The sequence below is a fragment of the Alnus glutinosa genome, chromosome 12, assembly GCF_958979055.1.
Source record: "Alnus glutinosa chromosome 12, dhAlnGlut1.1, whole genome shotgun sequence".
In the NCBI taxonomy this organism is placed as follows: domain Eukaryota; kingdom Viridiplantae; phylum Streptophyta; class Magnoliopsida; order Fagales; family Betulaceae; genus Alnus; species Alnus glutinosa.
The window spans coordinates 14,120,301-14,192,389 of record NC_084897.1 but is presented as its reverse complement, the minus strand read 5'-3'; the positions used below and the strand labels follow the sequence as shown (position 1 = coordinate 14,192,389).

Here is a 72,089-nt window from a genome sequence, read left to right as displayed (position 1 = left end):
ATTCCAAGTCTCCTTTACAGATGCGGAAATTAGTGACAGCGTTGACCATCCGGACGCTCAGTCAAGCCGTCCAGACGTGGTCCTGTTTTGGGAAGAATATCGCTATTCTAGAAAGGCGATCGCAGAAGACCGGTCAGATGCAGCTAAGTGACCGTCTGGATACTACTCACCAAAGTCCGAATTTGAACAGAATTAGGTTTTCTGTAAACCTATAAATAGATGACTCTAGGCTTGTATTTTGATAGAATTTAGTATCAAATTTCAGAGTGCTTAGAGAGAGTGTTTAGGAAGAATTGAAGATCTGCTAACTCTCTAACCGTTGCCAATGTGTGCTCAACTGTTCGTGTGAAGTCCATCTTAGGGGTTGGCCATAAGGTAAATGATTCTATTGAAGACCCTTTCAAGTAGGAAACTTGGTTGGGAAGCATTCACGATGGGTTTCGTGCCAGAGTCATAGGGACGATTGCTGCATTGGGGTATGTGAGTGTTAATTTCTATGTACTAGCTTTATCTTCTGAATAATGGATATCCAAGGTTTGGCTGCCCCCGAGTGGTTTTTCTCTTCACAGAGTTTCCACTTCGTCAACAAAATATTTATCTCTTTTAAATTCCGCAATTTAAATATTTTGTTGCACACTATCACACACTTGGTATATTAGAAGTCAAATTTATTTTTCAGAAGTCTATCTTAGGGAGGAGCCCTAAGGTAAAGGAATCCATAGAAGAGCATGCTTTGTATTCATTCAGATATTTCTAACAAGCCTGACTTAATTGTTAATGATTTGAGTGCTTCTACTTCACATGCTTCTGATTCGGAATTAGATTCTATTGTTATTAAGCCTGTGATAGTAGACACTGCTTGTTTGGATAATTCTGAAAATTGTTGCTTAAATAATTGTGTGAAGCCTAAATCCAAAGATACAAGTACACAAACTCATGGTAAGTTTGTCCCTACTTGTCACAATTGTGGGAAGGTTGGTCATATTAGACTAAATTGTTTTTTGTTAAAATCACACAGATCTTGGATTAAGCAAGATGCTCCGAGGAAAGGTAAAGTTGAAAAACCTTCCTTATCTAAATATGTCCCTCCACATAGGAGACATATAAAAGGTAAGGACAGTGTTATTTGTAAGAATGCTAACCTACAATCTGTAGAGATTGTCAAGAAGCATTCAAACAAAAGAAGCCTGCCAACTTGTCATCACTGCGGCATCACGGGTCACATTCGACCCAAATGTCCACAGCTCCAGGTTCAGAAGTCGAAGGTTCAGAGGGAGCTGCCAGCAAGGGCTACATCAGGCACTCTACCTCCGATGACACATTAGGCTCCACAACATCAGCAGAAGTTTGTTCTTGCCAATCAGACTGGCAAACCAAAGAAGAAAAAATCAAGGCGCTACAAGAGAAAGCCATAGAAGCTCAATAGCAACCATGGCTATAAAGGGTTGCTGAGCTTGATGCAAGGTATGCTAAGAAGTATGGACAACATGGACAAGACCCGTAAACCACCTCCACGGGTCAAGCAGGTATGGGTCAAGAATGATAAGACCATTTACCCCTTGAAGGGGAGTGGACTCACCTAGTAAAGGTGAAGTCTCACCATACCTAGGATTTTGGTTCCTAAATCCTGGTGCATGTCAGGTATATTTGCATTGCATTGTTTAGCATATCACATCTTATTCATGCCTTGCATTCTGTTTGAGGAATCATATTTTCTATCCCCATATTTTCTCTTGTTGTCTTGAAAAAACTTCTGCATGTACTTTCTAGGGATGACAGAGAAAGCACGTCACTACTTTTCTGTCTTGGTAATTTCAAACCTCTCTCTTTGAGGTCAGTTTTGCTCTTATCTTACATGTTAGGACTAGATGTTATTTCTTTTCTCCATAAGCATGTTTTTATTGTTTTTGTGTTTATTTTTTTTTCAACAATTAAAAAAAAAAAAATTAGGGGAGAAGATGCAGAATTTTTATTTTATTTTTTTATAGCTTTTTAGATATTGCATGTGTTTTTGCCTTATATTTCAGTTCATTATGTATTGATTAAATATGCTTTTATATGATTGAGAGTTTATGTCTAATATCTGCGAAGCTTTCATGTTGCATCTTAATGTTAGATAGTTGATTTTCTCATGCGATGAAAAATGTGCACTATCCAAAGCTCCCCTAAGGTACATTTTTTTTACTATTTGATTTCTAACTTCTGGAAATTCTATCTTGAGAGATATGTTTTTGCTAAGATGGTCAAGTTGACCAACTCGCCAGTTGAACTTAGAACTTAAAAATTCTAGCATTCTCTCTAGGTTGCAGCACTAAGTGATAAAAAACATTCAAAAATGAATAAATATGGATAAATAAAAAGATCCACTACTTTTGTGCTATAAATTTGTTCTTGAACTTGTCCCTATAAAAATAGTCAGTGATCAAATCATTGCGGAAATAGACAGTCACTAAAGGACTAAGTAAAAGAAAAGTTTTGCATCTTAGGGGGAATGTATTAGATGAGGGTGGCTAGGCCCTAATAAGATAATGTTTGACTTTTGACTGATCTAACATTGATTTTCTATCTTGTTTAGAAAATCCAGTTGTTTTAAATCATATCAGCAAACATCATACCTTATTGAGAAAGCTTTCACACACACGCGCATAATATGAATTAAGTCATCTATTTAAAATTTTATCTGCAGGGAATTTTATGCTCATTGATTACTTGACTCTCAATTATATCTTTGCATATTTTTGAATTGCTATTTGACTGCTTTATCAATTGATTATACATGCATGTTCTGAAGCTATTTTTAAGAAAAATATTTTTTCTACAAATTTTGCTCCTGTTTCAGATTTTCAATGTGAAGCGTCCGGACGGTTAAGTGATACATTCGGACACGTGCAGTCCTACCAATTGCTATTCTAGCAGTGGACCGTCCGGACGAGTGTGTACCACATCTGGACACGATCTTTACAGGTATTTTTCTACCACTTCCTTTCTCAACCAGTCACACACCACTGCATTTTTATTGATTTATCATGACATGTTGTGTATTTTTCTTGCGGTTTTCTCCCGAGATTTTGGCATTCTCTGCACATCTCTTCTCATTCCATGATCTTCTTTGTGTCTTCCTTTGTTCCTTTAAGTTTTTGTGTTTTCAGAATATTGGAATATTTGTTGGGATACTTTCTTGAGATATTGTGCATGAAAAAATCCTATTTTGTTTGCGTGCAGGGTTGAACTTGATATTTATGCCTTATAAATTGTTGCATTGCTTCTATTTTTCTTTGGCATCCAATTGACAGCCGTCATAATACCACGTTGTTTTTGGAACTAACAGGATCTGATTCTTCTTGGTAGTGGTATTTTTAGAGATATTTTTGTTTAATTTTGTTTCAGAAATATTTCATCCAACGGCTCCCAGCACAGTGTGCAACAGATAGATCCTTTGGAAAATTAATTTTGTTTGAGGTCATATGTTCAAAATTTCTAAAGGTCTCAGGATTTAAGATGAGCTTTTTCCCTCAACTCATGCACAAGCCTTCCGTAGCATCTTCCTCAAATCTATATTAGTTAGAGGTTCAATGGTAAATCTTCTCATTTATCTTGCAGACCAATTGCTTAGAGGATGTCAATCTGTGGATAACCAGGTTCAGGCTTTGCAAAATCAAGTGACTAAAGTTTTTTTTAATCTATGGTTCCCGACTTCCGGAGCTAGAAGCCGAAGTAGTACAAATCCAGCTTTTTGTATGGATTTCTCTCCGTTACTTGCTTTTAGTGGATCAGCAGGATTTAGTACTTGGAGGGATTTTGTTCCTTTCTTTTGGGGGCTACTGGTAGACACGTCTCTTTATCCTTGTTATTTTTGGATTTTAGAACATTTTGTCTGGCATTTTATATACTCTGTTTAACCTTGTCCTGTTGAGACATTAAGGGGGAGTATTTTGTATCTGTGGTTTTTCTATACTCTGTTTCCCTTTGTCTTTTTGAGACAAAAATGGAGAGTATTTTTTGTTTTAGACCGGGATTGTATTTTTAACCGGTCAAGTGATTTTTCTCCTAGAATGGCCAAATGGGGAGTTTGTTAGTTTGTGATTGGCTGCATTCTGTTTGACAAAATCACTAATATGTAATGTTGCTTCATAATCAAGGATGATATTATATTCAGATTCTTTAATTCAGATATGTGCTTCAAAATGCTTCAAGAAAATTCTGTGCAGATTCCAAGTCAGAGAAGTCAGATCCCAAGATTCTGTCCAGATGTTCATGTCTAGCGTCCGGACGCGCATCAGTGAAGTAACATCCGTTCGGACGTCCATTGGTGTCTAGAAGCTTTGAACAGTTCAATGTTGCATCCATCCGGACGTCATGGCAACACGTTCGAACGCTATTCAAAGTTTGAGGAGATTTCAACATTCTAGTGCATCCGTCTGGACGACGTGGCTATACCGTCTGGACACCAGTCAGAGTTCAAGGAGAATTAGGTTTTCCTACACAGACATAGATATGGGAAGACAGCTGCATACGTCGGGACGACAGGTCTACACGGTTCAGAGCCATCCTTGATAAGGCAAGACGTGGAGAAGAATTGCAACCGTTCGGACAACAAGCCTACACCATCCGGACGCATGTCCTTATTATGAAAATTGCGTGCAGCAAAAGTGCAAAAGTTCGAACACTAGGGCAGCACCTTCCAGATGCGGCCTTATTCAGGAAAGAATTTTAACGCTTTAGGAAAGCCGGTTGCACAGTTGTCCGTCCGGACGCTCTCAGCTACCGCCCGGACCCCACCTAGAGAAATCAGAGACAGACTCGATTTATATCTTCTTAGCCTATAAATAGAGGCCTCTAGGCATGTAATTGGCATGAATTCGGTATTGAATTCTTCTGTACTTAGAGAAGGTGTTTAGGTAGATATTATGAAGATCTGCGAGCTCTCTAAGGGTTGCCGATGTGTTGTTGGTGTGCTCGTCAATTGAAGTCTATCTTAAAAATGAGCCCTAAGGTAAAGAAATCCATAGAAAACCCCTTCAAGTAGGAGACTTGGTTGGGAGGCGTTTACATTGGGTTATATGTCAGAGTGCTAAATACGATCGCTCCATCGGGTATGTGAGTGTTATTGTCTATATACTAGCTTTGTCTTCTAATAGTGGATTTTCTGAGTTTGGCTGCCCCGGAGTGGTTTTTCTCTTAACTGAGTTTCTACTTCGTTAATAAAATAATTGTGTTATTTAAATTTCGCATTTACATTATTTTGTTCCTTGTTGCACACGCACACGGTTAAATTAGAAGACATCTTTATTTTTCACATTGCATTGTTTATCATGTCACATCTTATTCATGCCTTGCATTCTGTTTGAAGAACCATTTATTTTATCCCCCATATTTTCTCTTGTTGTTCTGAGAAATTTCTATAGGTACTATTTGGGGATGACAGAAAAAGCACATCAGGCTGCTGTTTTTCTGTCTTGGTAAATTCTAAACCTTTCATGTGAACAGGTTTGATTTTATCACACATGCTAGGAAGTGTTTGCGCATTTATTTTCATCTAGCATGTTTTTGTTGTTTTTCTATCTTCTTTTTCAACATTAAAATAAATAAATAAATAAATTGGGTAGAAGATGTGGAAATTTTTTATTTTTTATTTTGATAGCTTTTCAGATATTGCATGTCTTTTTACCTGATACCTCAGTTCATTGTGCATTGATTGAATATGCTTATATATGATTTAGAGTTTATGACTGATATCTGCTAAGTTTTCATGTGCATCTTAATGCTAAATAGTTGCTTTTCTCATGCGATAAAAAATTATGCACTATCCAAAGCTCCCCTAAGGTACATTTTTTACTCTCTAATTTTTGGCTTTTGAAAATTTTGATAAGAGAGATATTTTGTACTAAGATGGTAAAATTGACCAACTCGCTAGTTGAACCTAGAACCCATAAATTCTGGCATTTTTTCTAGGTTGCAGCACCAAGTGATAAAAAACATTCAAATTTCAGTAAATATGGATAAATAAAAAAGATCCACTGCTTATTGTTCTATAAATCTGTTCTTGAACTTGTCCCTATAAAAATAGTCAGTGACTAAATCATTGCAGAAATAGACGGTCACTAAAAGACTAAGTAAAAAAAAAGTGTTGCATCTTAGGGGGAATGTATCTGATGAGGGTGACTAGGCCTTAGTAAAATAAGGTTTAACTTTTGACTGATCTCACATTAATTTTCTCTCTTGTTTAGAAAATTCAGTTGCTTTGAATTATATTAGCAAACTTCATACCTTCTTGAGAAAGCTTTCACACACACACGCACTGCATGAGTTGAGTAATCTATTTAAAATTTCTATTTGTAGGAAAATTTGTGCTGGTTGAATATTTAACTCTCAATTATATCTTTGCATATTTTTGATTTACTATTTGACTGTCTTAGCAGTTATTTATACATGCGTGTTCTGAAGCTAACTTTAGGGAAAATTATTATTTCTGCAATTTTTTCTCTGTTTTCAGCTTTTCAGTGTGAAGCGTCCGGACGAACTTGGCTTACAGTCCGGATGTGTGCGGTCCTGTCAATTGCTAATCTGGCAAGTGGACCGTCCGGACGCATTGGTATAATGTCCAGATGAGATCCTTACAGGTTCTTATCCGTCTCTTTGCTTTCTCTGCCATCTGCACACCACTTCATTTTTATTGATTTATCATGTCACATTGTGTGTTTGTCTCGAGGATTTCTCTCGAGATTTTGGCATTCTCTACACATCTCTTCTCATCCATGGTATTTGTTGTGTCTTCCTTATTCTTTTAAGTTTTTGTGCTTTTTAGAAGATTGGAATATTTGGGGTAATTACCTTTTCCCCCCATTAACTACCAGTCATTGTTAACATGCCCCCATGAATTGACACCTCGACCAAAAGAGAGTATCAAACTACCAACTTTACATATTTTGCCCCTTTCCATCAGTCTAATTCGTAAAAAGACTTAAATACCCTAACTCAAATTCAAAAATGACATAAATGCCCTCAACTTTTTTAAATATATTAATTTTAATATTTTTTTTATTAATTACTGTTGGAGGGCATTTTGGCCTTTAAACCAAATGAACGCCCAAAAATGGCATATTCCGTCCAAGTTAACGGGATTCCCTGACGGAAGGGGGCAAAGTATGTAAAGTTGGTAGTTGGATACTCTCTTTTGGTCGAGGTGTCAGTTCATGGGGGCATGTTGACAATAACTGGTAGTTGATGGGGGGAAAAGGTAATTACCCCGGAATATTTTCTTGAGATATTGTGTATGAAAATCTTTTTCTGTCTACGTGTTGGGTGGATATTGATATATCCGTGCTATTTGGATTGCTATATTTGCTTTTGTAATTCTTGTGTATCCAATTGCCAGCTGTCATAATACCACATTCTTTTTAGAACTAACAGGAACTAATATTTCTTTGTGGTGTTATTTTTAGATAGATTTATATTTAATTTCTTCAGGAATATGTCGTCCAACAGCTCCCAACACAATATTTGACAGATGGATCCTTTGAAAAACTGACTGTTGCTGAAGTTATATGTTTAAATTTCCAAAGGTCTCCGGGTTTAGATGAGCTTGTTCCCTAACTCATGCAGAGTCTTCCGTACTATCATTTCTCTAGATTTGCACTAATTAGAGGTTCAATGGTGAATCTTCTCTTTTATCTTACAGACCAGTTGCCTAGAGGATTTCAATCTACGGATGATCAGTTCAGGCTTTACAGACTCAAGCGACTGAAGGTTTTTTTTTTCAGTCTATGGTACCCGGCTTCAAGAGCTAGAAGCCGATGTAGCACAAATCCAGCTTATTGCATGGATTTCTCTCCGTCACTTGCTTTTAGTGGATCAACTGGATTTGATACTTAGAGGATTTTTGTTCCTTCCTCTATTAGTTGTTCTACAAAACTCTAATTATTTGGGCTACTTGCAGACACTTCTCTTTATCCTTGTTATTTTTGGATTTTAGAACCTTCTGTCTGGGATTTTATATACTCTGTTTACCCTTGTCTTGTTGAGACATCAATGGGGAGTATTTTATAGCTGTGGTATTCATACTCTATTTTATCCTTTGTCCTTTTGAGACAAAAAGGGGGAGTAAATGTTAGTTTTTAGACCGAGATTGTATTTTTAACCAGTCAAGTGATTTTTGTCCCAGAATGGCCAAAGGGGGAGTTTGTTAGTTTTTGATTGGCTGTATTCTGTTGACAAAATCACTATCATGTAATGTTGCTGCTTTCACAGGGATATCGTATTTTCTAGAGTCTTCAGTTTATCAAAATTTATATCTTTAAAGATGGAAAGAGCCTTATTATAACAAGTTTAGTGTCACAAACATGAAGAAGGCTATTTCAGAAGTTCTAGGAAGATTCTGTGCAGATTCCAACTCAGAGAAGTCGAATCCCAAGATTCTGTCTGGACAGCCTTGCCTAGAGTCCAAACGCTCATCAGTCAACAACATCCATCCGGATAATGTGGCAATTGTAACGACCCACCCCCAATGACACAATATTATCCGCTTTTGGCTCCCCATACCAGACTTCCCAGGAGGTCACCCATCCTGGGATTGCTCTCGCAGAAGCACGCTTAACTGCGGAGTTCTGATAGGTTCATGGCCATCACGGCTTTAAAACGCGTTGTGTCATAAAGGGTGCATTTATACATATAAGCACATCTTCATTCCCAGGCGATGTGGGACGTCACAATCACCCCCTCTTTGGACCCAGCGTCCTCGCTGGCGACCCTCATGGGATCACCCCATTCTTGGCGTCCCAGCGAGTGCCCGCCGGCGACCCTCATGGGCTTGTGCACGCTCCCACCATCTCAGGCTGGGCAATGGCTCTAATACCATTTGTAACGACCCACCCTCAATGACACAATATTGTCCGCTTTTGGCTCCCCATACCAGACTTCCCAGGAGGTCACCCATCCTGGGATTGCTCTCGCAGAAGCACGCTTAACTGCGGAGTTCTGATAGGTTCATGGTCATCACGGCTTTAAAACGCGTTGTGTCATAAATGGTGCATTTATACATATAAGCACATCCTCATTCCCAGGCGATGTGGGACGTCACAATAGCGTCCAGACTCCCATCAGTGTCGAGAAGCTTCGAATAGTTCAAGGTTGCATTCGTCCGGACACTCTTCAGAGTTCGAGAAGATTCCAGCATTCCAATACATCCGTTTGGACGACGTGGCAATACCGTCTGGACGCCAATCAGAGTTTGAGGAGAATTAGGTTTTCCTTTGCAGACACAGTTATGGAAAGACAGCTGCATCCATCCGGACATCAGGTCTACACCGTCTGAATGCTATCCTTGATAAGGCAAAACGTGGAGAAGAATTGCAACCGTCCGGACGTCAGGGCAACACCTCTGGATGCCAGTACTTATTATAGAAATTGCGTGCAGCAGAAGTACAATCATCCAGATGCTAGGGCAACACATTCTGGACACGGCCTTATTGAGGAAAGAATTTCAATGCTTTATTTAAAGCCGATTGCACAATTCACCGTCCGGACGGCCTTAGCTTACGTCTGGACTCCGCCTAGAGAAAACCGAATCAAAGTCGATTTAGGTCTTTTGTAGCCTATAAATAGAGGCTTCTAGGCATGTAATTTGTATGAATTCAGTATTGAATTCTTCTGTACTTAGAAAAGGTGTTTAGGTAGATATTCTGAAGAACTGCTAGCTCTCTAAGTGTTACCGTTGTGCTGTTGTTGTGCTCATCATTGAAGTCTATCTTAGGGAGGACCCTAAGGTAAAGGAATCTATAGAAGACCCCTTCAAGTAGGAGACTTGGTTGGGATGTGTTCACGTTGGGTTATGTGTCAAAGTGATAGATACGATCGCTACATATGGGTATGTGAGTGTTACTGTCTATGTACTAGCTTTGTTTTCTGATAGTGGAATTCCTAAGTTTGGCTGCCCCGGAGTGATTTTTCTCTTCATTGAGTTTTCACTTTGTTAACAAAATATCTGTCTCATTTAATTCCGCACTATTGATATTTTGTTACACATTGCACACACATGGTTAAATTACGAGTCAATTTATATTTTCACGATCAATAGTATCAACAACCTCTAAACTACAACTCAAACCTATAAACTATCATAATGTTCGAGTTGCCCCGTTATTTGGGACAGAAACTGTAGCACGTGCCTTGCACATGTATGTGACTTACAAAATTACCCTTTTTTTTTAAAAAAAAAATGACATAAATGCAAACTAACTTAGAACTTAGACACATGGATATGCTTTTTGATTTCCTTTTGGCATTGGCTCTTTCATTTTGTTTTTCTATGCCAATTATCATAACAACGAAGCTGAGAGGCCTATAAAGAATAAGCCAATAATGTATCATATGAGTTTGAATGGCTACTTTAGAGTGATTTTTGTGAACAGTTGGTCTGTCATGCTTAATTGGTTCCTTATGGACATCACCAACCAGTTACACTTTATTAATAACGTGGTCTGTTAGTATTTTGGCCTCATTCTGTGTTTGGACAAAATCACTTATGTGTAAAGATGCTGTAAACAGGTGTTAGTATTTTGGCCTCATTCTGTGTTTGGACAAAATCACTTAAGTGTAAAGATGCTGTAAACAGGGATTCCACTATTCAGAGTGATGTCAGATGATTCTGCCTGCAAGTCAGAAGAATTTCAAGTTCCTTGTCAGCTGTCCGGACAATCTAGCCATCCCGTCCGGACGCCCATCTGTCCACTGTACCATCCGTCCGGACGACGTGTCTACCGTCCGGACCTCCAAGACAGATCAACATCATCCGTCCGGACGAAGTGTTCATTCTGTCCGGACCCCATACTGTATTGAGAAGTTTCTGTGCCAGCGTGCATCCATCCGGACGTTTCAGCAGCACGTCCGGACGCCCCTCAGTACTCAATCAGTTTTTGATTTCTTTCCAAGTTCCAAGAAAGGGAAGATCAATCAACCGTCCGGACGATGTGGTATCCCGTCCGGACGCGCGTCTCCTTAAGGTAAGAATCGCATTTCAAATATCACCGTCCGGACGTCTGACAGTTGTGGTCCGGACCCGCGTTCATCAAAGAAGAAAATTGCCGATTCGACTTCAACCGTCCAGACGACTGCCTATCATGGTCCGGACGCGCGCATTGCAGATATGGAAATTGCGTGTTGAAGAATAGCCGTCCGGACGCTCATCCCCCATGGTTCGGACGCTCGAAAGCCTTATAAGGAAATTACTTGCAGCGGACGTGCGACCGTCCGGACGATGTGCCATCCCGTCCGGACGGCCCATGTCCACCGTCCGGATGGAGCCCAGGTATATTTTGCCTGACGCTCATTTGAGCCTCCAGCCTATAAATAGAGGCCCCTTGGCATTGAGAACTGCAAGAATTCGGTATTGAATTCCACAACTGCTCAGAGACGTGATATTTCCTCTGAAGCCCTTTTCAAGTGTGCTGTTGCTGTGCTACAACTGAAGTCTATCTTAGAGGTCGGCTCTAAGGTAAGGAGTTCCATAGAAGACCCCTTCAGGTAGGAGAACCTGGTTGGGAAGCGTTCGTGTTGGGTTACACGTCAGAGATCAAGATACGATCACTGCATCGGGTATATGTGAGTGTTACTGTCTTGTATCTAGCTTTGTCTTCTGAATAGTGGAATTCCTGGGTTTGGCTGCCCCGGAGTGGTTTTTCTCTTAATTGAGTTTCCACTTCGTCAACAAAAATCTGTGTGTCATTTATTTTCCACTGTGCTTAATTTTTGTTGATACTTGTGCACACACACTTTATTTTTTAAGTAAATTTCAATTTTCAACAGGGATTCCACTTGTCAGAGTATTTTTAGAAGACTCTGCACTGCGAAAAAGATAGAAGATTTCAGATTCCCTGTCAGCCGTCCGGACGATGTGTTATCCCGTCCGGACGCCCATTTGTCCATTGCTCCATCCGTTCGGACGACGTGTCATCCCGTCCGGACGCCAGACAGACCAGCATCATCCGACCCGACGACGTATCTTTTCGTCCGGACCCCTCACTGTATCGAGAAGCGTCTGTACCAGCTTGCATCCGTCCGGACCTCTTAGCAGCCCGTCCGGACGTCCATCAGTGATCGATCAGCTTCAGATTCTTTCCAAGTTCAGATATGGGAAGATTGGTACACCGTCCGGACGACGTGGTTTCCCGTCCGGACGCACTCATACATAAGGCAAGAATCGCAATTCAAATATCACCGTCCGGACATCAGTCAGCCTTGGTTCGGACGCGCGTGCAACTAATATGAAAATTGCCGATTCGACTTCAACCGTCCGGACGCCTGCCTCTCATGGTCCGGAAGCATGCAAAGCAGATATGGAAATTGCGTGTTGAAGAATTGCTGTCCGGACGTTCATCCCCCTTGGTCCGGACGCGCGAAACCTTATATGGAAATTACTTGCAGCGGACGTGCGACTGTCCGGACGTCAGTGTCTCACCGTCCAGACGCGGCTCTTAAATAGGAAAGATTTTCAGTGAAATTTTTAAAAAATCCTGTCGCACAGTTGTCCGTCCGGATGGCTCAAGTTCACCGTTCGGACGGCGTCCGTACATATTATAGCAGTCGCCCATTCTGTACCTCAGCCTATAAATAGAGGCCCTTAGGCATTGAGAACTGCAAGAATTCGGTATTGAATTCCACAAGAGCTCAGAGAAGTTCAAGATCCCTCTGAAGCCGTTACAAGTGTGCTGCGCTACATCTGAAGTCTATCTTAGGGGTTGGCCCTAAGATAAAGGATTCCATTGAAGACCCCTTCAGGTAAGGAGACCTGGTTGGGAAGCGTTCGTGTTGGGTTACACGCCAGAGAGTAAGGTACGACCACTGCATCAGGTTAATATGAGTGTTACTATCTTGTATCTAGCTTTGTCTTCTGAATAGTGGAATTCCTGGGTTTGGCTGCCCTGGAGTTGTTTTTTTCTTGATTGAGTTTCCACTTCGTCAACAAAAATCTGTGTGTTGTTTACTTTCCGCATTGTTATTTTTGTTGCACACTTTACACACACTAGTCTTATTTTAGAAGTCAATTTCGATTTTCAATTGGTATCAGAGCAGGCACACTCCGTTGTAAGGATTTATTTCTTGATCTCTTTGTGACTTCTATTTTTTGATTACACCTTTTATCATGGTTTTCTCTCAGTTATTTGAAGAAAATCATGATATTGAGCTCTCTAAAGTTTTTGCAAAATTTGATAAACTTATTTCTCCAAAAGAGCTCAAAAAGGTGAAGCAAGAAAAAGAGTCATTGATTGTTCAGTCATCTGAATCACATGCTTTAATTGACTCTTTGAGATCTGAGAATACCATGCTATTTAACATCATTGATAGACTTGAGAATAAATTAAAAGAATCTGAGGATCTCTTGAAAAATTTCTCAAGTGATAATTTGAAAAGCATGCTTTGTATTCATTTAGATATTTCTAACAAGCCTGCTTCAATTGTTGATATGAGTACTTCTACTTCACATGCTTTTGATTCTGAAATAGATTCTATTGATATTAAGCCTGTGATAGTAGATACAACTTGTTTAGAAAATTCTTGCTTAACTAATCATGTGATGCCAAAATCCAAAGATACAGGTACACAAGCTCATGGTAAGTTTGTCCCTATTTGTCATAATTGTGGGAAGATTGGTCATATTAGGCCAAATTGTTATTTGTTGAAATCCCACAGGTCTTGGATTAAGCAGGATGCTCTGAGAAAAAGTGAAGTTGAAGATTCTTCCTCAGCAAAATATGTCCCTCCGCATAGGAGACATATAAAAGGTAAGGACAATATTATTTGTAAGAATGCTAACCATAATTCTGTAGAGAATATCAAGAAGCATTCAAACAAAAGAAGTTTGCCCACCTGTCATCACTGCGGCATCATCGGTCATATCCGATACATATGCCCACAACTCCAGAAGTTGAAAGTTCAGAGGAAGCTGCCAACTAGAGCTACATCAGGCACTCTACCTCCTACGGCGCTTCAGGCTCCACGGCATCAGCAGCAGTTTGTTCCTTCCTATCATAGTGGCAAATCAAAGAAGAACAAATCAAGGCGCTACAAGAGAAAGCCACAGAAGCCCATTAGCTACCATGACTATGAAGGGTTTCTGAGCCTGATGCATGGTATGCTAAGGAGAATGGACAACATGGGCAAGACCTGCAAGCTATCGCCACGAGTCAAGCAGGTATGGGTCAAGAAGGATGAGACCATTCACCCCTTGAGGGGGAGTGGACTCACCTAGTAAAAGTGAAGTCTTCCCATGCCTAGGATTTTGGTTCCTAAATCCTAGTGCATGTCAGGTATGTTTGCATTGCACCGTTTATCATATCATATCTTATTCATGCCTTGCATTCTATTTGAGGAACCTTTTTATTCTATCCCCATATTTTCTCTGGTTTTCTTGAGAAATATCTGCAGATATTTTTTTTAGGGATGACAGTTAAAGCACCTCGGGTGGCTGCTTTTCTGTCTCAGTATTTCTAAACCTCTCTCCATGAGGACAGGTTTGGTTTTACCTTACATGCTGTGATTAGATGTCATTTCCTTTTCCATAAGCATGTCTTTGTTGTTTTTTTTTTTTTTTGTCTCATTTTTCAATAAAAAAAAAATTTGGGGAGAAGATGCGGAACTTTATTTCTTTCTTTTTATAGCTTTTCAGATATTGCATGTGTTTTTGCCTGATATTTCAGTTCATTGTGCATTGATTAAATATGCTTGTATATGATTGAGAGTTTATGCATGATATCTGCTAAGTTTTCCTGTTGCATCTTAATGATAGATAGTTACTTTCCTCATGCGATGAAAATGTGCACTATCTAAGACTCCCCTAAGGTATATCTTTTCCTTCTCTGACTTTTTGCTTCTAGAAATTCTAGATAAGAGAAGAGGTCTTTAATTAAGATGGTCAAATTGACCACATGCTAGTTGAACCTAGAGCCTAAAAATTTTGGCACTCTCTAGGTTGCAGCACCATAAGAATCAAGCAGTAAATCATATGCATTATGCACTTTTAAATTGTATATTCACTGCTTATGTGCTGAATTTGCTATATGCCTTGCCCTCTACGTGCAAGTAAAAATTTTACTTTGTCCTTCATGGTACAACTAAAATAATTAGGTGCTGCATCTTAGGGGGAGTGTATCAGATGAGGGTGGCTAGACCCTAGTAAGATAAGGTTTGACTTTTGGCTGATCTTTCATTGATTTTCTCTCTTGTTTGGAAATCTGGTTGCTTTTTGTCATATCAGTGAATTTCATACCTTATTGAGAAAGTTTTCACACACACACGCATTGCATGAGTTGAGTAATCTATTTAAAATTTCTATCTGCAAGGAAATTTGTGCTTATTGAATACTTAACTCTCATTTATATCTTTGCATATTTTTGCAATGCTATTTGACTGCTTTATTAGTTGATTATACATGCGTGTTCTGAAGCTAACTTTTGGAAAAAATATTTTTCTGCATATTTTCCTCAAGTTTCAAATTTTCAAGTGTGAAGCATTCGAACGGACCTATTCTTCGTCCGGACAAGCGCAGTCTTACCATATGCTGACCTAGCAGTTGCCATCCGGATGGTTAAGTGACACATCCGGACAGGATCTCTACAGGTTTAAGACTTGCATCTCTTTCTCTGCCATACACACATCTTTGCATTTTTATTGATTTATCATGGCATCTTGTGTGTTTTTCTCGTGGATTTCTCCCGAGATTTTGGCATTTTTGCACATCTCTTTTCATCCCATGATCTTCATTGTGTCTTCTGCTATTCTTTTAAGTCTTTGTGCTTTTAGAATATTGGAATATTTGTTGGGATATTTTCTTGAGATAGTGTGCATGAAAATCCTTCTCTGTCTGTGTGTTGGGCTGATCTTGATATATTTATGCCTTATGAGTAGCTGCATTGCTTATATTTCTCTTTGGCATCCATTTGACAGCCGTCTTAAATACCACATTATTTTTGGAACTAATAGGATCTAATGGTATTTTTGGAAGTATTTCTGGTTGGTTTTGATTCAGGAATATGACATCCAGCGGCTCCCAGCAAAATGTTTGACAGATGGATCCTTTGGAAAACTGAATGTTGTTGAAGTTGGATGTTCAAATTCCAAAGGTCTCAGGATTAAGATGAGCTTTTCCCCCTAGCTCATGCAGAGCCTTCCGTAGCATTCCCTTAGATCTGCATCAGTTTGAGGTTCAGTGGTGACTCTCCTCAATTATCTTGCAGACCAGTTGCATAGAGGATGTCAATCTGCGGATAACCAGTTTCAGGCTTTGCAAAATCAAGAGATTGAAGGATTTTCAGTTCGTGGTTCCCGGCTTCCTGAGCTAGAAGCCGAAGTAGTACAAATCCAGCTTTTACGGATTTCTCTCCGTTACTTGATTTCAGTGGATCAGCAGGATTTGGTACTTGTTTACCCGGGTCCTTCTGAGACCGTTAGGGGGAGTAATTTTAATTACAGTTGGTTTTTTTTTATTACTCTGGTTTACCCTTTGTCCCTTTGTGACAAAAAGGGGGAGTAATTTTTATTTTTGGACCGGGAATGTATTTCCAAACCGGTCAAGTGATTTTTGTCCCAAAATGGCCAAAGGGGGAGTTTGTTAGTATTTTGGCCTCATTCTGTGTTTGGACAAAATCACTTATGTGTAAAGATGCTGTAAACAGGGATTCCACTTGTCAGAACATTTTCAGAAGACTCTGCACTGCGAAAAAAATTGAAGATTTTAGATTCCCTGTCAGCCGTCCGGACGACATGTTATCCCTTCTGGACGCCCATTTGTCCATTGCTCCATCCGTCCGGACGCCAGATAGACCAGCATCATCCAACCGGACGACGTATCTTTCTGTCCGGACCCCCCACTGTATCGAGAAGCGTCTGTTCCAGCTTGCATCTGTCCGGACCTCTCAGCAGCCCGTCCGGATGTCCATTAGTGATCGATCAGCTTCAGATTCTTTCGAAGTTCAGATATGGGAAGATTGGTACACCGTCCAGACAACGTGGTTTCCCGTTTGGATGCACTCATACATAAGGCAAGAATCGCAATTCAAATATCACCGTCCGGACGTCAATCAGCCTTGGTCCGGACGCGCGTGCAACTAATATGGAAATTGCCGATTCGACTTCAACCGTCCGGACGCCTGCCTCTCATGGTCCGGACGCACGCATAGCAGATATGGAAATTGCGTGTTGAAGAATTGCCATTCGGACGTTCATCCCCCTTGGTCTGGACGCACGAAGCCATATATGGAAATTACTTGCAGCGGACGTGCGACCGTCCGGACGTCAGTGTCTCACCGTCCGGACACGGCTCTTAAACAGGAAAGATTTTCAGTGAAATTTTTGAAAAATCCTGTCGCACAGTTGTCCGTCCGGAAGGTGAACTTGAGCCGTCCGGACGGCGTCCGTACATATTATAGCAGTCGCCCATTTTGCACCTCAGCCTATAAATAGAGGCCACTGGGCTTTTGAGAACTGCAAGAATTCGGTATTGAATTCCACAAGAGCTCAAAGAAGTTCAAGATCCCTCTGAAGCCGTTACAAGTGTGCTGCGCTACATCTGAAGTCTATCTTAGGGGTTGGCCCTAAGGTAAAGGATTCCATTGAAGACCCCTTCAGGTAAGGAGACTTGGTTGGGAAGCGTTCGTGTTGGGTTACACGTCAGAGTGCAAGGTACGACCACTACATCAGGTTAATGTGAGTGTTACTATCTTGTATCTAGCTTTGTCTTCTGAATAGTAGAATTCCTGGGTTTGGCTGCTCCGGAGTGGTTTTTCTCTTGATTGAGTTTCCACTTCGTCAACAAAAATCTGTGTGTTGTTTACTTTCCGCATTGTTATTTTTGTTGCACACTTTACACACACTTGTCTTATTTTAAAGTCAATTTCAATTTTCATGGTCAATTAGGAGATTGCCAAGTATAGACATTTTTGTTAGTAGTTTCTATGGCCTTCAAAAGTTCAATATGCAGTGTACATGGTGATGGAAATTGCTTAATCATCAGGATTCAAGTTATTTTGGAAAAGAGCATGCACAATTTTTTTAACTTTTAATTTTTTTTTTCGTCTGCTTCTTCCTTTTTATTTTCTTGCCAAACACAACATCCTTTGAAATACAAGAAATTAAATAAAATCAAAATAACATTATTTTTATTAATACTATTTCACAAACAATCAACATATTTTTAAGATTTTGACCTTTTCGAAAAATTTTAAGACTTGTCATGCCATGCTTTAATACTTTGTTTAAAATGTTGCCCAAGAGTTCCCTTTCTCTCTCATAGAGCTCTCTCTCTCTCTCTCTCTCTCTCTCTCTCTCTCTCTCTCTCTCATTAATTCCCTCCCTATGAGTGACTAATTTCTCTTTGTGAGTGGCGACCTACTCTTCCCCCTTCTTCTTCCTTTTCTCATTTCTCCCTTTCTCCCCCCCCCCCCTTTTTATGCAACTTGGAGGCCAAATCTAACTCCCATATGCTCCCTACATCACCAACGCAGCTCCTTCTCGTCTTCACCAGTCCTTGCTCCACTTGCCGCCACCCTCCTCCACCACACGTGCACCTCACCTGCAAGGTCTGCACATGCTGCTATAGCGCATGTGGTCTGTACATGCCGCCCCCCAGTTGTCTTCATCGTCCGGTACTTCTCTTGTCGAACATTGCGATGGTGCTCCTCTTTGGTGGCTTCGATCCAGCTACTACTAGTGCTCCTACAGGTGTAAATGAGCTGAGCTACTCGTGAGTTTACTTAAGATCGGCTTGAATAAACTCAACTCATGCTCGAATCGATTATTAAATGAACTACTCGTGAACACGAAATAATGCTCGATTATTAAACAATACAAACTCGTATAAACTCGGTCCGGCTCGTGTAGCGCCCCAGTCACCCCAGATTTGAAGACATAAAATATAATGTCTTAAATAGAAATTTAAGACCGGATAATGAGGCAAAATGATATATATGAATATTTATGAGATTAATATTCATTGGTTTTTAAGGAATATTTATAGGATTAAATATTCATTAATATTTGAGGCACGTTTATAATTCTAAATTGATTAGATAAGATTATTGGACCTTAAGCTATAAAATCGAAATAGAGATAATTAAATCTGGACCTGGCGATTTATCCTTTCAATCAGGCGCTCGATCGTAGTGGAATCTCGATCACCCAGAAATGGCGATCAATCGACATAGTTTTACATAATGCAGGTCTCACCGAACACCTGTCTCTAGATATTTTAGGTAAAACTTATCAACTAAGTTAACTTGCTACCCACGATTACAATCCCCAACCCTTGGATCAAATCAACTTCAAGCGATCCTCGCCATCCGACACTTCTATAAATAAAAGGCATTCCCTTCTATGTTTTAGCACAAATGAACCGAAGCTCTTCTCTTCTCCTTGCTCTCTGTTTCTCCCTTTTCTCTCTAGTTCTCTTCTTTCGCTTCTTTCTTTGGATAGCAAACTAATGCTGCTCTTAGAGAAAGTAAAATTGTAGGAAAAAGAAATAGAATCCTCTTTTGCTCTCTCTCGATTTCACAAGCAGCCCAAAAAGGTTAGAAGCTTCAAAACTCTTCTTCTCCCTTTTTGCTAACTACTGTAAAACCATCATAAAAAAAAATATCCTCTCCATTCCTCCTTGATAAAACCTCTTGTCTCTTCCTCTCATCTGTTTTTTCTCTCAATTTCCAACAGGAAGAAGAAAAGGTAAGGAAATGAAAAGTCTCCAAAAACTCTCCCTGTTTCTCTTAAAATTCCAACAAGAAGGAGAAAACTCTTAAACTGTTCTCTCTTGTCTCTCTCGGTTGCAGCAGGGAAGGATCCCCTCCATCTCTTCTCTATTTCGGCCAGCAACCTAGTAGAGCAGCACCTCTCCTATTTTCTGCAGAAAAACACAACACCTTTCTTTTTAACAAAAGTGCAACAAAACTTCAACCCATCTCCCACTTCTTTGTCTTGATCAGTGGTACAAAAAGAAAGATAAGATGTCTCTCACTCTCTCAGTTCAGAAACAGAAAAAGAAAGAAGAAGAACTCTTCTTCTCTCTCTCGAGTCAACAATAAAATGAAAGAAAAAGAAAAGACAATAAGAAAAGAAATTTCACTCTCTCTTGGCCGATTTCTCTGTGTATTTGGAGTTCTTTACAAAATACCTCAAAGATATTTTGGGTAAGTTTCTAAACTAAGGCTTTGGTCTATTATTTTATTATTTAAAGTTGTTAGTTATCTAATGTTTAAAGTTATGTTTAACAGAGATTTTTAAAGTGGGTTATTTAATTGAATAAATACGCTGTTATGATGCTTGAGTAAAAAGGAACATTTTATAAAAGCGTTATTGCACTGCCCAAAGTTTTAAAAGGTTTTATAAAAAGCGTCGTTACTCTGCCCAATTTTATGAAAGAATAAAATAAGAATTCTTTTATAACTATGCCGTTATGCGACTTTCATGTTTTAAAAATACTATGGACATTATTTCTATCAATGGATTTGCGATTATTTTCATAAAAAGAATATTACACTTTTTAGCATATTAATGCTATTATAATGTCTGTTTTAATATATAGATATTTAAGGCATTAGGTATGTGTCGTAATAATGTCCGAACAAAATATGTGGTAATAAAATATACTTGACCTATTTTATATGTCATCGTTATATCTAAGTGACATTTAGAAATTAAGTTAAGATGGTTTAAAAGTCAGCGGTGATAAGAGAGTTTAAATATGTTTTAGTAAATTATGTTAATTCATTGTTGCATGTATACATCTGTGCAGTCATCATTTCTGTGGATCTTTATTTGAAGCAGAAAACTGTAAGTATTTCTAAAATACTTACTGAGAGTAATACTGGTTTCTATAATGTGGTGATCTCTGCTTTATTTAATTATATGTGATTTGTTTGGAATCTTGCATATTTTACTGTCATGAATCATGAGCCTACTAATAAATTGACATTTCATATTTTACTAGTATGAGTTGTGAACCTGTTAAAAGCAAGACCGGGGGTTAGAGGCCCACGACCCCAATAAATGTTAAGATCGGAGATAGTTAGAGGCCCACGGCATTTATAAATAATAAGACCGTATTATGGGTTAGAGGCTCACGACATCTATAAATGATAAGACCGAATCATGGGTTAGTGGCCCACAACTTCTCTAAATATCAAGACTGTTAATGAGACTGTGCATATTGAACTGTTAATGCGATTGTGCATAGAGAACTGTCATAATATCATTGATTGTGTATTATAAAATAAATCAGCATTTCATTATATTATTAAAAGCAATTGACTCACTTGATTATAGTATGAGATTGTGGTGATAACCACAATCACATATATGCTTATGCAGGACAGGAAAAATGCCAGGACTATTAGGATATTTATGCCGAACCTATAATATTTTTGCAGGACTAGAGGCCCACGGCATTTATAAATAATAAGACCGTATTATGGGTTAGAGTCTCACGACATCTATAAATGATAAGACCGAATCATGGGCTAAAGGCCCACAACATCTCTAAATATCAAGACTGTTAATGAGATTGTGCATAGAGAACTATCATAATATCATTACATTGTGTATTACTAAATAAATCAGCATTTCATTATATTATTGAAAGCAATTGACTTACTTGATTACAGTATGAGATTGTGGTGATAACCGTAATCACATATATGCTTATGTAGGACAGGAGAAATGTCAAGACTATTAGGATATTTATGCCGAACCTGTTATTTATGAATGAGGCTTTTATGTATTTTTGTTAATATGTAATGTTTTTACTTAAGGTTTATATGATATTAAAACAATGGTTACGTATTATTACTGCTGCTTGTGGCACATATGACAATGCTTTGTGTGTATTTATTATGTGAGAACGTCAAATTATATTATTTATATATTGAGGTAATTCAGTCAGCTCTGATGTGTTATATTCCCAAGTCTTTGAGAAAAGAATATATATTCCGCTGCCAAATCTCTACTCTGATGATGTCGTAACGTCACGTGGAAATCGAAAATTTTCACTTACGCCTTTTTGTGAAAGGCAGGGCGTCACAACTCGATTAATGCTCATAAACCCACTCGTCTAAGGATTGGCTCATTTATTAAGGCTCGACTCGTCTATATTTATTAATATATACATACATATAATTATAGAGATACATATAATTATTTATCTCATAATATATACATAATATACACACACACGCGTACATACACACAGACACACACACACATCATCAATGTATACGACTATATATATATTATAACAATGATCAATATATATTAAGTAGCAATAATTAATTTGTTTTATGTATATTGAACAGTAAAGATGAATAATATCAATACTTAATCATAAAATCAAATAACAATTTGGATATTTAATCATATTATTTATATAATGTAATAGGACCATATGATCATATAATAGAATAAAATTGTGTCATATGATCATATAATCATTATATCATATAATATGATTATATGATATGAGTATTATCATCAAATACTTATGAATTAGGATAATTATAACTCATAATGATCATACTTATTATAGATAATCTCGTAACTCATATGATATTATAGGAAATGACTGATATATATATATATCAATTATAGCCACATAATGTCATATAAGTATATAAATTCATATTAATTCAATGATTAAGTATCTAAATACTTCGATACAATGTATATTATATGTTAATAATTAATAATTAATATCATACTAACTAGTTAGAACATATATATTAATTAATATTGTTAATATTACAAGCTTAGTATTGTTAATGTTTCCTAACATACTAACATTAGTATGTTATCTCGTATTTTAATTAATATTCGTATGTTTATATTAATAAAAATATGTATATATGTATATTGACCATTAAATTAATATTTACTAACTTGGCATTACAATGTTAATCAATAACTTAATTAAAATAAGCTACATAAGTTATAGTTAGTTAGAAAGTTAATTAAGATAAGAATATTGAAAAATGAAATTTGACTTCTAAAATAAATAGCAAGTGTGTACACAAAGTGTCAACAAAAATAACTATGCGGAAAATAAATGACACAAGGATTTTTGTTAACGAAGTGAAAACTCAGTTAAGAGAAAAACCACTCCGGGGCAACCAAACCTAAGATATCCACTATTCAGAAGACAAAGCTAGATACAAAGCAGTAACACTCACATACCCCTGATGCAGTGGACATACCTTGCTCTCTAATGTGTAACCCAACACGAACGCTTTCCAACCAGGTCTCCTACTTGAAGGGGTCTTCAATGGAATCCTTTACCTTATGGCCAACCCCTAAGATAGATTTCAGTTGTAGCGCAGCAACAGCACACTTGCAATGGCTTCAGAGGAAACTTAATCAGCTCAACAATCTCTCAAAATAACTTCTCTAAGAACTTGTGGAATTCAATACCGAATTATTGCAGTTCTCAATGCACATGGGCCTCTATTTATAGGTTGAGGTACAGAATGGGCGACTGCAGTGATATATGCAGGTGCCGTCCGGACGGTCGCACGTCCGCTGCAAATAATTTCCATATAAGGCTTTCGCCTGTCCGGACCATGGGGGATGAGCGTCCGGACGGCTAATATTCAACACGCAATTTCCATATTTGCTATGCGCGCGTCCGGACCATGATAGGTAGTCGTCCGGACGGTTGAAGTCGAATCGGCAATTTCCTTAACTGATGAACGCGAGTCCGGACCAAGGCTGACTATCGTTCGGACGGTGATATTTGAATTGCGATTCTTGCCTTATGTATGAGCGCGTCCGGATAGGAATCCACGTCGTCTGAACGGTTGAAGCAATCTTCCCTTAAATTGAACTTGGAAAGAATCTGAAGCTGATCAATCACTGAGAGGCGTCCGGACGGGCTGCTGAAACGTCCGGACGGATGCAAGCTGGAACAGTAGCTTTTCGAAATAGTGAAGGTCCGGACGAGAATGCACGTCGTCCGGACAGATGATGCTTGGTCTGTCGGGCGTTCGGACGGATGGAACAGTGGGCAGATGGGCGTCCGGACGGGATGACACGTCGTTCGGACGGCTGACAGGAAACCGAAATCTTCTAACTTGTAAGCAGTGCAAAATCTTCTGACATCAATTTGAATAGTGGAATCCTTGATAAAAGCATCTATACATACAAGTGATTTTGTTAACCAGAATGAGCCAATCAAAACCTAACAAACTCCCCCCTTTGGCCATTCTGGGACAAAAATTACTTGACCGGTTTGGAAATACATTCCCGGTCCAAAAATAAAAATTACTTCCCATTTTTTGTCACAAAGGGACAAAGGGTAAAACAAAGTAATAAAACACCAAACTGTAATAAAAATTACTCCCCCTAACGGTCTCAGAAGGACCCGGGAAACAGAGTAATATAAGTTCAACAGTTTTACAAAAGTAGCTAAATATAACACAAATGTCACAAAAGAAAACTGAAAAGATAGCTACCAAAAACAAATTACAGCCAGAGAAACTTAATCATCCGCTGCCATGGGTGCATCCTCCTCATCATCACTACTGCAAGGATAATTGTACTTGAGGCACTCCTTTAGATCCAGCTGATTCTGCTCTACTCGCTTGTTGATGGAATGCACCTCCTGCTATATAGAAGTGATGGACTGCAGCATAGTGCTCATGCCTCCCTGAATAGTAGCCAAGGCCTCCATGATATGTGAAAAATTGATCTCCGGCTCTGAAGGAGGGACTGTCTGAGAGGATGAAGCCATATCTGGAAAGCCGACTAGCATGGCAGCAGTTGTGCATTAGACTTCATCAAAGTCTGCTTGCTGATGGGCTGCTGAATTTTCATCTTTGGTTCTCCAGTAATGTTGATGCCTGACTGAAGAATGATCTGAGTGAGCAGGTAGCCAAAAGGGAGACCGGTATTACCCTCATCATAGGCCTCCAACATAACGCTCATAATATGCTTGCATAGGCAGAAAGGCAAGCGGAGGTGGATGGCATAAACGAACTGGGCCTTCTTCAGAATCAGGTCACTGCGCCTGACAACCGGCCATAGGTTGTACTACACTATCTTGGCCAGCAAGCGATGAGCGGGAGACAGTGCGCAGATCCGGATGGTGGTAGCACACTCTTCGCCCTGTGGAACTGCATGGAAGAACTCTCGGAGATCATCCATAGAGGGGGGAAGCACCACCTCATTATAAGGACTGCCGGGCAGATCGAGGACTGGAACGCCTATGAAGTGATTGATGATCTGGGGATCAACAGTGATGATGTGCCCGTCAACAGTGGACTGCAGTACCATCCCACGATCATCATCCTGCGCCACCTCCAGGTTGGCATAGAAGAGTTTGACCAGCCTAGTGAGAACAATGCAGGCACAGGTGTAGAGGTATCCCTAGTGGTAAGTCTGAATAGTCTCATGAATACTATCCAGCGGAGGCACCATGATGTCAAATCGGACCACATTGCGCTTAACAATGACTGTGCGATCCATGATTTTGGTTTGGAATGCGCTCCTCTCTTCCTCAGTCCTTTGGCGGACCCTGCGCTAGGAACTAATTGCAAACATGATTTTGCACAAAGAAACCAACAAGATTTTGCCAAAAATAGTCCAAAAAGATTCTTGTTAGGTCATAAAAATTGGGCAGAGTAACGACAGTTCAAAGGACTATTTAAAAAAAGACAGAAATTATCACATTTATAGTCCCACAAAGTATCACCACAAATAATCCCAACATGCATCTCATAATCTCAAAAAAAATCAACATTCTAACAGTTAAAATAAACTGAAGAGAAAAGGACTAGAAGAATACCTGGATTTTGAGATTAATGCACAAAAAGACAAAGAGGGATGAGATAAGGCCAAAAACACTCAAGAAATAACTCACTAAAAGCCAAAAAGTGAGATTGTGGTGGGGTAGAGTGGATAGGCGGCGACCAGGGTATATATAGCCTCTGTGGGGTCCCCGTCCGGACGATGTATTAATGCCGTCCAGACGCGCGCTGCCTCGGAAATGAGCAGACTGGTCACGCGCGTCCGGACGATATATCCTTACCGTCCGGCCGTTGGTTGCCGCGTGCGTCCGGACGTAACTTGATCCCTATCTGGATGAGTAAGCTACGCCCGTCCGGACTCCAGAAGAAAAAAAATCATCCAGACAACGAAAATCTACCTGTCCGGACGTCAAGAGATACCGTTCGGACGCTTCACACTGAAAAATAGAAAAACTGAGGAAAATTTACAAAAATCAATTTTTCTCAAGTCAGTTTCAAAACACGCATGTATAAGCCACTGATAACACAATCAGAGAGCATCTTAAAACTAAGCAGAGATATAAAAGAGAGTTGAGATTTTAATCAGCACAAATATTTTCCTAGATATAGAAAATTAAAATAGTCAACTCAACTCATGCAATGCGTGTGTGTGTGTGAAGACATAACCCACAAGGTATGACTATCATAGATATGACAAAGAGCAACTAGATTTTCTAGACAAGAGAGAAAATCAATGTAAGATTAGTTAAAAGTCAAACCTTATAACTTACTAGGGCCTAGCCACCCTCATTTGATACACTTTCCCTGAGATGCAACACCTAATTGTTTTACTTGTACCATGAAGGACAAAGTAAATGTTTAACTTGCACGTAGAGGGCAAGGCATAAATCAAATTCAGCACATAAGCAGTGAATAATTAAAGCATAGAATTCATATGATTTACTGCTTGATTCTTATGATGTTGCAATCTAGAGGGAATGCCAGAGTTTTTAAGTTCTAGGTTCAACTAGCATGTGGTCAATTTGGCCATCTTATCAAAGACCTCTTCTCTTATCTAAAATTTCTAGAAACATAAAGTCAGAGAAGGAAAGATGTACCTTTTAGGGAGTTGTGGATAGTGCACAATTTTTCATCGCATGAGAAAAGAACCTATCCTACTTTTGCATATACAGGAAAACACTTGGCAAATTATAGTCAGAGACTCTCAATTATATCTAAGCAAAGTAAATTAATACTCAAAGATTTGAGATATCAGGAGAAAGTACATGCGATATCTAACATGCCAAGAAAAAAAAATCCTGTAAATTCTCCCCAATTTTTATTTTTTATTTTTTATTATTAAAAAAAATGCAATATGGAAATGACATCATATGCAAAGCATGATCAAACCTGTGAAAGCTTGATGATGCCAATACAGAAAAATAGTCGCTCGACCAGCTTTTTTTTCTCTTCCCCAACAAGTACCTGCAATGCTCTCTCACGAGAAATAGGGGGCAAAACAAATTGGTTCCTAGATTGCATAGTAAGCACAAAAATATAACAATTAAAAGTGCAAGCAATCAAACCCGATGCCTTAGGATTTTTTAGGATTAGGAACCAAATCCTAGGCATGAACACCTTCTCCTGCTTGGTGTGTCCATTCCCCCTCATGGGGTGAATGGTCTCATCCTTCCTGACCTATACCTGCTTCACCCGTGGAGATGGTTTGCGGGTCATGTCCATGTTGGCCATACTCCTTAGCATGCCTTGTATTAGGCTCAACAACCCTTCATAGCCATGGTTGCTAGTGGGCTTCTGCGGCTTTCTCTTGTAGCGCCTTGATTTGTTTTTCTTTGGTTTGCCACTCTGATAGGCAGGAACAAACTGCTACTGATGCCATGAAGCCTGAAGTGACGTAGGACGTAAAGTGCCTGATGTAGCTCTTGTTGGCAGCTCCTTCTGAACCTTCAACTTTTGAGCCTAGAGCTGTGGACAATTGAGTCGGATGTGACCGGTGATGCCGTAGTGATGGCAGGTGGGCAAGCTTCTTTTGTTTGAATGCTTCTTGACAGTCTCTGGAGAATTATAGTTAGCATTCTTACAAATAACATTGCCCTTACCTTTTATATGTCTCCTATGCGGAGGGACATATTTTGATGAGGAAGAATCATCAACTTCACTTTTCCTCATAGCATCCTGCTTAATCCAAGGCCTGTGGGATTTCAACAAATAACAATTTGGCCTAATATAACCAATTTTCCCACAATTATGATAAGTAGGAACAAACTTACCTCGTGTCCCTGATTCCTTGGACTTGAGAATCACACAATTATTCAAGCAAGAATTATCCAAACAAGCAGTGTCTACTATTACAGGCTTAATAATAATGGAATCTAATTCAAAATCAGAAGCATGTGAAGTAAAAGCACTCAAATCATCAACAATTAAACCAGGCTTGTTAGGAATATCTGAATGAATACAAAACATGCTCTTTAAATTATCACTAGAGAATCTTTTCAAGAGATCTTCAGATTCTTTTAATTTATTCTCAAGTTTATCAATAATGTCAAATAGAATGGTATTCTCAGATTTCAAAGAGTCAATCAAAGAATGTGATTCAGACAACTGAACAATCAAAGACTCTTTTTCTTGCTTTACCTTTTTGAGCTCTTTTGGAGAAATAAGTTTATTGAATTTTGCAAAAACTTTAGAGAGCTCAATATCATAATTTTCTTCATATGACTGAGAGAAATCCATGATAAAAGGTGTAATAAAAAAAAATAAAAGTCTCAAAGAGATGAGGATCACACTCAAGAAATAAATCCTTTCAACGGAGTGTGCCCGCTCTGATAAATTGACTTCTAAAAATAAAATGTGTGCACAAGTGTCAAAAAAAACTAAGCACAGTGGAAAATAAAAGACACACAGATTTTTGTTGACGAAGTGGAAACTCAATCAAGAGAAAAACTACTCCGGGGCAGCCAAACCCAGGAATTCCACTATTCAGAAGACAAAGCTAGATACAAGATAGTAACACTCACATTAACCCGATGCAGTGGTAGTACCTTGCTCTCTGACGTGTAACCCAACACGAACGCTTCCCAACCAGGTCTCCTACCTGAAGGGGTCTTCAATGGAATCCTTTACCTTAGGGCCAACCCCTAAGATAGACTTCAGATGTAGTGCAGCACACTTGTAACGGCTTTAGAGGGATCTTAAACTTCTCTGAGCTCTTGTGGAATTCAATACTGAATTCTTGCAGTTCTCAATGCCCAGGGGCCTCTATTTATAGGCTGAGGTGCAGAATGGGCGACTGCAGTAATATGTACGGATGCCGTCTGGATGGTGAACCTTGGCCGTCCAGACGGACAACAGTACGATAGGATTTTCCAAAACTTTCGCTGAAAATCTTTCATGCTTAAGAGCCGCGTCTGGACGGTGAGACACTGACGTCCGGACGGTCGCATGTCCGCTGCAAGTAACTTCCATATAAGGCTTTCGCGCGTCTAGACCAAGGGGGATGAACGTCTGGACGGCTGAACTTCAACACGCAATTTCCATATCTGCTATGCGCGCGTCCAGACCATGAGAGGCAGACGTCCAGACGGTTGAAGTCGAATCGGCAATTTCCTTAATTGATGAGCGCGCGTTCGGACCAATGCTGACTGACGTCTGGACAGTGGTATTTGAATTGCGATTCTAGCCTTATTTATGAGCGCGCCCGGATGGGAAACCACATCGTCCGGACGGTGTATCAATCTTCCCTTATTCTAAACTTGGAAAGAATCTGAAGCTGATTGATCATTGATTGACGTCTAGACGGATGCAAGCTGGAATAGAAGCTTCTCGATACAGTGAAAGGTCCGGACAGAAAAATATGTCGTCTGGACAGATGATGCTTGTCTGTCTGGCGTCCAGACGGGATGACACGTCGTCCGGACGGATTAAGCAGTGGACAGATTGACGTCCGAACGGGATGACACGTTGTTCGGACGGCTGACAGGGAATCTGAAATCTTCTATCTTTTTCGCAGTGCAGAGTCTTCTGAAAATGCTCTGAAAAGTGGAATCCCTATTTACAACATCTTTACACATAAGTGATTTTGTCCAAACAGAATGAGGCTAAAATACTAACAAACTCCCCATTTGGCCATTCTGAGACAAAAATCACTTGACCGGTTTGGAAATACATTCCCGGTCCAGAAATAAAAATTACTCCCCCTTTTTGTCACAAAGGGACAAAGGGTAAACCAGAGTAATAAAAAAACCAATTGTAATAAAAATTACTCCCCCTAACGGTCTCAAAAGGACCCGGGTAAACAGAGTAATATTAGTTTAAGTGTTTAACAAAAGGAAGGAAAACAACAAGCTAAATGGAAGAAAAAGGAGCAGCATGGATAGGTCCTTCATAAGTATAAGAGCACACGCATGTATCATTGTCTTGAGAAATTAGACACAAGGCATGTCAAAATTATCCAAACATACAGTTGATATACAAGAATAAGATAGGCACAGATTCCCTTGCAACTCGAGTAACGAAAGTAGCACTATTTGCTCATGCAATGTGTAGGTGTGTGGAGACCTTTTCCCATAAGATATGACTTACAAAATTTTGACCAATAGCAACCAGATTTTCCTAGATAGGAGAGAAAATAAATGGAAGATAAGCCAAAAGTCAAACCTTACTAGGGCCTAGCCACCCTCATCTGATACACTCACACTGAGATGCAGCACCTAAGTGATTTACTTGTACCATGAAGGACAACGTAAATATTTTTACTTACACGTAAAGGGCAAGGCTTAAAGCAAACGTAGCACATAAGTAGTGAATTCATATGATTAACTGCTTGTTTCTTATGGTGCTGCAAACTACAGGGAATGCCAGAGTTTATAGGTGTTAGGTTCAACTAGCATGTGGTCAATTTGGTCATCTTATCAAGCACTTCTTCTCTTATCCAGAGTTTTTAGAAACAGGAGGTCAGAGAAGAAAAGATGTACCTTATAGGGAAGTCGGAGATAGTGCAAATTTTTCATCACATGAGGAAAAGAAGTTATCAATCAAAACAAGTGAGCAGGAAACCTTTGCGTATGTCAGATTTGTGTTTTCAACCATATGTAAGAATAATTCATCAATGCATAGTGAACTAATAATCCAAGTAAAATACATGAGAGAGCTGGCATACCTTAGAAGGGACCAACCTGCTACAACCTCCCAAAATTATTATTATTATTATTATTATTTTTTATTTTTTATTTTTATAACAACATCATGCTGGCAAATGACAAGAAGCTTATCCCAGCATAGAACATCATGTCTAGGACATGGCACACACACCAATGGCTTTTCGAAGGGACTCAAACCTGCTACCATCTAGAGGTTTGGTAAGAATGTCAGCCAATTGGTTTTCAGTGGGGATGAATGAGAGTGAGACTACCTCGGATTCCACAAGATCACGTAAGAAGTGATGTCTGATGTCAATGTGCTTGGTCCGAGAATGCTGAGCGAGATTCTTTGAGATATTGATAGCACTAGTATTATTATTATTATTATTATTATTATTTATTTTTTATTTTTATAACAACATCATGCTGGCAAATGACAAGAAGCTTATCCCAGCATAGAACATCATGTCTAGGACATGGCACACACACCAATGGCTTTTCGAAGGGACTCAAACCTGCTACCATCTAGAGGTTTGGTAAGAATGTCAGCCAATTGGTTTTCAGTGGGGATGAATGAGAGTGAGACTACCTCGGATTCCACAAGATCACGTAAGAAGTGATGTCTGATGTCAATGTGCTTGGTCCGAGAATGCTGAGCGGGATTCTTTGAGATATTGATAGCACTAGTATTATCACAGTTGATAATCATAGTATCTTGAGAGAGTCCGTAGTCCCCCAGCAGAGTCTTCATCCACAGTAATTGGGTACAACAGCTACCCTCAGCAATATACTCAGCCTCAGCAGTGGAGAGAGAGATAGACGCTTGTTTCTTGCTCATCCAAGCTACAAGATTGTTCCCCACATAGAAGCACCCTCTTGAGGTACTTTTTCTATCATCAGCATTTCCAGCCCAATCTGCATCAGAGTATCCTACAACAACAAGATTTGTTTCTCTAGAATACAATATGCCATAAGAGAGGGTATCATTTACATACCTGATGATATGCTTAACTGCAGTGAGGTGAGATTCCTTAGGATTTGCCTGGAAACGAGCACAAACACCCACAGTGAAAGCAATGTCTGGTCGGCTGGCTGTAAGATATAAGAGACTCCCTATCATACTCCTGTAAAGGGATGGATCAACTGTTTTGCCTGCAAAATCACTACTAATCTTGACACTAGTGCTCATGGGAGTTCGGGCACGACTCTTTCCAATCCAAACCAAACCGTTTGACCAAATCTTTAGCATACTTGGATTGTGAGATGAAGATGCCTTCAATAGTTTGCTTGACTTGAAGACCAAGAAAGTAATTTAGCTCACCAATCATGCTCATCTCAAATTCCTGCTTCATTTCTTCAGAGATCTCATGGGCAAGAGAGTCTAAGGTAGCTCCAAAAATAATGTCATCAACATAAATTTGAGCAATAAGTTTGTGAGTACCTTGATTTCTGATGAACAAGGTTCGATCAGCTTGTCCCCTTGTAAATCCCTTGGCTAGGAGATAAGTGGTGAGACACTCATACCATGCCCGAGGAGCTTGCTTAAGCCCATATAGTGCCTTTTTCAGCTTGTACACATGATGGGGATGATGAGGATCTTGAAAACCCTTTGGCTGTTCTACATAAACTTCTTCTTGTAGAACGTCGTTTAGAAAAGCACTCTTTACATCCATCTAATATAACTTGAAGTCAAGATGACAAGCAATAGAGAGAAGAATTCTGATAGACTCTAACCTGGCAACTGGGGCAAAAGTTTCATCAAAGTCTACTCCCTCTATATGAGTATATCCTTGTGCAACAAGACGGGCTTTATTTCGAACCACAGTACCATGCTCATCTGTTTTATTCTTGAAGATCCACTAGGTCCCAATAATATTTTGTTCCGCAGGACGGGGAACCAAGGTCCATACATCATTTCTGGTAAATTGATGGAGCTCATCATGCATTGCAGAAACCCAGCCTTCATCCTATAGAGCTTCATCAACTTTCTTGGGTTCTGTCTGAGCAAGGTAGCAGGTGTAAAATACTTGATTGGTTACTTCAGTGGTGGGCTGAATGACTCTGTTTCTCAGCCTACGCCCTTCATCTATGGTCCCCAGAAGCTGCTGAGGAGGATGATTGTGCTTCACCCATGTTAGCTTAGGAGGATTAGCAGAAGTGTCCTCATCTTCGGAAGTAGTGGAAGTGGTATCCGAAGCCTTGGGAGAAGACGAAGATTCATCCGGAGACACGTTTGGAGGGGGCTCAATAATATCAGTTGGAGCTGCTGACGAATCAACTTAATCAAGTTGTTTTTCCTCCTTGCTGATAGATCTCTAAACTTCTTCATCATCAACAATTACATTTATCGATTCCATCACAGCCTCTGTTCTTTTGTTGAATACCCTATAAGCACGACTGTTTGTGGAATATCCCAAGAATATACCTTCATCACTCTTGGTATCAAATTTCCCCAGATTTTCCCTGTCACGGAGTATATAACATTTACTTCCAAAAGTTTTAAATTACTTTACCGTGGGTTTTTTACCTCGCCAAATTTCATAGGGAGTCTTGTTTGTTTCAGGCCTAAGGTAGATCCTGTTGATGATATGACAGGCAGTGTTTACAGCTTCTCCCCAGAAGTGTTGAGCAAGATTCTTTGAGTGGATCATCACACGAGCCATCTCTTGAATTACCCTGTTCTTCATTTCAACAACTCCATTCTGTTGAGGAGTGATAGGAGAAGAAAATTCCTACTTGATTCCATATGAGAGACAGAATTCTTCGAACTTGGAATTTTCGAATTCTGTTCCATGATCACTGCAGATCCTCATAATCTGGCAATTTTGCTCAACCTGAATCTTCTTGAATAAATGTTGAGCTGTATCAAAAGCATCATATTTTTCCCGAATAGGAATAGCCCAAGTATATCGAGAGAAGTCATCAACAATAACCAGAATATACCTTTTCCCACCTAGACTAGCAGTTCTAATGGGACCCATGAGATCCATGTTCAGTAATTCCAAGTTTTTGGAAGTTTGAATACCTGAGGTCTTCTTATGGGCTGCTCGAGTCTGTTTCCCCAGTTGGCAAGAACCACATATTCCTTTTCCAGTCTTCTCCATTTTGGGCAGGCCTTTAACAACATCTTTGCCGGCAATCTTCAACATATCGGAGAAATTTAGATGCCCTAACCTCTGGTGCCACAGCTCACTGTCATCTATGGTTGCCTTGTTGCAGCAAATCTGAGGATCTGCAGTCAAACCAGGAAGACCATAGCAATTGTCAGCAGTTCTTTCTCCTCCCATGAGCCATCTGCCACTGCTGTCAAATATATTACATTCCTTCTTGGAGAATTGCACCACCAAATCATTATCACAAAACTGGCTGATGTTGAGAAGATTTGCCTTGAGCCCTTCTACATACAAAGCTTCTTGAGATGTTCCGAGGCCTGGGATGTCGATGATCCCTTTACCAATGACTCTGGATTGACTCCCATCTCTATAGGTGATTCGTCCTCCTTTGCCCATCTGAACTTCTTTTTGTAAAGTCTTATCACTTGTCATGTGTTTAAAACAGCCACTATCGAAATACCACAAACAAGTATCAAGAATTTTCAGTGCAGTATGAGAAACTAAACACAAATTATCTTCCTTTTTGACCTAGACTCGTTTGGAAGCTTTTTGATTATTAACTAGGACAGATCTTTGCTCATCAGGGGTGAGGTATGCTAACTTCTCACTAATGAGTTTGACTTGATCACTTAACATTTTAACTTGTTCTTCAAAACCTGGTTCATCTTTTCTAGGGATAAGGGTTTTCTTCCACGGTTTCTGAGACCTAATTTGGAAACAATTTGGACGAATATGACCAACAATACCACAGTGATGACAAGTAGGTATAGATTGATTATCCCCTTTTACCCTTACAAACAGATTGAGTATGAGACATGATAGGTTTAATGAACATGGTCTTATGAACAGACATATCATGTGAAATAGTAGCAATTTTATCCATACTCAATTTAGACATAATAGAAGTCAAACAAAATAACACTCAAGAAATTAATCTTCTCAGAGTGTACCAAGCTCTGATAACAATTGAAAATTGAAATTGACTTCTAAAAATAAAGTGTGTGCACAAGTGTCAACAAAAATTAAGCACAGCAAAAAATAAAAGACACACAGATTTTTGTTGACGAAGTGGAAACTCAATCAAGAGAAAAACCACTCCGGGGCAACCAAAACCAGGAATTCCACTATTCAGAAGACAAAGCTAGATACAAGATAGTAACACTCACATTAACCCGATGCAGTGATCGTACCTTGCTCTCTGATGTGTAACCCAACACGAACGCTTCCCAACCAGGTCTCCTACCTGAAGGGGTCTTCAATGGAATCCTTTACCTTAGGGCCAACCCCTAAGATAGACTTCAGATGTAGCGCAGCACACTTGTAACGGCTTCAGAGGGATCTTGAACTTCTCTGAGCTTTTGTGGAATTCAATACCGAATTCTTGCAGTTCTCAATGCCCAGGGGCCTCTATTTATAGGCTGAGGTGCAGAATGGGCGACTGCAGTAATATGTACGGATGCCGTCCGGACGGTGAACCTGGGCCGTCCAGACGGACAACAGTACGACAGGATTTTTCAAAAATTTCGCTGAAAATCTTTCCTGTTTAAGAGCCGCATCCGAATGGTGAGACACTGACGTCCGGACGGTCACATGTCCGCTACAAGTAACTTCCATATAAGGCTTTCGCGCGTCCGGACCAAGGGGGATGAACGTCCAGATGGCTGAACTTCAACACGCAATTTCCATATCTGCTATACGCGCATCCGGACCATGAGAGGCAAACGTCCGGACGGTTGAAGTCGAATCTGCAATTTCCTTAACTGATGAGCGCGCGTCCGGACCAATGCTGATTGACGTCCGGATGGTGGTATTTGAATTGCGGTTCTTGCCTTATTTATGAGCGCGTCTGAACTGGAAACCACATCGTCCGGATGGTGTATCAATCTTCCCTTATTCTGAACTTGGAAAGAATCTGAAGCTGATTGATCACTTATGGACGTCCGGACTGGCTGCTGAGATGTCTGGACGAATGCAAGCTGGAACAGAAGCTTCTCGATACAGTGAAGGGTCCAGACGGAGAAAAATGTCGTCCGGACAGATGATGCTTGTCTGTCTGGCGTCCAGACGGGATGACACGTCGTCCGGACGGCTGACAGGGAATCTGAAATCTTCTATCTTTTTCGCAGTGCAGAGTCTTCTAAAAATGCTCTGAAAAGTGGAATCCCTGTTTACAACATCTTTACACATAAGTGATTTTGTCCAAACAGAATGAGGCCAAAATACTAACACAATTGAAAAATGAAATTTGACTTCTAAAATAAATAGCAAGTGTTTGCACAAAGTGTCAACAAAAATAACTATGCGGAAAATAAATGACACAGGGATTTTTGTTAATGTTAGTATTTTGGCCTCATTCTGTGTTTGGACAAAATCACTTAAGTGTAAAGATGCTGTAAAACAGGGATTCCACTATTCAGAGTCTCCAAGTCAGAAGAATTCAAGTTCCCTGTCAGCCGTCCCGATGATCGAGCCATCCCGTCTGGACGCCCATCTGTCCACTGTTCCATCCGTCCGGACGACGTGTCTTACCGTTCGGACCGCCAAGACAGATCAGCATCATCCGTCTTGACGACGTGATCATTCCATCCGGATGCTATACTATGTCGAGAAGGTTCTATCCCTCTTGCATCCGTTCGGACGTTTTAGCAGCACGTCCGGACGCCTCTCAGTACTCGATCAGTTTCTGATTTCTTTCCAAGTTCCAAGAAATGGAAGATCAATCAACCGTCCGGACGATGTGGTATCCCGTCCGGACGCGTGTCTCCTTAAGGCAAGAATCGCAATTCAAATATCACCGTCCGGACGTCTGACAGCTGTGGTCCGGACGCGCGTTCATCAAAGAAGGTAATTGCCAATTCGACTTCAACCGTCCGGACGACTGCCTATCATGGTCCGGACGCACGCATTACAGAAATGGAAATTGCATGTTGAAGAATAGCCGTTCGGACGCTCATCCCCCATGGTCTGGACAATGGGGGATGAGCGACCGTCTGGACGATGTGCCATCCCGTCCGGATGAGGCTCTTGAACAGGAAAGATTTCCTCGCGAAATTTTCAGAAAATCTTGTCGCATAGTTGTCCGTCTAGACGGCCCATGTCCACCGTCCGGATGGCGCCCAGTTATATTTTGCCTGATGCTCATTTGAGCCCCCAGCCTATAAATAGAGGCCCCTGGGCACTAAGAATTGCAAGAATTCGGTGTGAATTCCATTAGAGCTCAGAGAAGTCATCAATCCCTCTAAAGCCGTTTTACAAGTGTGCTGTGCTATAAACCGAAGTCTATCTTAGAGGTCGGCTCTAAGATAAAGGATTCCATTGAAGACCCGTTCAGGTAGGTGACCTGGTTGGGAAGCATTCGTGTTGGGTTACACGTCAGAGATCAAGGTACGACCACTGCATTGATACATGTGACTGTTACTATCTTGTATCTAGCTTTGTCTTCTGAATAGTGGAATTCCTGGGTTTGGCTACCCTGGAGTGATTTTTCTCTTGATTGAGTTTCCACTTCGTCAACAAAAATCTGTGTCATTTATTTTCCGCTGTGCTTTAATTTTTGTTGACACTTATGCACACACTTTATTTTTAGAAGTCAATTTCAATTTTCAGTTAACGAAATGGAAACTCAGTTAAGAGAAAAACCACTCTGGGGTAGCCAAACCCAGAATATCCACTATTCAAAAGACAAAGCTAGATACAAAGCAGTAACACTAACATACCCCTGATGCAGTGGTCGTACCTTTCTCTCTAACGTGTAACCCAACACGAACGCTTCCCAACCAGGTCTCATACCTGAAGGGGTCTTCAATGAAATCCTTTACCTTAAGGCCAACCCCTAAGATAGACTTCAGTTGTAGCGCAGCAATAGCACACTTGGAATGGCTTCAGAGGAAACTTAATCAGCTCAACAATCTCTCAACATAACTTCTCTAAGCACTTGTGGAATTCAATACCGAATTCTTGTAGTTCTCAATGCCCAGGGGCCTCTATTTATAGGCTGAGGTACAGAATGGGCGACTGCAGTGATATATGCGGGTACCGTCCAGACGATGGACATGGGCCGTCCGAACGAACAACTGTGCGACAGATTTTTTTGAAAATTTCGCTGAGAAATCTTTCTTGTTTAAGAGTTGCGTCCGGACAGTGAGACACTGTCGTCCGGACGGTCGCACGTTCGGACCATGGGGGATGAGCGTCCGGACAGCTAATCTTCAACACGCAATTTCCATATCTACTATGCGCGCGTCCGGACCATGATAAGCAGTCGTCCGGAAGGTTGAAGTCGAATCGGCAATTTTCTTAACTGATGAACACGCGTCCGGACCAAGGCTGACTGTCGTCCGGGCGGTGATATTTGAATTGCGATTATTGCCTTATGTATGAGCGCGTCCGGACGGGAATCCACGTCGTCCGGATGGTTGAAGCAATCTTCCCTTAAATTGAACTTGGTAAGAATTTGAAGCTGATCGATCACTGAGAGGCGTCCGGACGGGCTGCTAAAACGTCCGGACGAATGCAAGCTGGAACAGTAGCTTCTCGAAACAGTGAAGGTCCGAATGGGAATGCACGCCGTTCGGACAGATGATGCTTGGTCTGTCGGGCGTCCGGACGGTATGGCACGTCGTCTGGACGGCTGACAGGGAACCGAAATCTTCTAACTTGTAAGCAGTGCAGAATCTTCTGACATCACTCTGAATAGTGGAATCCCTGATAAAAGCATCTATACATACAAGTGATTTTGTCAACTAGAACAAGCCAATCAAAACCTAACAAATATGTAATATGTTAATACGTTATATATAGAATAATAATTTAATGTTATATATAGATAATAATTTCTAGTGGTAGAAGATATATTTCTGTATCTTCCTTGAATCCTTGATTATTCTTAATGTTTTTACCACTACTGCTTGGGTTTCCGCTTAACATTTTATTAACTTCTAAGTTATTGACTTCTAAGTCTTGAAATTGTGAGGTTAATTTATCAACATAATCATTTTTAGAGGATTCTCTTTCTTGACTATTGTTATAATTTTATATTATTAGATACTTATGAATAGTTAGATATATTAATGCATTTTAAATTTTTAACTAACATTGTTAATGTTATTAACTTAATATATGCTAATTGATATTTATATTGACTATTGTTACAATTTTATATAATTAGATACTTAGGAATAGTTAGATCACATGATTTAAAATCTAAGATCATTTGAATTATTACTATTAAGTATATATATAGAGAGAGAGAGAGAGAAAACGTACATACAATATAATTTATATACATAAAAATACAATATTTTATATATAATAATTATTTTTGTAATACAGATTATAAAAAATAATAATAAAAAGCTGCATTATTTTAAGTTAAAAAAAATGTTTTAAAACCTCCAAAATTGAAAATATTTCGTCTGCATGAAAAACAGCTCAAAATACAGTGTTTCAGTGCCCAAGAAGCTCAAAAAAATCTGCCTTCAATGTTCGAATGTTTTTTTTTTTTTTAAAAGAAAAATTAATGACCCCTGGATTACAATGAATGGTGTCTAGAGAAAAAGTGGACCGTTCGAATTTTTTATTGTGGGGAACAACTATTTTGCATGAGTCCACGTAAGAGTTATCTTGTGTATCGCATGAGTCCATCAGCGCACTAATCCAACGATTTAGTTGAATCATTAAAAATGAAAAAAAAAAATAGATGGTCCAGATCACTTCATTGATTGGCGTAGCTCTGATTTTACCAAGAGACGGTGTAGAGGATAAATTTTAAAACTCATTTTTAAGGCACCGAGGTATGCATGCGAACCAACTGTCGAGTCTGACAGCCTCTTTTCTTGTGCGTAATATCAGTCGTTGGATGACCTTGATTAAATGGTGGCCGTTGAATTTTGATTATGGGTTCCAACTGTAAGGCATGAATAGAAGTAAGGATTATATGAGCTCACTAATCCAACGATCGAAATTAAATGATAGAATACCAAATTTTAATCAACGGCCAAGATCACTAATTTGCTAGCTTGGGAGGACAGATTTTTAACATCTCTTGTTTTACTCATTCCGTCATTCACACTCAGACACGCATGTGGCATGTATGTCTTGACTCTTCACTTCCATTCGCGTACAACCATACAGGTATACCCATTCATTAGTCATTAACGTCTCTGCTCTGATTTGTTTCTTCTCTAAGCTTCCTTTATTAGATTTCATGCACGTACTATCTCCAACCCTACGCCTCTCTTTCCCACATTTCCTCCCACATTTTAACAATCCTAACTATGGCTGAGTGTACGTAGTGGAGGTAACTGTGGTGGATTCAGGTGAAGCTTAGGTGGTGGTTGCCCGAGGGGATGCCGTGACAACGGGAAGTGGGTGCCGGAGACAAAGCTGGGTGCCTTGTTCATTTACACACAACCACTCCATTACTTCAAGATGCAAATTTGTTTAAATTTTATTTGTAATTATTTTCGAAGAAATTATTATTAATAAAATTAAAGTAATCCTTTTTTTTTTTTTTTTGGATACTTGAATAAATTTTAAATATTTGTATAAAATTTGGTCAAATTGTCATTAATAAAATTTTTTAAATTTGTTTATTTTTTAATCTTTAAATTCGATCATTAAATTAAATAATTCTACTTGAGCCAACTGCCAAATACTCGAGTTCGAGCTCAGCCAAAATGCTCGAGCTCGCACAGAGATCCCACCCTGGCGAGCCGAGTTCGAACACAAAATGGAGGCTCATGTCGAGCTAGAGCCAAAAAAAAAAAAAAAAAAAAAAAGAGCCGAGCTCGAAAAAGGGTTGGACCATTCATTTGGTTCATTCCTAGTAGATCTTAGGTTTTTATTACACTGTATTGGTTGTATTAGGAACTTTGTTGGGCTGCTCCACCCATTTTTTGCTTTGAGTTAAATATTATTTAGCTTCCTCAACTAACAACCATTTTTTATGAAACACCACGAACTGACAAGTGTCATGATTTAGTTCTTTAAACTGTCAATCTGTTATTATTTAGCCACATCCGTCAATTTTGACTGTTATGTTGGATGAAAAATCAAGGTTGACTAAGTGTTCCGAAAATGCTTCTATTTTGACCATTTAAAAAAATCAAAATTACCCATTATATTTATTAATTAGTAGAAAAAGACCTTTTTTTTTTTTTTAAAAAAAAAAAAATACTACTTATAATTTAAACCAACCACATAGATTGATTTTGCATTTATCTCTAGATTTTTTTTTTCTTTTCTTTTTCAAAAAAAAAAAAAATAATAATTAGTCCTTTTCCATTTGACGATTTGGGAGAGAATTACTACTTGATGGCTGGGTTGGAGAGAGAGGAGAGGGGAGGTTTAATTTCTTTCTAAAAAAATTATTAAAAAATAATATTTAAAGAAAGTATAGAGTAGAATAAATAATTTATTGAAGTTTGTATTAAAAAGCTAATAGCTAAAAAAAATAATAAAAATGTGTATTTTGAGTGGCTAAAATAGCCACCGCTGCGGGAGATGCATTCCATTGCCACTTCAAGGGTAGCCGACCCTAGAAACAACCAGCTCCTAGTTAGATTTTAATCTTTTGTAAAGTTAACTCATGGAGATATCATACATTGCCACTTCAAGACACAATTTTTGACCACCTTTGCCCCACGTAGTAACTTTTAATTTATTTATTTTATTTTTAGAAAAAAAAAACTCTAAAGTTAGCTAGAAGACCACCTTGCCACATTGAGCAAGGTGATCAAAAGTTGTCTTGGAGTGGCAAAAGATTATATCTCTTAACTCATGAGATATGATACGTTTATAACTATCGTACAACTTTTGTATAACTCTAAACTTCTTTTTAAAATCAACCATTAGATGTGTAGAACCCACATGTAAAAAAACAGATTTAATGATTAGTTTGAAAAAAGAAGAAGTTATTAGAAATTGTAGTGTCAAGAGTTGTACAACAATCATTTTTCGTTAATTCATATCCCCTGCTATTGAATAAGGCAGAAGGGACTGAATTGGCCCAAAAACTTGGGAACCTTTACCTTGCCATGTAGGTTAACATTCCCCACATATACAGAAATCAAGCAACTGTATATATTATTATGTTCTCAAACCTAAACGAGTCCATTAGTTTTCATCTTTCTCACCATACTATCGGTTCACAGATCAATAACATGCAACTAATACAAGGTTATATAAATCTCAAAAATTTAGGATAGCAGCTTATTTTCACATATTCAGAAGTGCTGTGGTTCATAAACAGAGATTCTTATTTTGTATTCAAATTAATACAATGTACATGGTTTTCGCCATAATCAAACAAATGTGGAGAAAATGATGATTATACAATACACCTCAATCCTCACCAAACAAATCAAGAGTGCTATTTAAACTGTCGACCACCTGAAAAGCTTCAAGAACACATTGCCTTCTCCAGTTGTTCCTGCAATTGACCGCTTTTGTATGCCTCTGCGGCAAAAGATATATATTTTTAAAAAAATTGCAGAAATGCAAACAAAGCAACAAGCATGTGCACCTCTTTCTTTAAAATATCAAATTACACAATAAGGGTAGATACGTTCTAAATTTTGCTTCAATTTATTAGACCAAATGATTTATATATTTGTTCATACTTGAACAGTGAATAGCATTACATGTATAGGGTAAAAAAGTACCTCTATTCCCAAAGGAAAAGGAGTATTCAACTCATATTGTCACTTCATATCCTTGTATAAGAATCCTTAATCTATAAAAATGTCCTAGATAATTACAGGCAAACCAATATAAGTGAAGATGGGGGTTTTTCCCCCATCATAGTTGATCCCATGATCGGGTCCTAGAGTATTCTACCGAGTAGATTTCCTCGTATCCCAACCATTGTTTTCAAATTTAAAGATCAGATTTTATCATAGCAGTATTTCTCACTTTACAACTCAACATTTATCACCTCAATGTTTACTATATTTATCGTATTTTAAAAGTGACAAATGCTCACATGATAAAATCTTAACCATATAACTTGAAAACAATAATTGGCATTTGAGGAAATCTACACGGTAGAGTACCTTAAGAATTCTAGAAGATCTTAATTCTTAATCCCATATTATCCGTCTGTGTATGTATATTATATATACTAGGCTGCTTCTACAGCTATTCTCAAGTATAAACTGCTTGAAAAGTGAAAGGAAGAAAAATAATGCACAAAGAACAGAGTAGGAACTAAACAAAGATTTATGGGGTCTAACAGACCCAAGCTAGTGATGACAAGGCTAGGTACCCCGAGCGAATGGAAACCACAGCCACTTATAGATGAAGCTCTCTCTGATGCCAGAATAACTAAAACCTTCATTTAATTCCTCGCACCAGCACATATGGTCATTATGTGAACCTAGGTCTATACATTGCAGAACTCAGGTATTAGAGCAAAACTCAACTGATTCGTCTATAAGAGAAGATTAAGCTTTCATTCATTCCTTTGAGTAACTAACCAGATGATTGGTGGGCATCTCACCACCAACACCATGTCATAGAGTAACAGTCCCACTACCCTTAAATCAAAGCCCCAATTCAACCACCCCAGTTACCCACCTCCACGTTCATAATAACAGAAGCCAAACGACCAGGTATGTCCAACTGATGGCACAGCAACAAGGTGATGGCAAGCACAGCTCTTTGGCCCACCACAACAATTACACAATGCACATATATGGAAGCTCACAACCTCCTCCTGCTCTCATTAATCACCATAATTATCTCCATCTTCCCTACCTAAATTAATGCCTATTGACAGCAAAAAAATTATAAAAACTCAACCTGATTTGTTTGTGCTTCCATTGGTATTTCGCAAGGCGCAGATGCTTCAACATACCAACTACAAAAACTCTGCTTGCAATGACCAAGATTACGGTTTGGTTCCAATTAAGTTTACCTTTTTATCTTTTTGGTCTCTCTTTCTTTTCACTCCTTTTAAGAGAGAGAATAATAGAATTTAAGCTGAAACGGATACTAATGCAGTTAAGTCATTATAAAGTCATGAAAGTCACATGGCCAAGGAAAATGTGCCTTGAATTAGAATATGCCACCTAGTGGTTTGGAGGGATTTGGAGGGAAATTTTATCCTTACCTGTTAGGCAAATTTCTCAACCATATACTGGATAAATTTGCATTTTACCCCAATCAATTTCTTCTTCTCTTTTTTTTCTCTTCTTCCCTATCATTCCCTCTATTCTTTCCAGTCCCTTTCTTCACTAAAGCCCTCTACTCATTATCTGTCCCCTCTCAAGATTCAAGTTTATGAATCGCCCTAGCTTGTCCAAAAGTTGCTTCAACCACATTAACCACAATATATTAACATATTGGGTACTCCACTTTCCATAGGTGGTTTTGGGGGGGGGGGGGGGGGGGGTGGGGGTGTTCGAAACCTAATCTTTTTAACCAAGCTCTCTTTGGGAAATGGTTATGGCGAAAGTTAAATATAACATGTGGGGAGGGTGACATTCCAAAGAAGTTGTTGGGTCTTTCGGGATTGGGGTATGGAAAAACATTAGGAGGAGTGGGGAGGTTTCTCTAGATTTGTTAGATAAGAGGAGGGAGATGCGTCTTATATCAGATTTTGGTATGATTTGTGGTGTGGGAAACAGCTTTTGAAGGCAGCGTTTCCGGAGTTGTTTAGTATTGTTCGATGTAAGGAGGCTTCGGTTGCGGATTGTGTGCAGTTTTCTAATGAAATATTTCATTTTAGCATACCAGTGCATGATCGAGAGGTGGAGCCAGTCACTTCGTTCTTTAATCTTTTGTACTCTCTCAGGTTGAGAAGAGGTGGTGCAGATAAAATCTATTAGATCCCTTCTAAAAGGCGGATATTCGAGGTCATGTCTTTCCTTCTTCGCTGGCTGATTATTGAAGGTTGTCTTCAAGGTTGGAATACGGGGAAAACGTTCGCAAAGAAGGTGGACGTTCCCACGTGGCATCTTCAATGGCAGCCCGGTCAATTGGACCAACAGTTGGGTACAATCACACCCTTTTTTCTAGATGGTTCGTTGATTCAAGAACATAAGTGGCTGCACTAGTAGGACTCTGTCATCGTCAAATGAGTATAAATTCTTTATATAAATATCCCCTCAACCCACTACCTTCTTAAGACATGAGACATGGAACACCGTTTTTGAGTTTGGAGGAAGCTCAAGGCAATAGGCGACTTGACCGATTTTCTGGAGGATACGATAAGGCCTGTAAAAGCATGGGGCGAGTTTCATGGAACAGTGAGTAGCCAGGGAACTTTGACGGTAGGGTTGTAGGCATTGGAAAACAAAACCCCCTTCTTCAAACGACCGTTTCGTTCAGTGCTGGTCTGAATGCTGCTTCATGCGGTGCCTCAATGAAATGGTGTTTGAATCTCAAGGTGCGATCTAATGCCTCTAATGCAGTTTCTACTCGTTCCGCTGTGGTGGAGGTTTCATAGTGGAACAATGGCAGTGGGGGACGTCCATATACTGCCTCCAATGGCGTCATTTTGGTAGATGTGTGGTACATGGTGTTGTACCAATATTCAGCACAAGGAAGCCAAGCAACGCAAATAGGTTTCTAGACAGCATTAACCACTTTTGTTTGGCCGTTTGTTTGAGGATGGTAGCCGAAACACGGATGCAACTTCGTACCATGTAAGCAAAATAATTCCTGCCAAAATTTGCTAATGAGGACTCGATCGTGATTAGAAATGACCATTTTGGGCATCCCATGTAACTTTACCACCATCTCGACAATGGCTTGAGCCACAATGGTAGCATTGTAGGGGTGTTTAAATGCTACAAAGTGGGTGGCCTTGGAGAGTCGGTCCACGACGACCATAATTACCATATACCCAAAAGATGTGGGCAGCGCAAAGATAAAATCCATCGACAATTCGAACCAAAATTGCTCTGGAAATGGTAGGAGCTGAAGTAGGCCGACTGGAGTGAGCGTTTTGTACTTGTGCCTTTGATAGGTCTCGCATTCCACAGTAATATTTGCGAATGTCAGGTCGCATACCCGGCCAATAAAACTTGTTAATGTGTTGTACCATCTTGAGGTACCTTGAATGCTGGACTGTGGGGCTGGAATGGAACTCCTCCTGGATGCGGCTCTTCCAAGGTGAGTCGGGCCCAAGCACAATTTGCCCTTCATAACGGAGGACCCCATCTTCACAGGAGTAATGTTTGGCCAAGAAGAGGGAGCTATCAAGCTTTTGGATCCGCTCCTACACCCATTGATCATTCTTCAGATCTTCCTTTAACTCATCCAACCAAGTGAACGTCTAGTACGAGATGGCATCTAAAATTGGTTGGTTCTCATTCTGTTGTGACAAGGCATCAACGACCTTATTCTCCACCCCACTCTTATAGGTGATTACATAATCGTAGCCTAAGAGTGGGGTAAGCCATTTTTGCTGTACAGGGGTGGTAGCACAGGCTTCGAGGAAGTGTTTCGGACTTTGGTAATCCGTCTTAATTACGAAGTGTCGGCCCACCAAATAGGGTTGCCATTTAGTTACCGCAAAAATGATGGCAGTTATTTCCTTCTTGTATTTGGAGAGGCCTAGGTGGTGTGGAGAGAGGGATTTGTTGGGGAAAGCAAAGGGTCGCCAAGATTGCATTAGTGTCGCACCAATGCCCATTCCACAAGCACCACTTTTGATGACGAATGGATGGGTGAAGTCAGGAAGTGCAAGGAAGGGTATAGTGGTCATGGCCAATTTTTGGTCTTGGAAGGCCTCTTCAGCTGCAGACGACCACTCAAAAGCTCCATTTTTCAGCAAGGCTGTGAGTGGCACACTGATTTTTCCATATCCTGTACAAATTTCCGATAGTAGCCCGTGAGACCGAGGAATCCACAAAGCCTAGTTATGGTTGTAGGGGTACACCAATTTTTTTGATAAGTAATAAAGTTTTTATTAAAAAAGCGTAAGGCGCCCAAAATACACAGGAACAACCAAAGCAGCCTACAACAAGAAAAAAAACCCAACCTTCAAAAACCCAATCCCTCAAACCCAAAACCTACAGGAGACCCCAACCCTACACCATGTGCGCATTGCCTTTCTTAAGTCGGGAGAACGCGCTAGAATCACCATAGTTGATGGAGCTTACCAAATTCATAACTTCTCTCCTACCTTCGGTCTTAGGACGCGCTGCCTTAACTCCCCGATGGTTGTCCTCTTCAATGGCTTCCAAAATTGCCAAGGACGGATCCATATCCTCAACACTATCCAACTCCCAATCCAAGGCCAAATTGGGAGGTAAAACACTCAAAGGGTAAAGGGAGTCACCATCCTCCCCATCCCATACCTCATCGCCCTACTCCCACCCAACCACCTCCCCAGAAGGATCAATGCTTTGAATCTTGGTAGGGTCCGTGGCCACTCCATTCTTTGAAATTATGCGGCCCTAATACTCCACCTCTCCAACTCTAAAATAACACTTTAGACCTTTTTATGAACAAGCAATGGGTTCGTAGTTGTAGTAAGGTGGTCTCTAAGTGCCTCAAATGGTCTACCCAAGTCAGGCTATAGACAAGGATATTTTCCAAACAAAAAGTTACCGGGCTTACCTGAATCGTATAATATATATATATTCACCACAGTAAAAAGAACATTACCAAAGTTCCCACTCCTAGGCAACACTAATTACACAATGTGATGTATCAATAACAATTTTGTTTTTATTATGCTGGTTGGACTTCATCTAAGTAATTTGAACAGTGTAAAAATACATTAATATATGATTCAGGTCCCATAATTCTCAAACGAATAACAAATTATTGACTGATAGAAGCTTCAAATGAAAAGCTCACTAGGTCAACACCCATTTAGATATCTATTTTTGTAAAATCTTCAACAATTGTGTCTCACGGTTATGCACTATTATAGCAAAATTATGCTTGCAGTGCCAAAGATAAAAAGAAGAATTGGATATGGCATAACTAATTTTGAACAAATTAAATATTCCAACTAGATAAACTTACCGACAGTAATGTCACAGCCACCAAAAAACTCTCCTTCAATGTAAAGTTGAGGAAAGGTAGGCCAGCTGGAATACTCCTTTAATCCTTGACGTAGTATTTCATTTTCTAGTATGTTGATTGTTTCAAAAGGTGCATTGAGAGACTTCAATATTTGCACCACGGTGTTTGAAAATCCACATTGTGGAAACTCCTTAGTTCCCTTCATAAAAAGAACCACTTTGCTCGAAGTAACAACTTTATCCAACGTAGTCTTCAGCTCAGGAGTTAATGCTGTAAACACACACAAACAGAGAGATATAGAGATAGAGGCTTATCAGCATGTTAATATTTCAAAGCAAAAGGCAAAGGAAACATGCGGGATGCCTCGATTTTGTATGAATTTTGTTGCTAATTGTGTAAGAATGTATGAATGAAATCGATGATAGAAAGGGTATTGTGACTAACTCGACTCCTACGTGTAAAAGCAGACAGGTCACTTGAAATACGACACTCACTTATCCAAGCAGCCACTTAAACCCTTACACACGCCCTCCACAATCTTACACATGCTATCCATAAACTCTCATCAGATTGCACCATCTGTCCTAACATTCAACTGCACACTTCCAGAGGATTCAATTCACCTACCTTCTTCAAAGACATCCGATTCACTTACCAAACACTAATCATCTTGGCCGCTGTTCACCACTATTTTTCCTCCCTTTCGCTATCAGACCAATAAAAAAACATGTCAAGATTTTGTCTTCAAAGTAACAAAGAACATGCCAACATTGTTTTATTGAGGTCAAGTGTGCAAAAACACAAACAAACTATTTTGGGTTGGCTATGAGATTTCTCTTCTATCTGCAAGGGAATTGCTTGCAGGGGGATACCATAATTGGTAGCTAGTCAAGACAGTACCAAACCCACGGGGTAGGCGATCCTTTCACTGACAACGACCACTTCGAAGACCTGTTTGTGCCTTTTTGTGATAACCATCGGACCAACAGTAGAATTTTTCATTTCTTTTTTTCTATGGGGAGGAAGTGCCCTTTTAGCCAGGGCTCATGGAATTATTTTCAGAACTCATTGTCATTCCAAACACACTGTCACTAGATTCTCACAGCTCCAGGGGATTTATTTATTTATTTTTCCATAAGTAGCATTACATTTATGAAAAGAATGTGAGGGCATTGCCCAAGTATACAGGATGTATACAAAAAGAGACTAGATATTAAGTCCTAAGATTACAATCGTCTATAGGGGGTTTAATTGTTTTGGGGCTTAAATGCAACTCAGATGCTGCTTCCTGAAATCCAAATTGAATTCACCAGCAAGCATTAAATTTCATTTTGAAATAAAGGAAACATGGTAAGAAAGTTCCATTTGAAACATTAATGAATATTCAATACTAGGCATGATATCCATTAATCTTCTTCTCGTGAGTCAAAAGTCACTGCAACCCCAACTCAAAGAAGTTAAAATTGAACCCACCAAAATCACAAACACTACTCGACACCTAAGACGACCATGAAACCCATCAATCTTCTTCTCCAAAATTTTGCCAGCCCATACTGTCCCTTGCATCTCAAGCCATATCCCATTAAAATTAGTTTTTTTCCTTAATCAGATGACACCCATTAAAGAAAATTCAAAAGGTTTCACGATTACAATAATTAAAAAATTATAAAAAGAAAAAAAGAGAGAGGGTTACCTGAGAAACAACGAATGGAGGCGATTCTTCTGAAACTGGGTCCGTACAAGATGTTATTGCCAAGAGAAGTAGTGAAAGTGAGAGGTGGGGTGTAGAGGAGCCGAGTGGGGTAGTGGAGGAGTGGACGGGTAGTGGCTGTTTTGTGCACTCCAGAGGTAGAGAAGGTTGATGGTAATATTGTTGACTCAAAGGCCCTTACACACGACATCGTTCCTCTGCCCACTGCTCTCTTCTTTCAAGACCAGACCAGAGCGAGCGAGAAGAGCCACAAAATGATGGTTTGAATAGTGCTCTCCGTTTGGCTGAGAAAGGGAACATCTAAAAGAAAAGAAAAGAAAATAATAGAGACACTAGCAAATGGGAAAAAAAAAAAAAAAAAAATTGCTGAAGTCATGCATAGATATTTATCAAATCGTTCTCTACCATTTTGCGGAAAAAAAAAAAAAAAAAAGAAAAAAAAAAAAAAAAAAAAAAAGAAGATGAAAGAAGTGGAGTTGTCAATTTACTTTTTAGGGATAATTGCACCGTTGGTCCATGTGGTATGTCATAATAATTTTTTACTCCTTATGGTTTAAAAAGTTTATAGGAGGTCCTCGTGATATGCAATAATTACAAATCGATCATTGGAATCAAATTTTGTTAAATTTTTTAAAATATTCCGTCAAATTCCACGTCAGCGACACGTGTCGCCATCTTATTGGCGACACGTGTCCATCTTAATAAAAAAATATAAATTTATTAAAAAATAAATTAAAATACTTATTTTTTTAAAAAAGAAATAAAAAAAATTCAAAAAAAAAAAAAAAAAAAAGCTAAAAGGGTGGCTGGGCCACCCCTTTCAGCTTTCTTTCTTTTTTTTTTTTTTTTAAATAAGTATTTTTATTTATTTTTTAATAAATTTATATTTTTTTTATTACGATGGACACGTGTCGCCATTTTATTGGCCACACGTGTCGCTGACGTGGAATTTGACGGAATCTGTTAAAAAATTTAACAGAATTTGACGCCAGGGATCGATTTGTAATTATTGCATACCACGAGGACCTCCTATGAACTTTTTAAACCATATGGAGTAAAAAATAATTATGGCATACCACAGGGACCAACGGTGCAATTATCCCTACTTTTTAAATGGAGTAAATGTCTAATAAATTCACGAGTCAACGTGAGATTTGAAATCAGTCCCTTATTGTTTAAAAATCAAATTTTGCTGCTTAAGCTTGTCGCGAATTTGAAATCAGTCATTCCGTGATTTTTCAGTCCATTTTCCTAACTTCCATTAGGATGAGTCACCGTTCATCCACATAGCATTGACACATCAGGTAAAACGACGTCGTTTTAGAATACAAATTTATTTGCAAGCTTTTGGCTTTACACGTCAGACCCCAATAGTGTGAAATTTCAGATGGGAAATTTTTTTTCTCAAAATCTTGTGGAGGAAATACATAACATTCACCCAAAAAATATAATACCTTATCTCATCATCGTCTCCGTCATCCCTGATGTTGTTGTGGAAAATCTCGTCGTAACCGTTCTATTCCTGTTGTGAGTACCAAAAATCCCATTGTCTCAGTTGTCCCTGGCGTTGTGTTGAAGGTAATATCTCATTCATTCACAATTTTTATGTTATTGTTTTCCCAATTTAAGGTTTTGAGTTATTTTGTCTCAAAATTATGAAATGATGTTGTTATCACTGATGTTCAACAATTTTATATAATTTTGAGTTTGAAATTTATTATTGCAAGTTGTTTGATACGATGTGGATGTGTATATGTGGATATCTATCTGGTAGCAAAGTTTAGGACATGTGTGTCAGATGTGAATGTTAAGATAGCTTGGAAAACGGATAGTGGAAACAACAAATTATGATTATGTGTTTGTCTTTACGAGTAGTTGAGTAAACTTTATGAGAATAAAGTAAGCAGTTAACATATGGTCATGTTTTGTTTTCAACTTTTGGACATACCAATGGGATTGTGGTCCTTTAGTTTTACGTATTCGTGTGTATATTACCACTTAATGTATAGTTAATATGTGGGTCAGGTTCTGTTTTCAACTTTTGGACATACCAATGAGATTGTGGTCCTTCAGTTTTGCGCATTCATGTGCATTTTACCACTTTATGTTGCTGCATGTTAGTAAACATTTGACAAACTTTTGAACGTATGCAACATATAGTAAACATTGCATGCAAACTTTTCATGTAAACCTTAGCTATTTGTCACGTGAATATTTTGTCTTCTATTAGAATTCCAACAACAGAAAATTATTTGACTAAAAAGATATATAATGCTCTTTCAGATATGTTGATCGATGTAATTATTCACCATGGTGGAATAATGTAAAACAATCATTTTGTGTATCTTGCGTAAGGAGGAAGTCAGATCATATGATGTTGATTTCTTGTCGGTATGGGAAGTTGAAGACCTTGTTAGGGATCTTGGGTATATGAATGACTTAAGATACTGGTATAAGCTGGATGACAATGATATGGACGAGTTAGGGAAGTCATTGACAAATGATGAATAGGTAGTGCATTTTCTAAACATTGTAAAAGTTTACCAATGTAATCGTGTCACATCTATGTCAAACACAGGTTTGATGAGCCAGAAATGGTTGGGGAAGTACTCTTGTTGCCACCCCCTGGTCCACATCTTGATTTGCCAGAGGGTGATGATAACAATGGACATAGGAATGATGCAGAAAATGATGAGAGAAATGTTGGACATGGGGATGATGCATAAAATGCTAAGGGGAATATTGGACATAAGGATGAGACAGAAATTGCTGAGGATGTTAAAGGGGATGCGGCTGATGCAACACATAGTTCACAAAAGAAGGCTGTTGCAAGGGAAAAAGAAACAAAACACAAGGGTATGAGGAAAGAAATGGCTTATGTAAAGTCCAGTGCCAATGGTACTGCCACTGTTAGAAGAAGGAAAATGGGGGTTGCTAGTGAAGTGCCACTTGAAAAAGGTGTAAATGGTAGAAAAAGAATTACCACTACCACTTCTAGAAGGCGTGCAGGGTCTAGTAGTAGGGGTGTTAGGAGTGGCCGAGTGTCGCTAGAAGAGGTGGTGGTCAAGGTAGTGGTATGCCAGAAGTAGTAGATGAAGGAGAATTATAGTTGAATGACTTCAATATAATTGAAGATGATGATGAAGATTTGTTCACAACTGATGTCCCACTTAAAAGGACTATATGGATAATTTGGTGGGGAAAGTTTGTAAGTGTTGAGCATCATGCAAACATTGCACATAAAAAGGGTGAAGAGTATGCCGACAGTGAAGAGTTGGTAAGTTTGGATGGGTCTGATGATGATGGGACAAATCGAAGAAGGAGGAGGTATCGCGAGTTCAATGAGAATCATGACATGAGAATACAATTCGATTTGGAGAAGGGTTTGATGTTTGTTGATACTCATGTCTTTAAAATGACACTAAAATGGTATGTTGTGCAACATGAGTTTGATTTCAAATACAAACACAATGATAGGGTGAGGGCCAGTGCAGTTTGTAATAAGCAAGATTGTGATTGGAGGATTCAAGCATCTTTTATGCAAAGAAAGAATCAATACAAATAAAAACATTCAAACCAGATCATCAATGTGAGAATCAATATTAGAACACAAGGGCTGATGTGGAGTATATTGCCATCGAGTATATGCAAAGCTTCAAGGATGTTCCCACATGGACATCATATACATTGCAACAAAGGGTGAAGAGGATCACAACATTGATGTTCCCCTAGGCTGATGCTAGAGAGCAAAAAAGATGGCACTGAAGGCAATCTTTGGTAGTAGAAGTGTACAAACGGAACAATTATAACCGCTTTATGACCGCTTGCCACCTAACCGCCTAACCGCTCTCGAAAACGGTTATAAATAACCGCTAACCGCCTAGGCGGAGGCGGTTAGCGGTTATAGGGTTTAGAGAAAAGCAGTTATAACCGCTAACCGCTTTTATATATATATATTAAAAAACTGGGGAGAGGGGCGTTGTTTTGGGCATTCAGCAATGCCCAAAACGACGCCGTTTTTGAAAATATATACAACTGCATCTTTAGGTTTAGGGTTTCACACTTTCATTCTTTCATAATTTCATTTACAAAACCGCCGCCCGTCTCCCCTCCAGTGGTCCACTCTCCAGTCAACCAGACGACCAGCGCCGTTTGGACTTCTCTGGCCATCTCCGTATCTCGTCTCCGCCGCCGCTACACTGTAAGCTTCTCCATTCTTTCACTATGTGTGATTTTTGTTTGTTTTAGGGTTTTGATTTTTCATTTAGGGTTTCATTTTATATCTTATTGCATTTCTGAACAAACACTAAAACAATATTCATCGGTTCATCTTCCTTCTAACGTCTAAAAGGCTACGATTTCTTTGTAGGTTCGTGAATTCTCGCGGTATTGCTGGATAGCCAATATAGATTTCATACAGGTTCGTGCTTGTGTTTTTGTTTGCCTTTTTTTTTTTTTTTCTCCTGTTTTTCCTTACTTTGTCGATTATGGTACTATTGTAAGCCAATGAAATCACCGTTATTTGAAGTTTTTCATACTTTTCTTCACATGGGGGTCTCTATTTCTCTGAATGTGGCTAACATGTTTAATTTGGAAGCAATGCTTTTAGGATTTTTAATTTGAATTTTGGGTATGGTCGTCTAGATTTAATGTTGGACTTAAGATTACTAATCTATCTTTTGTGTAATAATGCCTGGCTAGGATTGGTGGTATGCTAATGGGGTGTTTTGTTTCTGGAATGGCTAGGATCGGTGGTGTGCTAAATGATAATAGCATCTTTGGACCTTATCTAGGAGGAATTTGTGGAAAGCTTTGATAAAGAAGGTAAATGTTTGTAAATTTGTTGAAACTTTTCATTTATACAATTATTATTTTTGAAACTTACTTTTCAATTAACTAAATCTTCTTCTTTTGTAGGTGATGCTCAATCAAGGACCGAAGCATCCTTGGACCTTATCTAGAAGGATGTAATGGTTTGGTTTTGGATTTGTATTTGGTTATTTAGATATTTGAATTTTGATTTGTAATGTTTTGATTTTGGATTTGGAAGTATTTGGTTATTTGGATTTGTAATGTTTTGGAGTATTTGGTTATTTGGATTTGTTTGGTTTTGGAGTATTTGGTTATTTTGATTTGTATTTGCATTTGTGATTTTTTGGTTTTGGATTTGGTTATTTGGAATAGTAATGATTTGGATTTGTATTTTTTTTAATAGTTTGTGTACGGACTTAGAATTATTTGTTAACAATTCAGTTTAATTTTCCTGGAATGTGAAAGAAGGCTAGAAGCCTCCATAAATAAAATCTGCACAAAAAATGCCCAAAACCCAAATGAAAATGCGGTTTTAAAACCGCCGGTTATTATGACAATAACCGCCAACCGGCGGTTATAAAAATAACCACCTTTGCCTAGGTGGTTAGCGGTTGCGGTTGGTAAAATGCAATAACCGCCTAGGCGGTTAACGGTTAACAGTTTTAGCCAATAACCGCCGGTTATAACCGTTTGTACACCCCTATTTGGTAGTCATTCAGAGCAATACCGACATGCAATGAAGTGTTGTGAGGTCAAATCCCAACAATAGTGCATACGTGCAAATGGACGGACTCTACTTCAAAGGATGTATATATGATTGGATGCATGCAAGAAGGGATTCAAGTATGGCTGTAGACCAATCATAAGTTTGGATGCTTGCCACCTTAAAGGGGAAAATGAGGGTCAGTTGTTATATGCCATTGGGAAGGAGGGAATGATGACATGTTCCCCATGGCGTATGCGATTCAAAAGGCTGAGATTAGGACATCTTGGGAGTGGTTTATACGTATTCTTATTGATGATATTTATGTGGGAAGTTCCAAAGGTCACAGTTGGACTCTTATGTCTGATCGCCAGAAAGTAATGAGAAAGTTATGTTTACATGTTTACTCTTTTTTTTGTGGTTTTCTGAACTTTATAGATAGAATTTTTTGCATATATGCAAGGGCGTGGCGACACAGTAAATAATTTGTTGCCACATGCTAAGCATTGATTTTGTGTGCGTCACCTACATGCAAACTTCAAGTAAAAAGGATACAAGGGAATAGCATTTAAAGATAAGTTGTGGGGAGCTATAAGAGCAACAAATGCAAGGGTTTTTCAGCATCACATGAAAGTCATACAAGGTATGGATGCTAGTGCCTATCAGTATCTTAATAATGTCAACCCTGCGTCCTGGTCTAGACATGGCGTTTCTACACAATCCAAAAGTGATATGCTTTTGAATAATCTTGCGGAGACATTCAATGCTTGGATCAAAGAATCTAGGGACAAGTCACTCCTGACTATGCTGGAAATAATTCGGTGGCAATTGATGACAAGATTTTAGTAGAAAAAAGACGGAATTCGAGCCGCTACTCACAAAATTTGTCCCAAAATTTAGAAGAACTTGGAAAGATCCAAAGATGAAGCAAGAAACTGTGTATGAAGATGGAAAAATGAGTTGGAGTTCAAGGTTGACCACGTGTACGACACACGTCGAATAGTTAATTTGGTTGAAAGTATATGCACATGTGGGAGATGACAGATCAATGGTATCCCTTATGCACATGCTTGTACTGCCATTTACATGCACAAACGAAGGCCTGACCAACATTTAGATGGTTATTACATGATGGACAAGTACATGCAAGCATACAAACCACACGTATGTGCTATGCCAAGGCTTAAATAGTGGCCAGATGTTGATGGTTGTGATGAAATTTTGCCTCCAATTACAAGAGTTTAGTTTGGACGTCAAAGAAAAGCTAAGAGAAGGGCGCCCGATAAGCCCACTAACCCATACAAGATAAGTTGTAATGGGTATGTGGTCACATATGGAAACTGTGGCCATTTACTCTTAAACCCTAATCAAAAGAGATGGAACCCAAAGAAAAGGAAGACTGCCGGAACTTCTTCAAATTGTAAGTGTAATATAGTTCTATTCTTCTATTACCAAATTTAATGTTAACAAAGTTCTTACTTATTGCTATGTTGCAGGTATCCCAAGTTGAAGCTGTGTCATCCCAACCTGTGCATACCTGTGTACAAAGAGGCAAGGTCAAGACAATGGCTACTCAATGAGAATATTGTTGTTTTTATGCTTTGGATTGATCTTTAGTATTCATGCAATGTTGGTGGAATATATATATATTTGTTGTAATGATCTAAACACTCATGGAAATGGTTTGTGGTTTGATTAACAATAGATATATTTCATTATTGTTACTACTATGGAAGTACATGTTCTATTAAGGTGAATATTACTATTTTGGATGAACAATAGATGTATTATGTTGGTGGAATGAATAATATTTTGTGAATGAATTGGAATTATAGTACATATTTAGTATTTTTCTTGTGGTGTTCATGCAATGTAGTGCACAAATGTATTAAGTTAGTGCACTAGAATTACATCAACTAGTAGGTTCAATAGATGTTGGCTTTGAGGAAATATTTAGTGCATTGGTTTAGGAGGATATCTTTAATCAGGTTCTTTGTTTGTGCATGTAATGTGCTTATGTTGGCATCTTATCACGAAAAGTACATTCATTCCATTGTACCAACGATCAACCATATAAAAATTACTTAACCAAATGCCAGGGTAACATGCACGAAAAAGTCATTCATTCTATTGCTAAATTCACAAAATGGGAGTGCTAAATTCCATAAGACATCCAAAACTTCTTTCATTCCATTACAAACACACTAGAATAGTCTTGCTGAGAATTACAAACATTTAATACAAACATACACTACAACTGACCTTGTCAATGCATGGCCTTATGCCCTATCAACCATATTCCCACCAAAGCAATAATTACAACTGACAAAGACACTAACATATGAGTAAGCTGCCTCTTCTGTGTTCTAAGTTGTATCACCTCTTCCTTCAAACACTTCAATTCATTACACAAGGGAGGCAATGATTCCTTTCCGCGGGGACATGTCTCTTTATCAAACCAAGGGGAAAAACGACATTGCCCACCTTTCTAGAATGAAAAAAAAAAAAAAAAAAAAAAAAAAGAAAAGAGAAGGAAAACGTTAACAACAGTTGGAGCATGTTTGTTTGGATGTTTTGGAAACAGTTTTCTGTTTTCAAAACAGAAAACCGTGTTTAAACTCAGTTGCTACCTTTTGGTGAGTTGTTTTTAAAACAAAAACAAGGAAGTAACCGGTTTTAAGGAAACAACTTAGACATGTTTCCTAAAACTATTTCCATTTTAAGCTCAAAACACGCGCGGAACACAGTCTGAATTTTTTTTTTTCATTTTAAGTGCACACTACCTTGGCCACCGTTCGAACCACCTGAGACTCTTTTTTTCTTTTTTCTTTTTCATCTTCTTCCTTCACGCTACGTTTACCCCTTCCTTCAACCGACCGAGACTCCATCTTCAACCAAACCACAGTGCACCAGCCTTTACTCCTCCATCTTCCTCTTCACGTCACCCTTCACCAGCCTTTACTAATTCAACCAACCGTCTTAAATTCCAGCATTTACACCATAACTCAACCCATCACGATTCCAGGGCTACGACATCAGAAAATTGGTGAGTGATTTTCCTTTTCCTAGCTTTGCCCATCGCATCATCATCAATTTTTGCTTTCCTTCTATCCCAACTAACCCTACCAACCTTTGATCTTCAGCAATTTCATTTGTGGGTTTTGGGTTATAAATAGACGTGTTTGAGAATAAGCTTTGATTACCGAAGAGCAAAACCCTGTTGTTTTTCATCTGTCAAAACGGCTCCCATCACAAGATCAAAGAAGGTATTTTTTTCCTTTATCCTCTTCTCTTTGGGTGATTTCTAAAGCATATTATGTTTGAGCGTTCTTGGATTGGAGATCGATTTGTAGGTTTTTTTTTTTTTTTTGTGTGTTAGAAGTACCAAACATTTCGCTACGTTTGCTTTCGTTTGCTTCCTGTTTGTGAATTTTTGGAGGTTTACGTTTTTGCATCATGTGCATCTAATTTGCTCTGTTTTTGTAGATATTGAAAATTGTCAATCTATAAATTTTGATACAGAGAATGGAAGAGAAACTCTCCTCTCTCGCCATGAAATGCTGAGGCTCTCCTCTATCACTGTGTAGTTGCCGAGCTTTTAATTTTTGATTTCCTAATATTTTGCAATTATTTCCAATAATTTTGAGTCGTTTTATTGTGCATTTGTTTACTATTGGGTATGATCGAAGTGGGTTTTGGATTATATTGTTGGTTGGAGTTGGTATGAGCTATTCTATGAAGAGGTATTTTCTTTTGGTCATGTTTTCATTTAATCTTAGAGCAATCCTTTCTTGATAGTGTGCTTCTGCAGTAGGTTAGTTTTGTTGATGTTTATTGTGACGTCCCACATCGCTTGGGAATGAGGATGTGCTTATATGTATAAATGCACCCTTTATGACACAACGCGTTTTAAAGCCGTGATGGTCATGAACCTATCAGAACTCCGCAGTTAAACGTGCTTCTGCGAGAGTAATCCCAGGATGGGTGACCTCCTGGGAAGTCTGGTATGGGGAGCCAAAATCGGACAATATTGTGTCATTGGGGGTGGGTCGTTACAAATTGCTGTCACGCCCCCGTTTTGGGATGTAAGGGGATACGTGAACTTGAGAAAAATAAAATCAATCCACAAATATAATTCTTTTTATATATAAAGAGAATAACATAATAAACACAAGATGTAGATTAATACCCATAATTTCACATATGTTATAAGTCTTAGTAATATTTCAGCTAATACAAATAGTCAGGGATCACAAAATAAAACACTGTTCATATACAAAAAAATAATCCGGTCTTCGTACTATTTCTTGGAGGGAAACTACTACTATCTCCATGCTGGTCCGGACTAGCAGTGTCATTAACTATACATAAACAAAAAAATAAATCTCTGACTATACGTTATGATCACGGGCTATCAAAACAAACATAAACCCACTGATCGGCATCAATGGGCCAGAACTGTGGATCATCATAGGTAGCGACCCCTATGGGTACGCCCGCTATGAGGATGATGATGTGAAGCGCCATCTGTAAAGAATTGTAAGGGTAAGGGGGTGAGTTCAACAACTCAGTAAGTAGCACAACAAAACATAAGACATAATATAAAATTAATTTACACATTTAAAAATTTTCACATAAATAAAAATTCAGTAACACTAAGAAATGTGCATTCATAATCATCATTTATAATGTGTAAGTTTTGTCTACCACTGGACCAATTCCGCATTTTTACCATGAGCGGTGCACGTTGGGCTCGTCCATAGGACCGATCTCGAAGGACCCATGGCTCATCCTGTCGTCACAGGGAAGAGCTGCCGGGTTAAGAAGCTCCCTAGGTGAGAACCCCCCGGCCGATAGCCCCACACTTTTGGTGTGGTTGCCCCGCTACCTATCATTATAATCATTATAAGATCCGGATCACAGCATTATGGTACCGTGTGACAAAACTTTGTGTGGTGCACATAAAACAAGTATTCAATCATAATTTCAACATCGTGTTCATATAGTGCGCATGTAGCACATATATCATCATCCTCATTCTCATGATGCATATCTAGCATATAATTACCATCTCCATTCATTCATGTGATTACAAATAACATATTCATTATTTCATACTTGAGATAATAGAACAATTAATGTTAAAGTGAAAGTCTTTCGAAAATTCCCGACATTTTTCTTTTGAAAAGATTTTATTAAAAAAAACTTGCCGGGGTTTTTAGGGTTGTGTTTCCTTACCTGGATTTTCTGAGTGTAACTAGTTCCTCCTTCCTAGATTGGATCACAAGAATATATTTTTAGAGGATAAAATAATCAAATTTGGTGCATAATATATTGAATTAGATTAGCTAAAAGACTACTGTATTTTACAGCAAGCATCAAACCAATATTCTCCACATGTTCAATGGCAAATTTGAAAGATACAAGTAAGGCTAAAGAACCTTAAAGTCCATATTGATTATGACAAATCACTTATAGCACAATGTTGGCTAATGGTCCAATGATGACCAGTCTGAATGCATGTGCACCATGTAACAGTCATATAGTCTATAGAAGTTGGACTAAATACCATGTCAAATAATTAAAACAATTGTCACTGTTTGGGCCTGAAGTCATATTTTTCTTCTCAATCATATTACGTTATTCACTATTCTGATGTGGATTCACTCCAAGTTTTCCAAGTATATGATACTGCCATATGAAATAATTCAAATTTTAACAACTTAAAATGACTTCTTTGATTTAAACTAAGCCAAAAGATAATCATAAAAAGAAAATATCCAGCACCCATTCTGTTTCTACACTGAACAAACCAAAAAAAAGATTTTACAGCACTCATTAGTTTTGCTAAAAAATTTATCCTCCGAAATATTCTCCAAAAAAAACTACTTGATTCCTTACCAACAATATCACATACAAGCCCAATTCGGCAAATCACTCCCCAATAAATAAGTCTACAATCAACCAGAAAATAGGACCATTCAACATATCCAAAAAAAATCAATTAATTAGCCAATTACAACTGAAAGAGAACATCCAAAACCCAATCAAATTCAACCCTTTAATCCCAAACAGCCAGCACCAACTGATACAGGGGATCTTCAAACCACAGACCGAACCAAAAAGAATTTTACCCAATCAGTCCTTTAACCCATTCTGTGGCTACTGAATTCTACACAAAATAAAACTCCAAAAATCCTCAATCCCATTCGGTTCCTCTGCCTGAAAAACAACCCAGACTTTTGTTTCCTATTACCCGAAACCCATTCTCCATAAACAATATTGAAATCTGAACATTTGAAAAGAATCCAACAAAACTCATCTTGAAAAACCGGAAAATCAGACTCCCCTGCAGCCTGCCGACGCCGAGCCGTGGCCTACCGGCCCACCGCTCCAGTCCGCCCCAAACGGTGGCTCACCCACCGGTTCTCTCTTTCTTCTCCCTCTTTCGATCTCTCCCTCATCTCTTCCTCTCAGTTGGGCTCAAAAGGAAAAGAAATCAAGGAACCCAAATAGAAACAAGATCAAAATTTTCTCAAGACCCATTCAACCCATATTCTGAAAATTAAAGAAAAACCCAGAAATTTACACACACAGGGAGCCAGAAATTGCCGGAAAAGCCCTCCGGTGGCGTCGCCGGCGCGGGGCCGCGATCGGCCGGCCCTGCGGTACCGTCCGCCCAGTCCGGTGGCTAGCCCACCGGCTGGGTCTTTTCTCTTCCCCACCTCCCTCACTCGGCCGGTCTCTCCCCCCCTCAACCCAACTTTGTCTCAGAAACAAGAAAAGAAAAGAAGAGAGAAGAAAGAAACAGGGGAAGGAAAAGAAATGCTAAGGGGGCGTCCAACCAAAGAAAGGAAGAAGAAAAAAAAAAAAAAAAAAAAAAAAAAAAAAAAAAAAAAAAAAAAAAAAAACTTCCAGCAACATAACACTTCAAGAGTCAAATAATCGCAACCCATTATCAGAAATTAAAGCTTCAACTCAACACAGATCATTTGATTTAAAAGCAGAGAGTTCACAGAACTACCATAATTAAATCACCAGAGGCTTACGAAAGAAACAAAGAGGAAAAGAATACCTGCTGGGTTAAGTGTTCTGAAAATAGCTAAGGACTGAACTACTGCCAATGCCTTGATGCATGGCGAGGAGAGTGGTTAAATAGAAGAAGAGTGGAGCTATCGTGGCTAACGGGTTGATGCATGGGCTCAACGTGGGTTTCATTGGACTGAAACATGGCAAGAAGTGGCTGAAGGCTTTGCAAGGTGTCCATGGTTTCTGTTTTAAAGATGGGAAAGGTGGAAGACGTCGTGCAAGAGAAAAAAAAATACCTCTTTAATTAAACGACGCCGTTCAAGAGGACTGATGATTTTTTTTTTTTTTTTTTTTAAAACATATATATATGTATATGTGTATATATATATATATATATATATATATATATATATATATATATATATATATATATATATATATTATTCTTTTTAAGCCCAAAAAAAAATATTGAAAAAAAAAATAAATTTGGGGTGTTATATTTATTGTATTGATGTCAACCTTCAAAACAAGTTTCCAAGATCATGCCAACCTTCAACCTAATGCACTAGTGCAAACAAATATATTCACAGAAATGACTACATACATGCTGATTTATATAAATATTTAAGCTGTTTCGTTGTTTGAAATTATTAGTATGCTTTTTGGGAAGGTTAGAGAACAAACTAGAGCCACGTCATCAAAGACAAACCTCACTCTTGTAGTCTGGACCATGGAAACAAATAAGTTAGCTGGTTTCAGAGAAAAAAAAATTGCATGAAGTTGCAACACACAATGAAAAATGGAGAAGTCTATCTAAATCTTGAAATGAAAGATTGCTTTTCATTCATGTTTTGTCATCATTCTTGTGTTAGACCCATTCTCGAGGAATCTTTAAAATCATTTAAGTTCAATCAGGATAGAAGAAATAAAAATAGGCAAGTCTGTCCCCTCAATGCTTGTAATTGCGAAAAACCTCTTACACCATCTACCTCTAGTTATTGTTACCTGAAACAATAAGAGCAATCCAAGGAGACCAATAGGTGCAGTTGGCAACAGATTATTTGTATAGGCTAGCCCCTTAGCTAGACCTGTTTCAATTATTGTTTTGACAATATAAAAAAATCTACAACATAGATGCACTCTTGCTTGGAGAAAGGAAGGATACTGATTGAGCAATTATCAAATGCAATGTTCCTAAGAAAGTCTAATGAATTAAATCTAATATTTCTAAGATGGTCAATCAGGATTTAGTTAATTTATGTTCGAAATATGTACTATTAGACGTTAGTAGTGTGATACTAGGCAAATTCTCGTGTCTCTTGGATTTGGCTAATCAACAATCCGAGGACAACACCGGGTTTATGGGATAATATCTCTTGTTTGGCAATATTTATTAGGATCTTTTTGCATGTAAGTTCAGAATAACTTACAAAATCCAAATACAACCTTGCAATATACAAGAAAAATAGTTTCTTAGTTTGCTATGCCTATTCTATTATTGTTTTTGTATCAAACAATAATGCTCAGAAGCTGCCAACGGTTTTCCATTGATAATATCAGCTCATGCCATTATATATTTTTCTTGTCAGCCCATCCACAAGAAGTTAGTTTTGTTTCTAACCCTTAGAAATAGTCCAGGCTTCGCATGAAACACCGTAGCTTCTTGACCCTTTTGAACGAACCAACTGGATTCGGTTGGGATCCTAAAAAAGGCACGGTCACTGCTGATGAAGATGCTTGGGCAAGGCATCTCTTGGTAAATTCTTAACCCTGCGGTAATATGGGAAGATTATGACATGTGCATTCAGGCACTTGATTATTTATTTTCTTATTTTAGGTTAACCCTACTGCGACGCAGTTTAAGACCAAAGGATGTGCAAACTACAATCTATTGGGGATTATATTCAATAAGACCACAACAACTGGCGTGTTGCAACATGCATCTACACAAGACCCACCCAACTCTGAGGAAGAGAGACATCTAGATGAAGCGCTGCTAAACGGTGGTGTCCACGTGGATTTGGATGCTGATGAAGAGCTTGTTGATGTTGACACCCCACCCCCTGTGAATGACAATGGAAGAAACCACTTTGGAAAGCGTTCTGGAAGTACTGCACCACCAAGATCTGAGAGGAAAAAAAGGCAGAATGTGTCGGAACAGCTTCAAGCAACCTTGGCCGCTATGGAGGAGTCGTGCTAGAGTCGGTCCTATATCAATAATAAAAAACAAGAAAGACTTAAGAATATTGAGGAACAACAAATGGGGAGCAGCAACGCTGCACCTGACCCTTGCTCGATAAAAGGTTGCATGGCCATTATATTGGAATTGGATCCACCTGTCTCGAGCACCATTTATCTAAAGACGGTGCAGACCTTCAAGGAAGATTGGTGGAGGATTGTGTTTGCTACGATGCCACTTGAGCATCGTGTTGAGTGGTTAGCCTCATTGTAGATTGTTGTCATTTCATGGAGTAGTTTTATGGTGTGGTTAAGGTGCAATGTGACAGGATATTATTTAGTATTAAGTTTTTGTTTTCCATGAAAAATGCTATTACTTAATGATGTAAAACACATTGACTTATGATATCACTTTTGTAACTTATGAAGCTTGTTGTGCTTTTATTCTATGAAGTAAGGGTAACTTATGCTTCTACTCTATTATATAATATTTAGTTGTGAGTTTTCCATGAATAATGTTGTTGCTTTATATGTATGACATGCTTTTACGCTATTATGTAATTTTTTTGCATAGTGTAGTTTCTTTGGTTGCATAGAGTAACATGGAGATATACAGTATAAAGTAATCTTTATACTAATTTATTGAGTGTATGGTTTGTAGGTGGAGGCAACTTTCGGGCCAATATCCTTATGGATCTAGATAACATTTTGGATACCGATAGTGATTCCTCCGATTAGGAGACCGAAATGCGTGAAATGCTTGATCTAATAGTGATTGTTATGAACTACAGGCCTAGGGAGTCTCAACGCACATCCATATTAACTGGAGCAGCCTATATCAATGAACAATTGGAAGGCAACCCGTAAACTGTCATGACATGTTTCGAATGTATAAGGGTGCGTTTAGAAGCTTGTGTTCTCATTTAAGGGAATTGAACTACGCTGAAGATACTAAATTAGTCACTGTTGAAGAGACCGTTGGTATCACAATGTTTATACTTGGTCATGGTGTGGGAATGAGAGTTGCAGCTGATCGTTTCCAGCACTTCTTGGAGACAGTTCATCGTAAATTTAGGTAGACTATTCGAGCCTTTAGCAAGCTAGGAAAACATATCATACGACCGACACAGACTATCGGAGTGCATCCATTTGTTAGTAACTCAAGTAAATATTACCCGTGGTTCAAGGTAATTGTATATTTGCCCGTTTCCAATTTAAGTCAATTGTTGTACCCGTTATTTAAAGATCGTATATACTTGTTTTGTTGTCATTGTAGCATGCTATCGGTGCGATCGATGGGACACACATCAAAGCGCATGCTCCTGCATCGAGGCAAACCTCTTTTAGGGGAAGGAAGTCGGTTATAACACAAAATGTAATGTGTTGTTGTGACTTTGACATGAAATTCACCTTTGTGTATGCTGGGTGGGAAGGGACCGCGAACGACTCATGTGTGTTTCTTAATGTGCTTGGTAACATGAAGAGCAAATTCCCTTGGGCACCGGAAGGTATTTAAAATGCTAAATTTGCATTAATTTTTTAGATATTTATCCACATACTTAGATGGTCACAAACGCTTATACATAATTCACCATCGTGCAGGTCATTACTATTTGATGGACTCGGGCTACCCGCAAGCCAAAGGTTTTATAAGACAATTTTGTGGAGAACGATATCACTTGGAAGAGTTCCGAAAAACAGGCACCCCTAGGGGTTATAAGGAGCTATTCAATCACATGCACTCATCTCTGCGGAACGTTATAGAGCGATGTTTCGGTGTCTTGAAAGGTTGTTTTAAAATATTGATAGTTATGGCATCATACAAAACAAGTAAGCAACCGACAATTGTTACAGCTTGTTGTGCCATGCATAACTTCATTCGAATGACTGCGGATGATGACCATTTATTTACCCATTGGGAGAATGAAGATGCACGGACGACTATGAAAGTGTTGGTGGGTCTAGTTCGAGGCATGGAAGAAACCTCCGGAACCTATCAGATTCAGCCGGGCATGAGATGGCCATCTTGAGGGAGAGCATTGCACAACATATGTGGCAGCATCGAAATGATTAGATGTGCATGACCTTTGGAGTCGGTTATGTTTAACTAGTTTAATATCTATCATGTTTATGCAGCTTATGTAATGGGAACGACACTACCTGAAATTATTAGTACTAAGTATTGAGGCTATGGAAGATTTAATATTTTGTGTTATTTGTAATCTTTACTCCCTCAACTTCTTTAGTATTTAGATAAATGGATTATTGCTATTATTGAAAGACATATGAGTCTCCATCTCAAACCTGGTTTGAGATATTTGTTTGGGGATTTTTGTTCCAATTCTTCTACAATCTTGTATCTCTCATGACTGTATTAGGAATTCCTAATGCTATTATTAGAAGCAGGTGGGACAAAGGGTCATGGTTGATCAATTTAATTTTATTAGGCAGGTTAATCTAAAAATATGGGACACACATGATAGTAGGAATGGTTGTGGCCCGTGGATCATATTTTAAATGTTAAGTTCTTAGTTCATTACTATCTCCACTTACTTATAATAGTTTTTCCATATTTTTCATCAAGGAAAGTGACAAGTTTGGTTACTAAAAATGACCTTTTGTTGGCCACTTGAATAGAGCATACATCATGAATAATTTTTAACAAAAAGAGTGTAAGAGAGTTTTGACAATATACTATTCTCATTTAGGCTATTAAGTCTAATGACATAAATTTGACAAAATTTTGTTTGGAAATCACTCAATAAATGGTGAAAACAAAAAATATATTAAGAAATACCAAACAGTTTTCTATTTTCTTCTTAAGTGAAAACTGTTTTGCAAACAATTGTCCAAATGCATTAGGTACTGTTTTCTGTTTTATAAAACTGTTTTCGAAAACAGTTTGCCAAACACTTTTTATCGAAAAAACAACAGAAACAGTTTTTTTTTTTTTGTTCTCGAAAACAATTCTCAAACAGAAAATCGGTTTGCCAAACGAGCTCTTGCATTTGTTGCTTTTGTAGCTCCCCAAAACTCATTCTTAAATGCTTTTCCCTTGTATCCTTTGACTTGAAGTTTCCATGTAGGTGATGCACACAAAATCAATGCTCAGCATGTGGCAACAAATTATCTGCTACGTTGCCAAGTCCCTTCACATATGCAAAAAAATTATATCAATAAAGTTTAGAAAACGACAAAAAGAAAAAAGAAAAAAGAAAAGTAAACACGTAAACATGACTTTCTCATTACCTTCTGGCGGTCAGACATAATAGTCCAACAGCGACCTTTGCCACTTCCCACATAAATATCATCAATTAGAATATGTATAAACTACTCCCAAGATACCCTAGTCTCAGCCTCTGCAACCGCATACGAAATGGGGAACATATCATTATTCCCTTTCTTCCCAATGGCACACAACAACTAACCCCAATTTTTCCCTTTAAGGTGACAAGCATCCAAACTTATGATTGGTCTACAACCATACTTGAATCCTTTCTTGCATACTTCCAAGCATATACACATCCTCTGGAAGCAGGGTCTCTCAATTTGCACGTATGCACTACTATTGAGATTTGACCTCACTATGGCTTCACAATACTTCCTTGCATGACAGTATTGCTTTGAATGACTACCAAAGATTGCCTTCAGTGGCATCATTTTTGCTCTCCAACATTGTCCTAAGGGAACATCAATGTTATGATCCCTCTTCACCCTTTATTGCAATGCAGATGGGGTCCATGTGGGATCATCCTTGAAGCTTGACATATACTCGATGGCAATATACTCTACATTAGCTCTTGTGTTCTCATATTGATTCACACATTGATGGTCTGGTTTGAATATTTTTATCTGTATTGATTCTTTCTTTGCATCAAAAGATGCATGAATCCTCTAATCACAAACTTGCTCCTTACAAACTAAACTAACCCTCACCCTATCATGGTGCTTGTATTTGAAATCAAATTCATGTTGCACAGCATATCATTTTAGTGCCATTTTAAAGATGAGTATCAACAAACATTAGACCCTTCTCCAACTCGATTGGTATTCTCATGTGATAATTCTCATTGAACTCGCGATACATCCTCCTTCTTCTACTTGTCCCATCATCATCATCAGACCCATCCAAACTTACCAACTCTTCACTATCGGCATACTCTTCACCCTCTTCATGTGCAATGTTTGCATGATACTCAACACCTACAAACTTTCCCCACCAATTATCCATATAGTCATTTTTAAGTGGGACATGAGTTTTGAACAAATCTTCATCATCAGTTATATTGAAGTCACTCAACTATAATTCATCTTCATCTACTACTTCTAGCATACCAGCCACTACCTTGACCACCACCAATTATCCATATAGTTTGTTTTAAGTGAGACATCAGTTGTGAATAAATCTTCATCATCATCAATCATACTAAAGTCACTCAACTATAATTCTTCTTCATCTACTACTTTCGGCACACCACTACCTTGACCACCACCTCTTCTAGCAGACACTCGGTCACCCCTAACACCCTTACTACAAGACCCTGCACCCCTTCTAGCAGTCGCAGTGGTCATTCTTTTTCTACCATTTGCACATTTTTCAAGTGGTACTTCACTAGCAGCCCCTCTTTTCCTTCTGCTAACAGTGGCAATACCATCAGCATTGGACTTCACATCAACCATTTTTTTCCCCACACCCTTATGTTTTGTTTCTTTTTCCCTTGCAACAGCCTTCTTTTGTGAATTATTTGTTGCAGCAGCCTCATCCCCTTCAACATCCTCAGCAATTTCAGTCTCATCCCCATGTCCAACATTCCCTTTAGCATTTTCTGCGTCATCCGCATGTCCAACGTTCCCCTCAGCATTTTCTACGCCATCCCTATGTCCAACATTCCCCTCAACATTTTTTGCGTCATTCTCATGTCCATTGTTATAATCACCCTTTGGCTCATCAAGATGTGGACCAAGGGGTGGCAACAAGAGTACTTCCCCAACAATTTATGGCTCATCAATCATATGTTCGACATAGATGTGAACACTGTTACATTGGTAAACTTTTACAATGTTCAGAAAATGCACTACATACTCATCATTTATCAATGACTTTCCTAATTCATTCATATCATTGCCATCCAGCTTATACCAGTTTATATGAGTTTTATTTATATTCAAAAATATCAAACCAACAATATTAGACATTTCTGCTAATTTTCTATTAATGCTTTAATAATCAAAATCCAAGTTTTATTCTTGCTATTCGTTTTCTTTACACTTCTTTTCATTTTAAACTACATGTATGGGAATAAATATTTGAACTTGTTTTAATTTGATTTAACATGTTCGGTAATGTACTAGTGTATAACTTTTAGTATGATATATTATTTTACATGCGTTTTTTAACCTATAATGAAAAGTACGATAGAAATTCATTTAAATTTTGAAATTAAATTATAATGAAGAATCCCGCGCAGAGCGCGGATTTTGTGCTAGGTCAAGTAGAATAGCAGTCAAGCTCAAGGACTTATCATTATTCAAGGCTTTTACCACCTTAAAAACCTCATCTTCATCAAACGCCCTCTTCAACCAATTAGCCTTAACCTCACCAATGAAGTTAGAATAAAGGCCATCCAATTTTGATCACCAACTAAACTGATTGGTATACTTTTTCAATCATAGAATTACACAATGTGTTATCTAATCTCATAATGATATGTGAAAACTAAGCCATTAACCATCAAAGATTCAATGGAATTATTTCTTCTGTTCGAGTTGGTCATTTGATGAAAAGATTTTGTGCACTTTTTACCCTCTCTAAGCCACAACGCCATGATCTCTCCCTCCAACTCATTTCCTTCATTAGAGTAAACCTCTCCAAGTCAATAATAGATTTAGCCTTCCTCACTTTCTACTCATCACATAAAGCTCTCTTCTTCCAAAAGATCAAGATCTCAAAGTTCATCCAAAAGAAACTTTTTCAGGATAGAAGTTAATTTTCTCATGTCTTTGTTCTTCTCCACACTTCCTGCACCAGTTTGTATACTAGTTTAGAAGTTAGAATCTTTTCTACAACTTTGTTACTGTATAAGATACTATGGATTGAATTTCACCTATATGGTGTAAAGAAGGTTTCAAGAATGAGAAGATTATGTCTCATTGTATAACCCACAAGTTAAATAGACCTTCAGTGGACCAAGAAAAAAAAAAGTTATTCAAAGAAAAATCTGTTTTAAATGGTGCGTACATATAGCATACAAATAGCATAAAATCATAACCAATCTAATTTTTTTTTTTTTTTAAACAAAATGAACTATGCATCTTCATTAATCAGAAAAATGAGAATTTGATCCCAAAAAGTAAAGATCTAAGGACATACAACTTCCCTACGAAGTTACGAACAATATTAGAGATACTCCTAAGAATATCCTACAGCCAACACAAATTAGTCTTAGTACAGGCAGCCTCTTTAGCAAGACTATGAGCTGCCGAATTTGCTTCTCTAAGTACAAAAATAAAAGTGCAAGATCGTAAATGGTGCATACATATAGCATAAAATCATGACCAATCTAATATATATTTATTTTTTAAAAAAAACAAAATGAACTCTGCATCTTCATTAATCAGAAAAAAGAGAATTTGATCCCAAAAAGCAAGGATCTAGGGACATACAGCTTCCCTAAAAATAATACTAGAGATACTCCTAGGAATATCCTCCAGCCAACACAAATCAGCCTTAGTACAAGCAGCCTCTTTAACAAGACTATGGGCTGCCGAATTTGCTTCTCTAGGTACAAAAATAAAAGTGCAAGATCGTAAACATTGCTTCTCCAAGTGAATACTTTCAAGAGAATGTCCAGTTCTAGAGAGAAAAGGCGGGGCAGAATTAATATCTGAAATAACTTGAGTTGTATCTCCTTCAAAAATGGCATCAAGAAATCCAACCTCCTTGCTGAACTAGACAGCCCCCAGTGCAGCTATTGTTTCTGCAATTTTGGCGTCCACCCTCAGAGGATGAGTAAGACTTCTAGCCCCCAAAAATTGTCCCATGCAGTCCCAAGCAATGAAACCGAAACCAATACACCCCTCCTGTTTGTTTATAGCAATGTCCCAATTAATTTTTATGAAACAAGTTTGGGGAGGGCGCCATACAATATTCGCTTTACTAGAAACCGTTCCTGCCAAAACCTGTTGCACGAGCTGGTCCACCTGCCTGCAAGCCTTATACTCACTAAAAGACTTGACGGCTGCTGTATATACTTCATCTGGGTGGGCAAAGACCTCTTCAAACACATATTTGCTCCTTCTGAACCAGATTCTACTTGCTACAACTGCCATTAGCTCTATATTCTCCTTGCTGGAACGATGTAAACAATGTTCAAATAGGCCCATGAAATTCAGAACCTCCCAACTACACTTCTAGTTGACCAATCTGAAGTTAGGAAATTCCAAATGTTTGCTTCTCTCACTTTAGACTTCATCTGAATGGCTAATAAATTCATTCACGATAGAATTCAACCTTCTCTTGAGAAAGCAATCAAGCAGATTTCATATACTTTGGGCTTGCATTGTGAGGCATGATCTGATTCTACATTGCCTTCTCTATGGACTCCACCTTTTGCTGGATGTATCAAAGGAACCTTTGATGTTGCTATCTATGGC

The 72,089-nt window shown here is 38.7% G+C and overlaps 2 protein-coding genes and 1 long non-coding RNA gene across 3 annotated transcripts; 2 read left to right on the top strand and 1 right to left on the bottom strand.

The window, feature by feature from the left end:
• Positions 1 to 40,105: 40,105 nt before the first annotated feature.
• Positions 40,106 to 40,530, top strand: LOC133851226 (uncharacterized). Its single transcript, XR_009895770.1, has 2 exons — positions 40,106 to 40,152; positions 40,338 to 40,530. It is a non-coding gene; the product is annotated as an uncharacterized LOC133851226 (long non-coding RNA).
• A 1,730-nt stretch (positions 40,531 to 42,260) lies between these two features.
• On the bottom strand, positions 42,261 to 50,011 carry LOC133852728 (monothiol glutaredoxin-S7, chloroplastic). Its single transcript, XM_062289480.1, has 3 exons — positions 49,697 to 50,011; positions 48,004 to 48,273; positions 42,261 to 42,477 (listed from the first exon to the last, which is right to left on the bottom strand). Exons 1-3 carry the CDS (start codon positions 49,902 to 49,904, stop codon positions 42,422 to 42,424), a joined length of 534 nt encoding a protein of 177 aa, XP_062145464.1. The 5' UTR covers positions 49,905 to 50,011; the 3' UTR covers positions 42,261 to 42,421.
• Positions 50,012 to 63,903: 13,892 nt separating this feature from the next.
• On the top strand, positions 63,904 to 64,458 carry LOC133852571 (uncharacterized protein At2g29880-like). The gene is made up of 2 exons (XM_062289344.1): positions 63,904 to 64,014; positions 64,096 to 64,458. Exons 1-2 carry the CDS (start codon positions 63,904 to 63,906, stop codon positions 64,456 to 64,458), a joined length of 474 nt encoding a protein of 157 aa, XP_062145328.1.
• The last annotated feature ends 7,631 nt before the right edge of the window (positions 64,459 to 72,089 follow it).

Bases quoted from the DNA above. Each gene is read 5' to 3' on its own strand.
- LOC133852728 (XM_062289480.1), bottom strand. From the start codon at position 49,904: ATGTCGTGTGTAAGGGCCTTTGAGTCAACAATATTACCATCAACCTTC. The intron at 48,274-49,696 runs GTAACCCTCTCT...GTGTGTTTACAG, and splicing joins CTCCATTCGTTGTTTCTCAG to CATTAACTCCTGAGCTGAAG. The intron at 42,478-48,003 runs GTAAGTTTATCT...CTTTTGCCGCAG, and splicing joins TGGCTGTGACATTACTGTCG to AGGCATACAAAAGCGGTCAA.
- LOC133852571 (XM_062289344.1), top strand. From the start codon at position 63,904: ATGAAACACCGTAGCTTCTTGACCCTTTTGAACGAACCAACTGGATTC. The intron at 64,015-64,095 runs GTAAATTCTTAA...TTCTTATTTTAG, and splicing joins CTTGGGCAAGGCATCTCTTG to GTTAACCCTACTGCGACGCA.